The sequence below is a fragment of the Ovis aries genome, chromosome 9 (genome assembly GCF_016772045.2).
Source record: "Ovis aries strain OAR_USU_Benz2616 breed Rambouillet chromosome 9, ARS-UI_Ramb_v3.0, whole genome shotgun sequence".
NCBI lineage: Eukaryota > Metazoa > Chordata > Mammalia > Artiodactyla > Bovidae > Ovis > Ovis aries.
The window spans coordinates 31,169,967-31,242,055 of record NC_056062.1 but is presented as its reverse complement, the minus strand read 5'-3'; the positions used below and the strand labels follow the sequence as shown (position 1 = coordinate 31,242,055).

Here is a 72,089-nt window from a genome sequence, read left to right as displayed (position 1 = left end):
CTGAGGTTATTGATATTTCTCCCAGAAATCTTGATTCCAGCTTATGCTTCATCCAGCCCAGCATTTCTCATGATGTACTCTGCATAGAAGTTAAATAAGCGGGGTGACAATATACAGCCTTGACATACTCATTTTCCTATTTGGAACCAGTCTGTTGTTCCATGTCCAGTTGCTTCCTGACCTGCATACAGATTTCTCAAGATCTATACTCCAATAATAAATTTTTTAATGTGAAAATAAAAATATGTGTTTTAGAGAGTTGCTGGAGAGGTGCCAGCTAAGATATGGGAGGAGAGAGGGAAGCTGTAGAGTGAAGAAATGGGACAGAACAACAAGGATATGGAGCAACCGAAAGTGAAAGTTGCTCAATCGTGTCCGACTCTTTGCGACCCCATGGACTATACAGTTCATGGAATTCTCCAGGCCAGAATACTGGAGTGGGTAGCCTTTCCCTTCTTCAGGGGATCTTCCCAACCCCAAGGACAGAAACCAGGTCTCCTGCATTGCAGGTGGATTCTTTACCAGCTAAGCCACAAGGGAAGCCCAAGAATACTGGAGTGGGTAGCCCATCCCTTCTCAGGGGCATGTTCCTGACCCAGGAATTGAACCGGGGTCTCCTGCACTGCAGGTGGATTCTATACCAACTGAGCTATGAGAGAAGAAGCCCTGGGGCAGTTGAAGCCAATCCAATAATTTCACATACGTCACAGTTTTGTATCTGTGTTCATGGCCCAGGACCAGCTGGGATTCTCTGATATGCAGGCCGATTCCCCAGTCAGAAAAGTGAGACACACCAGGTGCCCCTGAAGGGGATCTCTGCCTGTGGTTGTGTAAGCTGGCTATGGCCCAGCTCCAGGCAGCTCCATATACCTCGGCATGTGACAATGACACCTTTGTTGTACCATGTGACAGCTCTGCTCTAAGACACATTCTAGTAGCTCATCACCTCCAGCAGTGGGAAATGATCTCTTCTTTCATGGACTTAATCTAGATAATTTGTACATCTTTGCCATCTGACATAGAGAATGACTTACATCAAGACCCTCTAGATAGCTTTTAGCTCTAACATACCACAGGGCTGTCATTCTGATAGCTTTTGGAAACCCTTGGGGATTTGGATAAAGAATAAAATGAATCCCACAGTTTCTTCAAGGGTCAAGTCTCCTGTCTCCCTGAAACGTCCTCTTCCTATGAACACTGCCTTCTCCAAACTCCTGTGACGATTATGTTCTGAACTCTCCAGGTTCATATAAGAACAAAGCAGGCTCTTGGGAAAAGGGCTGTTGAGAATGAGAAATATATTTTTTAAAGTCACAATAAAGAACTGAAAACCAACACACTGTGTGGCCAACAGACTAAAGCGCATGCTCCTGGTGAGTATGGTGACCTCAGCCTTGAGTAGAAAAGGGTGTTAGTCACTCAGTCGTATCTGACTCTTTGCAACCCCATGGACTGTAGCCCACCAAACTCCTCTGTCTATGAAATTCTCCAGGCAAGAATACCAGAGTGGGTTGCCATTCCCTTCTTCAAGGGATTTTCTCGACCCAGGGATCAAATCCAGGTCACCTGCATTGCAGGTGGATCCTTTACCATCTGAACCACGGGAAGCCTTGAATAGAAAAGCTTTAAGTTTAGGAGGGTAAGTAGTGAGGGCAGAACCCATCCAAAGTAAGAAGGTTATTCTACAGGTGCTATCTACTGTGGGTTCTAGCTCTTATTCCAATCAGAACAGAGTCATGGCAGGTGGGATTTGGCTGGGAACAGCACTGAGCTCCATGGGGAAGGGCACTGGTAAGAGACATACAGATAAGCAGAGTGCTGAGACACAAGCATCACATACAGAAGCATAGACACACACAAATAACGAACACCCACACGATGTAACTGTAGTAAGGTTCACAGGTTGGAGTAGGGAGAGCATTTATGTCCCTACTTAAAAATGGTATTTTATTTCATCATTATAATCTTTTTATTCTTTGTCATAAGATACTTGGAACTCGAGAGGTTTAAAGTATTACTGGGGTTTATGCTTTTATTGTTTTTAATTCAAAACATCATTCCAAGTGCAGGTAACACATAGGTCCCTAAGTGATTGCAAAAGCCTCAGTAACAAAGGTATGTGAATTTGCAGTGTTAAAAGGTTAAAATAAGAAAAAGAGGGCTTGCTACACTCTAATTATTTGTTTTAGAGGAAAAAATTGGTCCAGATGAAAAACCATCTACCAGACGGAGCAGCCAGCACGAAGAGTCCTTTGTATGGCTGCACGTTCACTTCACTAGACATAGAAAGGAAGTGACAGGAAATCAGAGTTTATTTTAAAGATCCTATCCTTTCTTCCATCATAACATAAACAACCATCCCCTCATCTAGTCAGAAAGCATGATTTTCCCTAGCCTCATAAGGTCACAAATGAGAACCACACTAAATAGCCATTGCTGGCAGAAGATAAGCAGGAAAGAAAGTGTCCATGAGATTTATTAATTTTTATCAGAGGCTGCAACTGTCAAGGGGGGGGGACAGTCAAAGTCATACAGTATATTCTGGACAGACTGTCAACTTCAAAGCAGAGGTCCATGGAGCAGAATCAGGACTCTTCTCACCACCACCAAGCAAAAAGCCCTGACAAGTTAAGCTGAACTTCCCCCATATCTGTGAAATGAAACACACACGCTGTGGGTTGTGATTTTGCTAGCAGGTGGTGTTAAGGAAGCCATTGCTTTTTGAGAGGGTTAAGAACTGCCAAGGCAGAAAACATAAGGGGTGCACGGTAGACAAAAGCTGGACTTAGTATTAGCCTTTTCCTGTGGTATTCCTGGCTTTTTTTGCATTACTCATTTCAAGATATTTTAAGAAAGAGGACTGTGTTCTCTGACTGTAAATATGAGTGCAGCAGGTTGAACCAGGATACACCAAATATTTTTCTAACTGAGGGAGACCAATGTAGAATTTGGATGCCAACGAGATGACTACATAGCCGTTTGGCTCACGTTTACTCATTTAGGGCTTATGGGAGTGGAAAGAAACAGCTGGTGTGAGCTATTTCTATTGAGAAACAACGAGATGCAGCATGCCCTAGGAGATTATTTTAAACCCAAGGTATATTATCGTCATGGGCCTTTTATAGAACCCTCAAGCCCAGTGAGCTTCTTTGTCAGTATATATACACATATACAAGGAAGTTTTAACTGGATTTCATTGGTGAGTTTAAAAAAAAAAAAAGATAAAAAACTATTGTGCCATATTAGCCATTCAAGGTGACAAGATGAACTGCTCCTGTTAATAACAAAGCAATCTGTATATTTCACATGTCATGTAGAACTTCTGAGTTTCACCAACTTTTTTCCGCTAACAGTTGGTAACCACCTCACAAAAGCCTCCAAAGGACTGAATTTTTTAGGACGTTTACTTTTCCATTACTAACATTTCCAATACATGCTCCAAATTCAACTTTGTAGTCTCTCCTCCATCAGGGAAGGAGTCAATTTAGATTTTTCTGAAGAAGGGCTTCAGGTAGTGATTTATTTGTATTCCATTTAACATCTGGGGAAACTCAATGTAGAAGTGTAATTCTAAGGAAGGGGCTCTGTTTTCATAGAATTTTAAAACCCAAAACAAATATAGAAGAACTTCAAGGTCAGTTTCCTTATTTGTAGGCATATTATTAAAACTTAGCAAATTACCTACCTAATAAGCACTCAGAAAATGTTACTTGATGAATATTGTTGACTTTCATCAAGTGGTGCTGGAGAAGACTCTTGTGAGTCCCTTGGACAAAAAGGAAATCAAACGAGTCAGTCCTAAAGGAAATCAACCCTGAATAGTCACTGAAGTGCAGATGCTGAAGCTGAAGCGCCAATATTTTGGCCACCTGATGCAAAGAGCCAACTCATTGGGAAAGACCCTGATGCTGGGAAAGATTGAAGGCAGGAGGAGAAGGAGGTGACAGAGGATGAGATGGTTGGATGGCATCATCAACTCAATGGACACGAGCTTGAGTAAACTGGGAGACAGTGAAAGCCAGAGAAACCTGGCGTGCTGCAGTCTATGGGATTGCAAAGTCAGATACACCTTAGCGACTGAACAATAACGTTAGTTGATGAAAACTTCTGACTTTTATCCAGACTTCTGTAGCCTTTGTTTCCGATATTGGTTCTCATTATTCAAGATTCTGGCTATAAACAGGAGAGGATATTATGTGGCTACTGAGTTCAATAGGCACTGGATATTTGCTTTGTTTTGTTTGCTAAACCCCTGCTAGTTGTTTTTTTTACTGTAGCTCCTTTGATGGGTATTCTGTTTTGTTTGCTTTGTTTTGCATTATCTGATTTTTTTTTTCCTCCAAAAGAGTAGCATAAAAAACTACTAGATGTGTTTTTATAACTTTTACATACTGATACCAATCATCCCCCAATGCAACACACATATGTGTGGATGCACACACACACACACACACACACACACACACACTCATGTGAGACTCCTAGACTCCTATAAGAGTCTTGTTTTAGGACCACAATCATTCTCAGAAATTTTATTATCTGCTTTTATCATCTACTACATTCCCCTCAAAGGAAAATTTGCTTTTTAAGGCAACTCTTAAAAGCTGAAAAACTTTCTAGTTTGCCTGTCCTCACTCCTAACATGTCTTTAATGATGACATTTCAGTCCTTTGCTTGAAGCTATTTTTTAGAAGGTCATTTCTGACCACTTTTATGTACAGTCTCGAAGAGAATTTAAGTTCTTTGACCAAAGTCTCATATAAATTAGTTCTAGAAATAAAATGAGGCTACAGGTTGTTCTGACTCCCAGTTCAGTATACTCTTTTTTTTTTTTTACACAAAACTGAAGTCTTCCATCCAAAAGAACCAACATTTTCACTGGAATAAAAAATGGCAGTGTTAACAGTAATTATATTGTAAGATGATTTCGCTAGTGTTATAAATCTCCACCATGTACCTCAATGAAATAAATTGATACCAGGTCAAATGGCAGAAGCTCTGCCCACAGATGATTAGAGGGTCATAGTAGCAATGATGCAACCTTAGATAAATGGTAAAATAAGTGTGAGATTGATCAAAAGGTCAACAACATACTAGCATGGTGGTGACCTAGGAATTTTAATGATAGTGAAAGTGAAAGTCACTCAGTCATATCCGACTCTTTGCGACCCCATGGACTATACAGTCTGTGAAATTCTCCAGACCAGAATACTGGAGTGGGTAGCCTTTCCTTCTCCAGGGAATCTTCCCAACCCAGGGATAGAACTCAGGTTTCTCCCGCATTGCGTTAGAGTTTAATGAGAGCTTAAGCAACCTTGATGTGCCCCCCAAAAAATTTGCTTTCCTACCAGAGTCACCTGTTTTCACATAAATATTATTACTTAAATTGTGGTTATTGTCAAAATGTTCTTTCCTTTTGTTCCCTTTCTATTGTTTGAATCCTACATTTCCTTCAACTTTTTATCCAGTCCCATGAAGACTTTTCTCAACAGCTGACCCCACAATTTTCTTTCCACACTCTGAATCTAAGTCTATTCTTTGACTCTGCTAAAAATTTTTTTTCAGAAATATATTCTAAGATTTACTCTCCTGACTAATACCCCTATGAGGTCCACATATTTGCTTTTTCCAAATAGTTTAATGCAGCTCAGTATATTTCTGACAATGAACTGACTCCATTTTGGAAGTAGTAATTCATCTGAAGTTTAAATAAAAACATTTGATGTATAAACTGTTTCCTATTATAAATGTAACATATACTATTTGTAGAAAAATTAGATGATATAGGAAAAGCAAAAAAGTTTTAAAATACATATTTTTCTCATTTTTTTCACATATATTTTTTGTTTTCTTATTTGCTTCACATAGCTGAACTTGCTAATTTACTTTTAATTAAATTTACTTATCTGTCATTACAAAAGCAGCACATTGTAATTATCATAATTTAGAGAATGCAAAAAAAAACTTCACTAAATGCAAATAAATGTCACCTACACCTCCACAACACACATGCAATTATTTATAAATTTATTTTCATGGAAAACCAAACAAAGCTCTAAAATTTAAGTAACACAAAACAGACGATGAAAAATAATTGAGGAAAACAGTTACTTGTTTCTTTGGATCTAGCCTGTCTAGACTAAGGTACTCCTCCCTGATAAATACTTGGAACCTAATCTCACATGTAGCATCATGCCACTTTTACCGTATTTTACTCATTAAAAGCAAATCACTAGATTCAGCCCACATGCAAAGAGAGATTACACAAGACCATGAATACCAGGAAACAGTGATTAGAAAAAGTCACATCAGATGCTGTCAACGACATATAGCATATGTTTTTGTTCTTTTATTTCTGTCCTTTTTCACTAAGCATAATTCTTTCAAGATACATTCATGCTGTTATCCTATTAGCAGGGCAATTTGTTGATCCACTTACCTCTTGATTAATATTTAAATTGCTTACCATTTAGGGTTTGCTGTGAATTGAATGTTTGTGTCCACCTCCTCAAATTTCTACATTGAAATCATAATCTTCAATGTGATGGTCTTTTGGAGAGCAGGCTTTTGGAAGTTAATTAGGTCATGAGGGTGAAGCTCTTATGATAGAATTAGTGCCTTTATACAAAGAGACAGAAAAGAACTTGTTCTCTGCCCTCCTTGGTGTAACAAGAAGATTGTCGTCTACAAAACCAGATCCTCAACAGAACCCATTCATGCTGGCACCTTGAACTTGGACTTCCCAGCCTCCAGAGCTGTGGGGAGTATATTTCTGTTTAAACCACCTGTTTATGATATTTTTGTTATAGCAATCTGAACTGATTATGACTAATACGACAGGGCAATTATGAATAAAATCTTGGGGTTTCCCAGGTGGCTTGTGGTAAAGAATCCACCTGCAATGCAGGAGACGTGGGTTCAGTCCGTGGGTTGGGAAGATCCCCTGGAGAAGGAAATAGCAACCCATTCCAGTATCCTTGTTTAGAAGAGACTCATGAACTACAAACCGTGGGGTCACAAAGAGTCGGACATGACTGAGCACACATTATAAATAAAGCCAAAATGAACATTCATGTACTTGAGTTTGCATGGAAATATTAATATATCTTCATTTCTCTTGAGTAAATACTTGGGAGTAGTATTCCTGGGTCATATAGTAAATGTTCTTGTAACTTTAAGAGAAGTGTCAAAAATTTTCAATGGTTGTTCTGTCATTCAACATCCCCACTAAGTCTCCTTTTGCTCTGCACCCCCACTGACACTTGGTATTATCATTATCAGCATGTAGGATCTTCCCAGGCCAGGGATTGAACTCTAGTCCTCTGCAATGGAAGAAGGATTCTTAACCAGTGGACCACCAGGGAAGTCCCTCAAATAGACCTCTCATGTATCTCTAGCAAGGCCTTCCTCTTATTCGTCATGGTAGGTCTTTCAAATTTTCTCAACATTCCTCAAGTCTACTTTACCCTCACTGCCACACCCCTCATTTTCAGTAGAGTTCCTCCATGGGCTTCTAACAATTTGTTTTTTTTTTTTTTTGAGAAGTCATCCCTCAACTCAGTTGGAGGGATAACTCAATCATAATTATCAATATGGATTAATAATACTTTTCTAGTGTTAGTTTATTCTTAAAATGTAAATTTTGTTCAGTATATGTGAGAAATGTTTTAAATTAGTTTCTGCAGAATGTGATGATCTTTTTCAAACTGCATATTCAGATCTTTATCAGTGGAGTAAATGCTTCTTCAGTTGTATCATTATCTAAACTCATCTAAGATCATTCTATTACCCTCATATTAATGAATGTAATTCTTAGACTGGGTACATGTTCTTTTTTTTATAACCATCTTTACTCATTATTTTTATCAATTTTTAATCATTTTTTTCTTTCCTGAGATATCTCACAGTTGTCCTTCCCATCACTGATTTATTTGTGAACCAATAATTTATCTGACCCAATAAATTGTTTATTTGGTCAGAATATTTCTGACCAAATAAAACTCCATAGTTTTTGTTTTAGGCTCTCCTGTTTCTACTGTGTGTTTCAAGTAACTATTTTATTTCTATATTTCATCTTGTTTCTTTATGATCTAAGTGTAGTATCTTTCTCATTCTTTTCTTTCTTTCCCTCTTATATTGTCTCTGTAGAAATTTTTGCTTCTAATTCATAAATAATCTCACATCCTGTTGTAAAATTTTATTTTAAAATTTCCTTCTGCTTTCTCTATAAAATATATTTCAGAGGTATGTATTTCTTCTGAGTTTTCAGAATAATGTATTCCTCTTTTAGTAGATTTACTGGGCCCATGTTTTCTGATGTTGGGACTGATTTTTGTTTTGTTTATTGTCTTTCTTATTAATTTTGAAAGGAGACCTCTATCCAGACATGTTATTTGCCAACAAATTTCTGTGTGAATTGCCCTTGGGTTCTCTCAGTGATCATTTAGCTGTTAGTTCAACTTTGTGTTCAGATTAATAGCTGGGGTGACGGGAAGGATAAGAGGGATAGCTTGATAGGCTTTATATTTGACCTCATTTCCAGGCATGAATTCATCTGCCTTAACTCACTTGAAATGATATTCTCTCTAATCCCTAGTGCCTGATTTTTTAAATCACTCTGCCTAAAATCCCCAGTATGTTATCTTTCCGAGATAGGGATCGTCCCATCTCTGCATTGCCCTGTTCCCTACCAGCTAACTTCTCAAGTTGCTTTATTATGGAGACAAAAGTCCCAGGAGTCAATGCTCACAGCTCTATATACAAGGAAGATAAGGACAGCATCTATTCACAAATTTGTGTCTGGTAGTTTGGGGGTAAAATATAAAGAAAAACACTCTGACCCCAAAGTAAAAATCTGAACACTAGAAGAGGAATGGCATGTTTTTCCTTGTTCATAATAATTTGAATAGAATTTGAAGTCAGGTCTCTTTGACTACAATGTTCAAATTCAATAGAGTAGACTGCTTCTAAAAGTTGATTCTTTTTTTAAAAGAAAGGTAGTAAACATTTTCCCCCCTATTTATACTACTAGATACACAAATGAAAAAGACACATTCCTAGCCCTCAGAGATACAAACATGCCCCTCTAAAATAACAACACAACTTGTGTGGTAAATTCTAGAGTAGAGATAAGGTAAAGGATTACATTTTTGGATACAAGTGATAGACCATCTATTCCCATAGTACAGTAAACTCCTCTTTGTACAGTACACTCTAAAGAAATGGGTATTTGGGGTAAACAAGAGCTGCAGTACATTAGGTGTGGTCCAATTCAGACCCAGACGGCAGGAGTATCACTCCCCTCGGTCTGGACACTACAGTCCTGTTAATTCAGCCCCAGATCAAATTATCCTCTTGGCAGCCTCGAGACACTGGTGACTCATGTTGGGCTGGCAGTCGACTGAAATCGCTAATCCTGCTCACACGTGCAGCTGTTTAGTTCCATCTCCCCCATCCTGGCTCGGGGCAGGGCTTCTCAGAGGCTGAATGCTGTGTTTTCATATTCCTTAAAATCGTCTCATTTAGAACTATGGAAATTTCACACACTGCCTAATCATCATGACATAGGGATGAAACAAGCTGAAACTGTTATTAATTGGCTTTTTAAGGCAAAAGAGCTAATTAGAAAGAGATGCCAAAAAAAAGAAAAAATCAGAAATAATGTCAGTTTCTTCCAACTTCTCATGTCTAATAACATAACAGTTTTCTTCTGTCCTCCTCCTGAATAAAAAGATTATGTAAAGGATCTGCATCCATATTTTCTATGTAAAATTCCAGTTACAGAACTTTGGGGGATTCATAAACAAAAGGCAGAGAGTACTCTACTTCCTCAGGGCGATCACCTACTCCACTTCAAATATAATTTTAGATGCCCTCTTCTTCCAAAATGACTTAGCCACACTAGGGGGGACTCACATTTTATGAGCATCCACTTGATTTATTTAGATTTAGGCACTTTATACTGGAGAAGGAAATGGCTACCCACTCCAGTATTCTTGCCTAGGAAATCCCATGGACAGAGGAGCCTGGTAGGTTATAGTTCATGGGGTTGCAAAAGAGTCGGACATGACTTAGCAGCTAAACAACAACAAGGCACTTTATATATGATATTTACATCATTGTCATGACAATCTTGTAAGTTACACATGACTGTTTTAGGGTGACACAATTAGAGGTATAAGAAGAATAATGATATTGTCCTAAGTTATACAGAATATAAATGAAGGAAGCAGGATTTGACCATCAAGTTGCTTGAATTTAAGGCTTAGTTTATTCAGGGTTTCCCTTGTGGCTCAGCTGGTAAAGAATCCACCTGCAATGTGGGAGACCTGGGTTTGATCCCTGAGTTGGGAAGATCCCCTGGAGAAGAGAAAGGCTACCTATTCCAGTATTCTGGCCTGGAGAATTCCATGGACTATATAGTCCATGGGGTGACAAAGAGTCAGACACCACTGAGCCACTTTCACTTTATTCAGCAAACCATGTAGATATTCCCAGGCAATGCAAAGAAAGCAGACAAGTCTAGGAGAAAAAATGTACATGTGCTTTAAAGGAAAGGTTAATGAGGTAGTGTGCTTACTTTGGTCTTAGTTTCTAAAGCAATGCCAAACTCATAAAACATACTAAGTAAATAATAGAAATTAATATATTAGCCAGGAAATGGTTAGGTATTTTAAATTTTGCTTATCAAATCAGTCACTTTCAATTACTCAGCAGAAATGTATTAAGTTCTTACTTTATATTCAATACCTCCCAGGGTATCATGGGACCTGGGGTAATATAAGACGGTATGGTTTGAGTGAAATTCAATATGCATGACCAATAGTCTCCAATTTAATCAAGTAGCAAAATGTATAACACTGATTGTTGATGCTATGGATATTTATAGATAGAGCACTTGAAAGACAAAGCACATAAAATACTCACATGATGTGAGTTTTGGTGGTTAGTGCATTTCATAAAAGGAAAGCATCATGAAGAAGGCAGGCATAGGTGCAGGATGTTTGAGGGAAAGGGGAAAAAGAGACATAGGAGTGATAGGAAATAATTATAAGTTAGAGTAATGTTAACTACTGTAACACACAGGAATGAAATATATAATGCATGGAGGTTCTTACTGGAAGATTTTAATTTAATTTTATTTTATTTAATTAGAATAATTGCTTTACAATATTGTGTTAGTTTCTGCTGTACAACAAAGTGATCAGTCATGTGTATATGTATATCACCTCCCTCTGGAGCCTCCCTCCTACCCACCCCTATCCCACTCCTCTAGGCCATTACCTAGAGCACTGAACTGAGCTCCCTGCACTATACAGCAGCTTCCCAATAGCTATCTATTTTTCACATGATAGTATATATATATCAATGCTGCTGCTGCTGCTGCTGCTAAGTCACTTCAGTCATGTCCAACTCTATGTGATCCCATAGACGGCAGCCCACCAGGCTCCCTCATCCCTGGGATTCTCCAGGCAAGAACACTGGAGTGGGTTGCTACTCTCCCAATTCATTCCACCCCCACCTCTTCAACCCACCCTTGTTCACTAGCTCATTCTCTATGTCTGTGTTTCTATTCTTACCCTGCAAATATAGGTTCATCAGTACCATTTTTCTAGATCAAGAAGCTTTTTAGAACCAAATACATAAGTGGTGTTTAACATACTTCCCATCACATTCCATTGACCAGAACTCAAATATGTGATCACATGTAGCAGCAATGACGCTGATGAAATGTTGTCTATGCAGAAGTTTTCTGGTTAATAGCTAGCTAGTCTCAGCAACTGGAGAAGGCAATGGCACCCCACTCCAGTACTCTTGCCTGGAAAATCCCATGGGCGGAGGAGCCTGATAGGCTGCAGTCCACAGGGTCACGAAGAGTCGGACATGTCTGAGCGACTTCACTTTCACTTCTCACTTTCCTGCATTGGAGAAGGAAATGGCGACCCACTCCAGTGTTCTTGCCTGGAGAATCCCAGGGACGGGGGAGCCTGATAGGCTGCCGTCTATGGGGTCGCACAGGGTCGGACATGACTGAAGCGACTTAGCAGCCAGCAGCAGCAACAGCAGCAGCCTCAGCAACAGAAGTGAACTAGCTTTAAACAAACACACACATTTGTGTTTCAGTTTTTTTGATTGTACAATAGAGCTGAAACTCTTGATAGCTTGTTCATAGGCTTTATTTTAGAAGGAGCAAATGACAGAATTAATATAAAATTGGTTTGAAAGTGCCAAGGGTTTCTGCAATTTTTTCTGATTTGGGGGTTGGTGTCTCTTCTCAGATGCCAGGAAATTATTATGCTATAGCCATATTTTTTTATAGCTACAAAAAAGATGGGGGACATAGCACTAAATTCAAGAATCAGTTCTATCAAGGGTTTTGCAGTGGGTAAAGTAGGAAATTCTCCTTATAAGACTACTTCCCATGAATCCAAGGTTCTGCCAGCTGTATGTTGGGTACTAGTTAAGTATTTGTTGATATAGGAATATTGCTTTATTCTCCTAGAACACAGAAAATCTTTATCAATATCATATGTATCAAAGAGAATTCTGTGAGTGAAGATGTAAGATAAAATGAGGGAAGGATAAGAAAAAGAGAAATAGGAAGAGGAAAGAGAAAGATCAGAGAATGCTACCTTGCTTCACATCAGTAATATTTGTATATATTATAGTATTTTACCTTGATTATTTTTTATAGTTATTAATATTTAATTTGTTTGGTTGTGTTCTGCATCTTAATTATAACACATAGGCTCTTTGATCATCATTGTTGTATTATGTAGAATCTTTTAGTCATGGCATGTGAACTCTTAGTTGAGACATGTACAATCTAGTTCCCTGACCAGGGATCAAACCCTAGCCCTCTGCCTTGGGAGCTTGGACTCTTAGCCCCTGGACCACCAGGGAAGTCCCATATCTTGATTATTTAAAAAAAAAAAAAAGTTTTACTGAGAACAGACTTTGAATGTATAAGATGGCTAGAAAAATATTTATAATGAATCTCCAAAAGCCATATCTAGATTTCACATCATGATATGAAAAAGAGGCTTCCCTGGTAGCTCAGTGGTAAAGAATCCGCCTGCCAATGCAGGAGAAGCAGGTTTAATCCCTGGTTTGGGAATATGCCCTGGAGAAGGAAATGTCAACCCACTCCAGGATTCTTGCCTGGAAAATCCCATGGACAGAGAAGCCTGGTGGGTTACAGTCCATATGGTCACAAAAGAGTCAGACATGACTTAGCTATTAAACAACATGAAAAAGGAAGGTAGGGCAATGGGGCAATTGTCTAAATTAAAAATGACTTAAAAGACTGAACAATCAAATACAGTGAATGGAAACTGATTGGATGATTGTATGAATAAAGCATCCATGAAACACAGTCAGAGACAACGAGGAAAAGGTAAATACGAGCTAGCATGGTGTTAGATGATATTGATTAAATCATAGTAATTTTTTTTTTATTTTTATTTTTATTTATTTATTTTTTTTTAGTTTTTTATTTTTTAAATTTTAAAATCTTTAATTCTTACATGCATTCCCAAACATGAACCCCTCTCCCACCTCCCTCCCCATAACATCTTTCTGGGTCATCCCCATGCACCAGCCCCAAGCATGCTGCATCCTGCGTCAGACATAGACTGGCGATTCAATTCACATGATAGTATACATGTTAGAATGTCATTCTCCCAAATCATCCCACCCTCTCCCTCTCCCTCTGAGTCCAAAAGTCCGTTATACACATCTGTGTCTCTTTCCCTGTCTTGCATACAGGGTCGTCATTGCCATCTTCCTAAATTCCATATATATGTGTTAGTATACTGTATTGGTGTTTTTCTTTCTGGCTTACTTCACTCTGTATAATCGGCTCCAGTTTCATCCATCTCATCAGAACTGATTCAAATGAATTCTTTTTAACGGCTGAGTAATACTCCATTGTGTATATGTACCACAGCTTTCTTATCCATTCATCTGCTGATGGACATCTAGGTTGTTTCCATGTCCTGGCTATTATAAACAGTGCTGCGATGAACATTGGGGTACATGTGTCTCTTTCAATTCTGGTTTCCTCGGTGTGTATGCCCAGCAGTGGGATTGCTGGGTCATAAGGTAGTTCTATTTGCAATTTTTTAAGGAATCTCCACACTGTTCTCCATAGTGGCTGTACTAGTTTGCATTCCCACCAACAGTGTAGGAGGGTTCCCTTTTCTCCACAGCCTCTCCAGCATTTATTGCTTGCAGATTTTTGGATCGCAGCCATTCTGACTGGTGTGAAGTGGTACCTCATTGTGGTTTTGATTTGCATTTCTCTAATAATGAGTGATGTTGAGCATCTTTTCATGTGTTTGTTAGCCATCCGTATGTCTTCTTTGGAGAAATGTCTATTTAGTTCTTTGGCCCATTTTTTGATTGGGTCGTTTATTTTTCTGGAGTTGAGCTGCAGAAGTTGCTTGTATATTTTTGAGATTAGTTGTTTGTCAGTTGCTTCATTTGCTATTATTTTCTCCCATTCCGAAGGCTGTCTTTTCACCTTGCTTATATTTTCACCTTGCTTATATCCTCAACAAAATTCTAGCAATCAGAATCCAACAACACATTAAAAAGATTATACACCATGACCAAGTGGGCTTTATCCCAGGGATGCAAGGATTCTTCAATATCCGCAAATCAATCAATGTAATTCACCACATTAACAAATTGAAAAATAAAAACCATATGATTATCTCAATAGATGCAGAGAAGGCCTTTGACAAAATTCAACATCCATTTATGATAAAAACTCTCCAGAAAGCAGGAATAGAAGGAACATACCTCAACATAATAAAAGCTATCTATGACAAACCCACAGCAAACATTATCCTCAATGGTGAAAAATTGAAAGCATTTCCCTAAAGTCAGGAACAAGACAAGGGTGTCCACTTTCACCGCTACTATTCAACATAGTTCTGGAAGTTTTGGCCACAGCAATCAGAGCAGAAAAAGAAATAAAAGGAATCCAAATTGGAAAAGAAGAAGTAAAACTCTCACTGTTTGCAGATGACATGATCCTCTACATGGAAAACCCTAAAGACTCCACCAGAAAATTACTAGAGATCATCAATGAATATAGTAAAGTTGCAGGATATAAAATCAACACACAGAAATCCCTTGCATTCCTATACACGAATAATGAGAAAGTAGAAAAAGAAATTAAGGAAACAATTCCATTCACCATTGCAACGAAAAGAATAAAATACTTAGGAATATATCTACCTAAAGAAACTAAAGACCTATATATAGAAAACTATAAAACACTGATGAAAGAAATCAAAGAGGACACTAATAGATGGAGAAATATACCATGTTCATGGATTGGAAGAATCAATATAGTGAAAATGAGTATACTACCCAAAGCAATTTACAAATTCAATGCAATCCCTATCAAGCTACCAGCCACATTTTTCACAGAACTAGAACAAATAATTTCAAGATTTGTATGGAAATACAAAAAACCTCGAATAGCCAAAGCAATCTTGAGAAAGAAGAATGGAACTGGAGGAATCAACTTGCCTGACTTCAGGCTCTACTACAAAGCCACAGTCATCAAGACAGTATGGTACTGGCACAAAGACAGACATATAGATCAATGGAACAAAATAGAAAGCCCAGAGATAAATCCACACACATATGGACACCTTATCTTTGACAAAGGAGGCAAGAATATACAATGGAGTAAAGACAATCTCTTTAACAAGTGGTGCTGGGAAAACTGGTCAACCACTTGTAAAAGAATGAAACTAGATCACTTTCTAACACCGCACACAAAAATAAACTCAAAATGGATTAAAGATCTAAATGTAAGATCAGAAACTATAAAACTCCTAGAGGAGAACATAGGCAAAACACTCTCCGACATAAATCACAGCAGGATCCTCTATGATCCACCTCCCAGAATTCTGGAAATAAAAGCAAAAATAAACAAATGGGATCTAATTAAAATTAAAAGCTTCTGCACAACAAAGGAAAATATAAGCAAGGTGATTAAATCATAGTAATTTTTAAATAGGTGAGATACTAATCTTGTCATTAAGGAAGAATGTTCTTAGTTTTTAGAAATAAATACCAAGGTATTTAGTGGTAAAAATATCATGATGTCTAATATTCCTCTTAAAAATTCAACAAAAATATAATGAAGTAAATATAACAAAATGTTACAGTTTTTCATTGGCTTGCTGAAGGGTTGGGGCATTTGTCTTTAACATCTTGGTCTTCAAAGCATGGCATACAAGGGATAAAAACTAGGTAAGTTACAAAGCAGGGCTTGGGGCAAACTTGACTAGAAAAAGTGAAAATGGAACACTGAAAGAAGGTAAGAGTGAAAGTTTGACTACTTCAGTTCAACCTAATGGATACTTAGTGAGCAATCAAGCACTTATTTTATACAAAGCACTGTTAACCATTTTGGAGAATTCAAAGGTTACTAAAGCAGTTCCTTCTATCAAGAAAACAAAATGATGTCCTGAGAAAGTTAACTAATTGGGCTTTCCTTGGCAGTCCAGTGGTTAGGATCAGGCACCTTCACCACCTTGTCCTAGATTCAATCCCTGCTTGGGGAACTGAGAATCACAAGTCTCAAATAAATAAAAAATTTAAAAACTGGAGAAAATATTTGCAAATCATTTGTCAGATCAAGACTCAAAACTAAAAAATAAGAAAACAAAAACCACTCCTCCCAAAAAAAGTTACAAAAAATGGTAGGAAGGATCAGGAAAGGTCTTCTGGGAGTTGGGGGCAAAGGAGGGCAGAGAGGTGGAGAAATCTCCTTAAGCAAACGTGTTCACTCATTCACGCATTCATTTACTGAATACTTGTTTAGCACTGAGAATGCAATATAAATAAATCAGGCAAATGAATAAGATGCATAAGATGCACAGCCCAGAGCAGATTTTCCTTCCATCTTAAACTGAGTCAGGGTTTCTTCTCAGAATGGCCTCTGTGTTCATATAATGCTAAGGCTGCTGTAACAAGATAGAAAAAGTGAGTGACGTAAGACAACAAAAATGTATTCTTTCTAGATTTTGGAGGCTAGAAGTCTGAAATCAAGGTTTTGCAAGACCATGCTCTGTCTCATGGCTAGAAGTGAGAATGCTCCGTGCTTCTTTCTGGCCTCCAAGGGGGCTAGCCATCTCAGCGTTCTTTGTCTTGTAGATTTCAGTCTCTGCCTCTGCTGTCACAGGGTCACCTCTGGCTGTGCACCTCTTCTCTTCTTGTAAGGACATCAGCTACACTGAATGAAGGGTTCACTCGACTCCAGAATGACCTCATCTTAATCACATTTGCAACGACCCTATTTCCAGATAAGGTCACAATCTGAGCTACTGAGAGTTAGGACTTCAAGGTATATTTTGGGGACAAAATTCAGTTCATAAATACCTGTAATCCTAAAACCAATTACCTGTATACAACGTGTGCATTGGGTTTCCCTCATTTAGAAATATGACAGTCATGCCTCAGAAACAATTTCCTCAAGCTCTGATGAGCCGCAAGTCTCATGGGAGGCTATGACTCTGAGATTAAACGCACGAGAAATGTATTTGGTCCCTAGCTTTTTGTGGTCAGCCTGTTCTCCTCTTAATTTATAATATTTAAATGTCAGAACGTATTTTAGGGTATTATGATATGGTATGTGCACACATAGGCTATGTGCTTATATAGCACATACATAAAATGAAATTTTAGATAACAGTATTAGAGCTTCGTTTAACAATAAATTTGTGCATCTGCTTCATAAGAACTTATCACCACTCATAGGTCTCTTGGTAACTGAGTTATTTTTACCTACAGGAAACTAAAGAGGAGCTGGAGGGTATTTAAAACAACAAATTCCCAACTGTTAGGAATTATAAGCCTGTGTCCTTGTGTAATATCTTCCTGGACAGCTGGCTCAGGCCTAACTGCTCTGAAGTCCAGCTTTCAATTGACCAGACGCTTTCTGAAGCTTGCTGTGCATGATGTGTGGAAGCTGTCAGGCATCCCAGGCCTTGTACCTATGATACAAGATGTTCTTTATATGTTTCTCAGTGAGAGATGCTGCAAAGAGACAAGGATGCATCTTACTTTGGGGACTCTCTACAGTTTATCTCAATCATTTTTCACATACAATTACTGATTACCACCACACCTGCATTGCACTACAGGCTTGAATTAAACTCTGGCTCAAAGATTCTCTGCTGGCCATAATCAGAAGATTTCCTAGCCTCTTTAATGCTTCAGTGTCTGCACAGGTAAAATTGTAAAATGATACCCATCCAGCAAATTTGTTGGGGGAAAGCACCTGATACACGGCCTGAGTATAAGTCAAATTTGAGGAAGGAGAATAGAGAAGTTATTGCTCTGACTTTTTCCTTTTTCTCTGTCCCTTCTCTTTCACCATCAACCTGATCACTGTGAGACCCTGAAGTGTTAGTTGTTCAGTCACATCTGACACTTTGCGATCCCACGGACTGTAGCCCACCAGGCTCCTCTGCCCATGGAATTCTCCAGACAAGCATACTGAAGTGGGTTGCTATTCCCTTTTCCTGGGGATCTTCCAACCCAGAGATCTAACCCTGGTCAATCGAACCCACATTGCAGGCAGAGTCTTTACCGTCTGAGCCACCAGGAAAGCCTATGGGGCCCTAAGTAGGTTTATATTTTTTTTAAAAGAAGTGAGAGCTTCATTCCATTTTTATCAGTTCAAGGTGATGAGAAACTGCATGTCCTGGATACCTGTGCTCAAGAAGCTGACCTGTGCTTGGGAAGGATAGATGTGTATTTTCTCACAATGCATCATTATTACCATTATCACATCCTTATAACCACCCTATTGTCATCGCCCTCATCAATTATAGCTAGCACTTATTAAGTGCTTACTATGATTCAGGCCCTGTCCTAAAGCCTGCATCATTTGTGTAGAACTCATTCTTAAAATGTATTTATCGATTGATTTTGGGCTTCCCTTGTGGCTCAGCTGGTAAGGAATCCACCTGCAGTGCAGGAGACCTAGGTTCGATCCCTGGGTTGGGAAGATCTCCTGGAGAAGGAATAGGCTACCCACTCCAATGTTCTGGACTGGAGAATTCCATAGACTGTATAGTCCATGGGGTCGCAAAGAGTTGGCCACAGCTGAGCAACTTTCACTTCATTTATTTTTGGCTGTGCTTGGTCAGGCTTTCTCTAGTTGTGGTGAGTGGGGGCAACTCTTCATTGTGGTTCATGGGCTTCTCATTGCGGTGGCTTCTCTTGTTGCAGAACGTAAGTTCTAGGCTTCAATAGTTGCGGCACACAGGCTCGGTGGTTGCAGTTTGTGGGCTCCAGAGCCTGCGCTCAGTAGTTTTGGCTCATAGACTCAGTTGCTCCCTGACATATGGAATCTTCCCAGACCAGGGATCGAACCCATGACCCCTGCATTGGCTAAGGGGATTACCATCCACTGTGCCACCAGGGAAGTCCCTGTAGAACTCATTTAAACATTACCATACCTTTTTGAGCTAAGCATTATATGTTTCTCTCAAAATTGGAGCAGTACAACATAGTAATTGAGCACTTAATTCTCTAGAGTTAAACTTGCTGGGTTTAATCCTTATCCACTGAGTGGTGGCCTGTGACCTAAGACATGTTATTAATCACCCTGTGCTATGTTATTCTTAATAAAATGCAGTGATAAGTATGATGCCAGTACCTGCTTCATCAGAATATTAGAAAGAATACATGAGTGGAAAGTATATAGTGCTTTGAATATATTTCATAGAGAAAGAATTACAAAAATGTTTGCTATTTCTTATCTCTGTATTTTAAATGAGGAAACAGACTTGGGGCTTAGCTGACTAGACTAGGCTTACACAACTTTTAAACATTGGCCCTGAGATTCGGCCATAGGCAATCTGATTCTGTGACTTCCTTTCAAAACCTCTATACTTCACATCTAAATAGACTTTAATCATTAATCCAGTCAATCACTGGAGAACTGGCACCATGTCATCTAAACCTAAGGGCCTGAGATGGGGCACAGATAACAGGGCCTCACACATCCCCACAGGCTGGAGTGGAATTGAGATACAACTTGGTTTGGAGATGTCCATTATTCTTTCTAAATAGGGTTGCTGCTGCTGCTAAGCTGCTTCAGTCATGTCCAACTCTGTGCGACCCCATAGACAGCAGCCTACCAGGCTCCCCCGTGCCTGGGATTATCCAGGCAAGAACACTGGAGTGGGTTGCCATTTCCTTCTCCAATACATGAAAGGGAAAAGTGAAAGTGAAGTCGCTCAATCGTGTCCAACTCTTAGTGACTCCATGGACTGCAGCCTACCAGGCTCCTCCATCCATGGGATTTTCTAGGCAAGAGTTCTGGAGTGGGTTGCCATTGCCTTCTCCCAAACAGGGTAGAGACACACTGATTTAAAACCCTTCAAATCCTGGAGATTGAATTGCGGAAATGGTCAAGAGTAGGTATAAGGGAGATGGGTTTCCCAGATAGCTCAGTTGGTAAAGAATCCGCCTGCAATGCAGGAGACCTGGGTTTGATCCCTGGGTTGGGAAGAGTCCCTGTAGAAGGGAAAAGCTACCCACTCCAGTATTCTGGCCTGGAGAATTTCATGGACTATATAGTCACAAAGAGTTGGACACGACTGAGCAACTTTTAGTTTCACTTTTCACGAATAAGGGAATCTCTCATTTGCCTTTTGAAGCCTGAGCTCAGATGGAGATTGAAAGGACAGACAGAAATCCCTCCTTGCTTTCCCTGTTCTCCTGAGTTCAGAGACAAAGTCTCAGGACAGCCTGTTCTGAGTGTGGATAGAGAGCAGAGGTTGGATACCCAGAGAGGCTTAAGTTACTCAATTGAATGTGGAGTCCATTTTCTCTGTTGGAGATAGTCGATGGTCTGGCTGCCCTGCCTGGGTACTTAGCCTGGATCTTGAAATCAACAGCATTGTCAAGCAGTGATTCACATAATTCCAATCTAGGCACTCACCCACCGTTCTTTCTAGAATACATTTATCAAGAGCTGTGATAAAGAAGTTTGACAATAATTTGAAGTGCTGACTCCATATTTTATAAGAATAAACACACACTTTTTTCCTCTTTATTTTTTTATTATATCCATGAGCTAAGCTCTTCTGGACTTCAAGAGTATATCTTGTTTTCCTTTTCTCTTTCTCTCTCTCTCTTTATTTTATTGCTCAAATCTGGCACCACAAGAATTGTATGGCAGAGCTGATTCAGAAGCAATTTCCAGTCCTACTTGGGGGTCCAATCAGCCTTAAATAAAAAGCATCATGGCTAGCACTGGGGGAGCCTAAAGTTGGAACTTTGCTCCCACGCTTTGTAATGGGGCCAAGTTGCCAGGGACCTTCCTCTTGGTTATAAAGAGCTCAGGGTACTCAATTAGGTGTTCCAGAATGCCATGTTCCCTGCTGAGCCTCTAGAAAGCTGTGTATATGGTTCCTTGATTTACTTTTAATTTGGGACTTTGTTTTGCTTTATTTTCCAAAAATGAAGACAGAGAGTTGGGTGAAGAAACCCCTTCACCTAAGAGGTAACCTCAGAACACGTGAAAGTCCTGTCCGCAGGAGTCAAGTCGGGTGCTGCAGTCCCTCCCTCAGACCACCTCTCACTGTTTCCCTGGCTCCTTTTCCACAGCTCCTAGGCTGGGACCAGACTGGCTCTGGCCCTTTATTTAGAGCATAGGCTTGTGTTGAGTTTTGCACACCGCCTCTCAAGTTCTGATCCCTGATATACAACTTATTTTTGGGATGCACGAACTGTGTGTCCTCAATAGCTCACTTGTGTCTGACTCTTTGTGGGCCCATAGATTGTAGCCTGTCAGAGTCCTCTGTCCGTGGAATTTTACAGGCAAGAATACTGGAATGGGTTGCCATTTCGTACTCTGGGGGATCTTCCCAACCCAGAGTTCAAACCCACATTTCATGCATTGGCAGGAGGATTCTCTACCACTCTGCCACCTGGGCAGCACACACAAACAGTGACTTGGGCCCCCAAAATACCCAAGCACAATTTCACTTGATGAAGCTCATGTATGAATAAAGGATTTCACCTGTTACCTCACTCATTTGACCTTTTATTCTTAAACTCACCATAAAATTGACAAAGGTTTACTATTATGAAATGTTCTTTGCAAACCCCTATTTCTCATTTGAGCTTCGGAGTTTTTTCCACCAAATAGGTTTCCATCTCATTTACGTCCAGTGTTTTTTGTTTGCTTGTTTTTTTTTGTTGTTGTTGCACAATATGGCATGCAGAATCTTAGTTCCATGACCAGGGATTAAACTTCTGCCCCCTGCAGAGGGGACACAGAGTCTTAACCACTAGACTGCCAGAGAAATCTCCTGTCCAGTATTTTTTCTTTTTTCACTTTGAAATTATGTTTCTGTGACTGATATTTAAGTGCTTCCTTCTTTAACAATCATGGAAGAAGTGTTTTAAGTAAGGGACCACACTAAGCAAACCAAAGCTCTACCCAGCTTCCTAGTACCCAGCTAATATTTAATCTATAGGATTGTTAAAAATCTAAAATATCAAGTCCGTTACTCAGAAATATGACCATAAGAGAGCAATGATACTAATATTTAGGAGCAGGAGACAAGAATATTTGGAATTTTATCATGAAATTCTGCCCATTAGCAGTGATAAGTCATCTGCAGCTTAAAAACCAGAGAGTTCCTCCTTTCTGTTATTCTCCTTCCAGTGCCTCCTTTCAATGCTACCTTCCTTTCTTTTTTCTTCCCTTATAGTTCTCTTCTGTGGTCTCTTTTCCTATTTTTCAATGTCAAGGTTAAACAGTCAGTGTGCTGTTTAACACACTCAGTCATGTCCTACTGCTTGTGACCCCATGGACTGTAGCCCACCAGGCTTCTCTGTTCACAGAATTCTCCAGGCAGGAATTCTGGAGTGGGTTGCCACTCCCTTCTCAGAAGATCTTCCTGACCCAAGGATTGAACACAGGTCTCCTGAATTACAGGCAGATTCTTTGCCATCTGAGCTACCAGGAAACAGTCAGTATCAACATCTAAATATTGGGTGATGAGCATTATATTTGTATAAACTATTATGCTAGCTACTGATTGATTGCCTATCAGCTCCAAATCTATCCGTTTTACCTGCTCTGTGAAAATGGATTTGGGACCTTGAAAAATTCATCCTTTGCCAATGGAAGTCATGGCTGTATATTGTCACCCTGCTTATTTAGCTTATATGCAGAATACATCATGAGAAATGCTGGGCTGGAGGAAGCACAAGCTGGAATCAAAATTGCTGGAAGAAATATTAATAACCTCAGATATGCAGATGACACCACCCTTATGGCCCAGAAAGTGAAGAAGAACTAAAAAGCCTCTTGATGAAAGTGAAGGAGGAGAGTGAAAAAGTTGGCTTAAAGCTCAACATTCAGAAAACTGAGATCATGGCATTTGGTCCCATCACTTCATGGCAAATAGATGGGGAACAGTGGAAACAGTGACAGACTTTATTTTTTTGAGCTCCAAAATCACTGCAGATGGTGACTGCAGTCTTGAAATTAAAAGGCACTTGCTCCTTGGAAAGAAAGTTATGACCAACCTAGACAGCATATTAAAAAGCAGAGACATTACTTTGCCAACAAATGTCCATCTAGTCATGGCTATGGTTTTTCCAGTGGTCATGTATGGATGTGAGAGTTGGAGTATAAAGAAAGCTGAGGGCCAGAGAATTGATGCTTTTGAACTGTGGTGTTAGAGAAGATTCTTGAGAGTCCCTTGGACTGCAAGGAGATCCAACCAGTCCATCCTAAAGGAAACCAGTCCTGAATATTCACTGGAAGGACTGATGTTGAAGCTGAAACTCCAATACTTTGGCCACCTGATACAAAGAACTGACTAATTTGAGAAGACCCTGATGCTGGGAAAGACTGAGGGTTGGAGGAGAAGGAGACGACAAAGGATGAGATGGTTGGACGGCATCACCGATTCAATGGACATGAGCTTGAGTAAACTCTGGGAGTTGGTGATGGACAGGGAGGCCTGGCATGCTGCAGTCCATGGGGTCACAAAGAGTCAGACATGACTGAGTGACTGAACTGAACTGAAGCACTTTGTGTAGAGTATGCTATGACTCAGCAGAACTTCTTCGGGAGAAAGGGGATCTGCTTCCTGGTTGTAAGTTGTCTCTAGGAGGGTCCCTCCACAGGATGTCTCCAGTGTTACATGTCTTCAATGAGCCTCTTCTCTGGTACTCAACTCCTGCAGCACAGGCAACTTTTCCAGCCTTTTACTGCTACAATGCAGTTGGTTTCTCCAGCATGGAGCTCCTACATTATGAACTCAGACAGCTTCTCCAGTGCCCAGCTCTTGCAGTGCATGACAGCAGGCAATCCTCAGCATCTATCAGCTTTTCCTGGTATGTCCCTTGAAAGTTTTTAATAGTGGAGTGACTTTGGCACGATGTGCGTGTGTGTGTGTGCTAAGTTGCTTCAGCTGTATCCAACTCTGCGACTCCATTAAGTGTAGCCCACCAGGCCCCTTCATCCATGGGATCCTCCAGGCAAGAATACTGGAGCAGGTTGCCGTGCCCTACTCCAGGGGATCTTCCCAACCCAGAGATCAAACCTAAGTTTCTTACATTTCCTGCAGTGGCAGGCAGGTTCTTTACACTAGTGCAAACTAGGAAGCCCCTTTTGCATGAAAGAGCTTTCCAGAGCACCCCCAGAGGACAGATTTTCATCAAGTTCTTTTTTCCCTTTTTGTTTTATATTAGAGTATATTTGATGAACAATATCATATTAATTTCAGGTGTACAACAAAGTGATTCAGTTATGCATACATGTGTATCTATTCTTTTTCAAATTCTTTTCCCAATTAGGTTGTTACAGAATATTAAGCAGAATTCTCTGTGTTATACAGTAGGTATATCAGGGGTCAGAACTTGAGAAGCAGTGTACAGAATTAAACACAAGCCCATGCTCTAAATGGTGAGACACGGTCAAGTTCTCTCCAACAAGATCAAGATCTCAGCCCACTGCATAAGGTGGGTTGTATGCTTTCTCAGGGTCTCTATCTCAGATTTGGAGGAGCGGCTATTCTCTCTCATTTGTGTACTCTTTTTATTTATATACAGTTTATATACAGTTCTATTTATTTCTTGTCAGTCTAACCTCAATATTCTACTCTGAGTTTTAGTTGATAATTATTTACATTAAACTTTCCCTGTTCAATCTACTGTGCTTCCTCTCTCTTGATTGGATCCAAACTGATACATGGACCCTGACAAAAAAGAAGACGTGGTGTTTTTTCTAAATTAAATTTCAGTCTTCTGTAGGAAGCGAGAAATAAACTTATAAAAAAAGTAGAGAGCATGTAAATAAGAAGGTAAAGAGGTAGGGAAATTAATCTGAAAAGGAAACAAGCCCTCAGCCTTCTATACTGATTCCACTTTTTTCCTCTGGAACCTATTCACACTGGAACGTTCTGGGATTCAGACCTTAATCCTCTGTCTTCTATCTGTGTTCACTGCTTTGGTGATCTCATCTAGTCCTATGACTTTAAGGGTAAGTTTACTGATAACTTCTAAATTTATGTTCTCAGGTTTGACTTGTTTTCCATATGCCAGGAGCCTACTAAATATCTGGACTTGTCTAATAGAAACTTCAAAGATCAATCTTTTCTCCAAAGTCATCTCCATCCTTCTGGTTTACTCATAATCTCAGATGATTCTTGATTCCTTTCTTTCCCTCACAGTCCTCATCCAGGATGCCAGGAAATACTATTGATTCTAAGTTCAAAGTGTATTCAAAATCTTGTTTCCACCACCCTTATAAAAATATCCTAGTCTGACATACATCATTTGTTAGATGGATTTCTACATCACCCTCCAAATTTCTCATCCTGCTTCTCTACTTGCAGATCTCTGGTCTATTCTCTACAAAACAACCAGAGTGGTTCCCAGGGCTTAGGGTAGTGGTATGCATGTGTGTGTATGAGGAAGAAGAGTGTGGTTATGAAAGATCAAGACAAAGATTCTTGTGATGGAACCATTCTGTGTCGTTCCTGGGGTGGTGGACGAAAAACTCACATATGTGTTAGAATTCCATAGAGCTAAATACACATACACACACACAAGTATAAGAAAAACCTGGGAAATCTGAATAAGATAAATGAGTTGTATCAATCTTAATTTCCTTATTGTATTATTGTATGTTTTGCAAGTTGTTATCATTGGGGGAATGAGGAAAACTGGATGAAGTGTATAGGATTTCTCGTATTATTTCTTTTTTCTTTTTTAATTGGGAGAAAATCATGGGTCAAGTTTGTTTGTTTGTTTTTTCTTCCAGTTTTATTGATATGCAATGGGCATACAGCATTATAAATGTTTAAAGTAGACAGCATAATGATTTGACTTAAGTATGTTTGTGCGTGCTCAGTTACTTCAGTCCTGTCCAGCTCTTTGTGATGCTATGGACCGTAGCCTGCCAGGCTCCTCTGTCCATAGGATTCTCCTGGCAAGAATACTTGAGTGGGTTTTTATAACCTCCTCCAAGGGATCTTCCTGACCCAGGGATTGAACCTGCGTCTTCTGCATCTCCTGCATTACAGGTGGATTCTTTACTGCTGAGCCACCAGGGAAGCCCTGAATTACATGTATCATTAAATGATTAACAAAGTTAAGTTTTGTGAATATTCTTTATCCCATATAGATACATAATCAAAGAAAAAAAATTCCTTTTGATGAGAACTCTTAAGATTCACTCTTAACAACTTCATATATAATATACTTCTATTTTACTTGTACTAATCATGTTCTACACTGCAGCCTAGTACTTAGTAATCTTATAACTGGAAATTTGTACCTTTTAACCAACTTCATCTAATTCCCTCTCCCCACTATGGTAACCACAAATTCGATCTCTTTTTCCATGAGTTTGTTTGTTTGTGAAGTATAAGTAACTTACAACAGTATATTATTGCCTGTTATGTGTACAACATAGTGACTTGATATTTTTAAACATTACAAAATGGTCACCATTCTATTCATGGCGAATAGAAAGAAAGTGAAAGTTGCTTAGTCATGTCCGACTCTTTGCGACCCTCTGGATTATACAGTCCATGGAATTCTCCAGGCAGAATACTGGAGTAGGTAGCCGTTCCCTTCTCCAGGGGATCTTCCCAACCCAGGGATTGAACCCAGGTCTCCCCCATTGCAGGCGGATTCATTACCAGCTGAGCCACCAGGGAAGCTCATGAATAGTCTAGTTACCATCCATCACGTACAAAGTTGTCATATTATTATTGACTGTATTTTCCATGCTGTAGATTTCACCCCCATGACTCCTATTTGTGACTTTGTAATTGAAAGTTTGTACCTCTTAATCTCTCTGAACTATTTCACTCATCCCCTTCTTCTCTCTGACTACCACATAATTGTTCTCTGTATCTATGACTATTTCCCATTTGTTATGTTTTTTCATTTGTTTCATTTTACAGATTATACAAAGAAACGCAGTTATAAGGTATTTTACTTTATATGTTTCACATTTCACTTAGCAAAATACTTCCAGCTCCTTTCATGTTATTATAAATGATGATTTAATTCTTCTTTTAATTCTTTTACATGTCTGAACAATATTGCATTGTATATAAATACTACATCTTCTTTATCTATTCATCTGCCAATGGACATTTAGATTGCTTTCAAATCTATTGTAAATAATGCTAAGATGACCATAGGGGTGCATATATCTTTTCAAATTACTGCTTTTGTTTTCCTCAGAAAAATATCCAAAAGTGAAATTGCTGGATGGACTTACCAAGTGGCTCAGTGGTAAAGAATCAGCCTGCAGTGCAAGAGACTGGGGTTTGATCGCTGGATAGGGAAGATCCCCTGGAGAAGGAAATGGCAACCCACTCCAGTATTCTTACCTGGGATATCCCATGGACAGAGGATCCTGGTAGGCTATAGTCCGTGGGATTTCAACAGAGTCGGACACGACTTAGCGACTAAACAATAACAACAACAGTGGTGGTTCTATTTTTAATTTTGTGAGGAACCTCCATACTATTCTCTATAGTAGATGCATCAGTTTACATTCCCACCAACAAAGTACAAGGGTTCCCTTTTCTCAGCATCTTCACCAACACTTATTATTTGCTGTCTTTTTTATAATAGCCATTCAGACAAGTCTGAGGTGATACCACAGGTTGAGCTTGTTATGATTTTCATTTCCCTAATAATTAATGATATTGAGCATCTTTCCTTTTGTCTATTGGCCATCTGTATGTTTGGTTTAGAAAAATTTCTACTTAGTTCCCCTGTCCATTTTTTAATTGATTGTTTGCCTTTTTGATGTTAAGTTGTATGAGTCTATACATTTGGGATATTAAGCTCTTATGAGATATATCATTTGTAAATATCTTCTCCCATTCAGTATTCTACACAGCCATTCCATTTCTAGAACCTCTGAGGGATAGTCTGAGGCTTTAGATGAAACTGCATCTTAGGTCAGTTTTTTCCTGTCTATTCCTACTTTCCTCACTGTCTTCCAGGAAGTTTTTCCTAAAAGCATTCCCCTATAAACCATCTGCAAAAGAAAACAAAAAGTTTCAAGGTCTGTTTGCTAAGGAAGTAAATATAAGACCCTGTAAATATTCAGCACTGTTCTAACTGTTTGAGGTGCTAATCTCCTGACTTTAGGAAAAATCAACAGCAAACGTTCTCAGTCTTAGACTATGGTAAAAGGCCCAAAACCCTTTTTAAATCATCATGGGTTGCCAATTACACTCTTGAATCATTCAAAAGGAGCAGCAGAAGACGAGTGGAAAGAGCTGCTGTGCAAAGCTTGCTCACTGTGCAGGCAACGGTGGAAATGGTGACAACCAGAAGCATCAGCAAGAGAAAAGCCATGAAGTGACCTGTCAGGACAACTGCAGCAGAGCAAGAGGACAGCTTCAGAGGTGACCTGAGGGTGAGGGGAGTCTCCAGTTCACAGAACAGCATTGCTCTTCCTCATGGAAGAAAGGGACTTGGGTGGGCACAGCAGAGAGTAGGTGTGCCATTAGAAGAGGAGGCGGTAAAAAATAAGGGGATTGGCATCCCAGTAGTCAGTTTCATGAGGGTTCACCAAAAGACTGCTATTATTACAGACTTTCGGCTTCACTGTTAGAGTCTGGGCCGACGTGTCTGCTTGATGCTGGTGGAATAGCATGCTCATCCTCTTTCATCCTTCATGTTCTGTCCTCCATGCTTACCATGGGGAGGCACGTGACCCTGCCTCATAAGGGACATCTACTCAGATGGAGGGATAGTCAGCTGACATCAGCCAATCACAATTTCTTCCTCAGGGTCTTTAAAACAAACTCGTTTTTAAGTTATATCGGCTCTATATGGTTACATTCTCTAACGTGAATGTAAAAGAGTTCTGATAATGTCTTGAGTTAGGGATACAGAAGGAATGCAATATCCATGGAGCATTACTGTATGCAAGGCATTCAAAAAACTAAATTTACTGATAGCAGTCTACAATAAAAGCAAGACATTTAACACTAAAAACAATCATATTTAGGAAGCATGGTAAATGGATGTTAATGAATCATTCCAAGCTGGATCAATTTGGTTATTAAAGGAAGTAAACTTTCCACATTGTCATCACTAGGATGCACTTCAAACCTCTAACAAAGCTCTTATTAAAAATGATTCATTTTTTGATGCGGCCCATTTTTAAAGTCTGTATTGTATTTGTTACAATACTGTTCTGTTTTATGTTTTGTTCTATTTCTTTGGCCATGAGGTACATGGGCTTCCCCAGTGGCTCAGATGGTAAAGAATCTACCTGCAGTGCAGGAGATGAAGGGAATGTGGGTTCAATCCCTGGATTGGAAAGATCCCCTGGAGAAGGGAATTGCAACCCACTCTAATATTCTTGCCTGGAGAATCCCATGGAAAGAAGAGCCTGGCAGACTACAGTCCATGGGTCACAAAGAGTCAGACACAACTGAGGGACTAACACTTCACATATGGGACCCTAGCACCCGAACTAGGGACTGAACCCACACCCCCTGCATTGGAAAGCAAAATCTTAACCACTGGACTGCCAAAGAAGTCTCTTCAACAAAATTTTACTGGACTTTGTTTGTGATCCAAATGAGTGATTCTAAAAACTTTCTCTTCAGATTTTTCAGAATTAAAACATATTTTTAGCTTTTTGTAAAGTCAAACCTTGAGTCACAATGTGGTAGTCACTCAGAGCTACTGAAGAAATCTGGTCAAATTTATCTAAAAGGCCGTCATGTGACCTAAACTGAACCAGTCAGACTCTCCCTTGGGAGCATTTGAATTTTGACTGCGGAGCACCAGGAAGACAGAAACAGGGTTAATGCACATTCCTTGGCGGAGGAGGGCATGGGAAAAAGTAGGAATCAGAATGAGAAATCTCCTTTTATTATTCAAAGCGACTATGTTTCTACCCTTGCCTCTGCCTGGTTCTCTGGTCTTTGATCATGAGTAACTTCAATACATTCCTACTTTGCTTTAACTAGCTAGTCTAGTTCTGGCTTTCAAGAAAATGGATATTGAAAGATAAGGAAAGTTACTTTCATTGAGTCTGAGTAACCTGCACAGGACCACTCATCTTACAGGATTCAAAGTCACATCTTTGTCCAAAACCTATGCTTTTCACCACTCTAAACCTTGATGCATCAGTCTTTTATATTGTCCAAGCTGCATATTGTTAGATATCTCTGTAGTTCAGTAATCAAACTAACATTAGTGGACTCTATTATTTTAATAGCTTGAAAAATGTGTATATTGAGATATATGATTTCATTTAATGTCATTAGTACTTGTGTGTGTGTGTGTGTGTGTGTGTGTGTGTGTGTGTGTCCTGAGTCGTATCTGACTCTCTGCAATCCCAGTGGGTGTAGCCTGCCAGGCTCCTTTGTCCATGGAATTTTTCAGACAAGAATACTGGAGTGAATTGCCATTTCCTCCTCCAGGGGATCTTCCTGACCCAAGGATCAAACCTGCATCTCTTGCATTGTTAGGCATATTCTTTACCACTATGCCACCTGGGAGAAAACAATTGTAAAGAGGTTATTAGAGATCATAAAGAACAACAGACTCAGAGAATAAATCAGTTTTGAACTCTGCCTTCATGTGCTAATGGACTTTGGAGAAATTTCTTATACTTCTGAGTCCCAGTTCTGTCATCTGTGAAATAGGGTTATTAGTACATAATGGATAGATTTGCTTAGTGTTGAACCATGTATTCAAACTGCTTGTCATTTGGTAGAAACTCAACCATATTAGGGGCTTCACTGGTGGCTCAGACAGTAAAGAATCTGCCTGCAAAGTGGGAGAACTGGATTTGATCTCTAGGTTGGGGAGATCTCTGGAGGAGAGCATGGCTACCCACTCCAGTATTCTTGTCTGGAGAATCCACATAGACAGAGGACCCTGGCAGGCTACAATCCATGAGGTTGCAAAGAGTCAGACACAACTGAGTGACTAAGCACAGCACACAAGCATATTAACTTGTTATTGACTAAGTTGTGTATTTTTTGCTTAATTGTAATAAATAACAAAATCAATTTTTTGATCACTTGATCAATAAAGACAAATTCCTCCATCAATAAGCATCTCATGTTGATTAGATATGTTCTAAAAGATGAGCAATATATCCTCCTCCTTGTACAGATTACAGCCTATTAGAGAGAGGAAAAAATAAACTTTTAAATAGTTAATTTAGTATATAAGGCATTATTACTGAAAAATATGACTGTGTTTTAGAAATAAAGGATAGAGTCACCCACTCTTATTTCATGATTATAATAAGAAGGGCTTCTCAGAGGAGGTTGCAATTTCGGCTAGGTTTGTAGGATGATGAGACGGAGTGAGTAAAGTTTAATATTAACCAAGTACACGGATAGGAACTAGTGGAATTGAAGTGATCATCTACTAATCTGTTTTTCATATCTGTCAATTTAGTTTAAACAAGAAAAAAATAGTAGGACTTTCCTGGTGGTCCAGAGGTTAAGATCCTACCTGCCAGTTCAGGGGACACAGGTTCAATCCCTGGTCAGGGAAGATTCTACACACCATGGGGCAACTAAGCCTGCAAGCTGCAACTACTGAAGCCCACGCACCCTACAGCCTGTGCTCCACAGCAAGTGAAGCCACTGCAATGAGAAATCTACACAGTGCAACTAGAGAACAGCCCCCACTCACTGCAACTAGAGAAAGCCGAAAGCTGGTGCACAGCACTGAAGACAGTGCTGCCAAAAATAAACCAAATAAACAGTAATGATTTTATCAGTGCATTTAGAGTAAAAAAAAAAAGTCCAAATGATTTCATTCACAATGATAGAAGAAAAGAGAAGATGAGGCTATGAGGGCCCAGATTTATTAAACTCCAAAAGTTCATCAGGGTTAGAATAACTACATATTCTCATCCAGTCACAGTTCTGTAGACTGACTTTTATCTGCTCTGTGAAGGAAATCACTTAAGCATGGGAAGGAAAGATAGATAATACCAATGCCATCAGTGGATTTGTCTCTTGCCAAATAGTATCATTTCCACGTAGACGCTTTCTTAATTGGACCTTGTCCAGGCTGGCTTACATCCACATAGTGAGATATCAGCTCTGTATGCCCAGAAGTAAGGCTCTTGACAGTTTGGAAGGCTGCCAGCTAATGGGGTCACAGCAACATAAGAAGCCTTAGTCATGGTCCTGGAAGATCAATGGAAGCTGTCAGCCCTCTTGACACTCACTAATATCTAGCTATGTTTCTTCTGCCAAAATCTCCCTGGGGAAGGCTCACTGTTCCCAAATCACCAAGCAAGGCCTAAATTCTTGGCTATACTGGGTAAGACTACTTCTGAGTGGGGCTGAAAAATAGTCGAGTAATAAAAAATTAGGCCTCTTTGAGGAGGTGACCTAAATGTCAGGATGAAACCAGCCATGCCAAGTTCATGGAGAGGAGTGCTTCAGGCAAAATAAAGAGCTGCAGGTAATGATCCTGAAGGGGGGACAAGCTTGTCTTGGCTGGGAAACACAAAGACTGCCAGTGTGTAATGTAAGAAGGAAGAAAGAGAGAATTCAACAGGAAGTCATGGAAACAGACAGAAGGCAGATGGTGCAGGACCTTGTGGAGCAGGGCATCCTGAGATAGAAGATATTTGAAGACTTCAAAGCACATGAGTGACATGACCTCACACTGGCTGTTCCATGGGAAAACACAGAAAAGCAAGTGCAGAAGAAAGAGAAATAAATGTCTCTGACAACAGACACAAGATGATGGCCACATGGCTAGGGTGGTAGCAATGAGGATGAAGACAAGTGTCCATGATGAGTCAGGCCCTATCTGATCTGTGCCATGGGAAAATCTGAATGTCTCCATCCAATGCTCAGAACTAATAAGAACTCAAATTGAAAGAATTCCTTTGAATTTCCAACATCTTATGATGTTTGTAGATGGGAGTGCTTACACTTTTATAAATGAAGAAATAGCGGTATCCACTCACAGTCAACCAGAACATGGAAAGTGATGCCAGGACTCAAATCCATCTGAAGACATGCCATGCTCTTCCTATTGGCCCACTGATCACATTTTAAACTTTCCAAAGCATTTACTTTGTCAGATGCAGAATCGTCTGTATTGAGTGTTCTTTTGGAAGTCAGAACATACAAGATAATTATAGCCATTGATTGCTCTGTGTTTAAAGGAGAAGGCCACCTATTATTTCTAGCATTTCTAGAGAAAAATCTGAAGGCTGTGTTGAAGCCCCAAATTAGGTGAATCAAAATGCATTTTTGAGAAGTAAAAGCCCTGATATTTAAGTAAATATTCCAGGCCTGGCCCAGCAGTTTGTTGAGTAATGTAACTTTCAGAAGGAAGAAAGGAAACAGGAAGAAACACTAAGGAAGTTAGTGGTTTAGGAAGGAAGGGAGAAGAAAAGAAAAAGTTATTAAACCCCAATTATGTGGTAAGTATTTTCCCTAGGTAGTTTTCATATACTATATAGATTACCCAATAAATCTGAGAGGTGAAAATCATTAGCTCCAAACTTGTTCTGGCCACCTGTGTCCATGCTAAGTCATTTCAGTTGTGTCCGACTCTGCAACCCTATGGACTGTAGCCCGCCAGGCTCCTCTGTCCATGGGATTCTCCAGGCAAGAATGCTGGAGTGGGTTGCCATTTTCTCCTCCAGGGGATCTGCCAGACACAGGGATGGAACCCTTTCTCTTGTGTCTCCTGCACTGCTAACGGATTCTTTCCTGCTGAGTCCCCAGGTAAGCTCTGCTCTGTCTTCATGTTCTTTCAAAGTGGGTAACATGACAACAATTCATTTGGGGCAAGAATTTTAGAATATCTGTTCTTAACATGTTATTATATCTTTTATTAGTGCTAAAAATTTCATGTACTGGGATGACTATTCAGGGTGACTTTGTTTAAAATCTAATAACATAAAAGCCTGAGTTTGATTTATAACTTTTTTGGTGGAAAAGAATTCAAGCATAGTCTCAACATATCAGATTTAAGAGTAAAGTAGCTGCCTGGAGATAATGCAGATTTGAGGGGTTTTGCATTAAAAAGAGAGCCCTAAACATCTGGGTAAAAGAGACCAAAAGGCTAGATCAGGGTTTACAGCCAACTCTGAAGTCTTGACCAAGGTGCTAAAACCAAGTGATTTGCAATTTACTCCTTTATGGTAAGGATTCTGGCCTTTCTCCACTCTCGCTGTCTTTCTTTATACCTTGCTTCATTCCAGCAAAGATTTGAGGAAGCTGAATTGTACTAAATGGACTTGAAGTTTTCTTTCTCCACTAATTCTGAGTGAGTAACAGTCACTTAGTCATGTCATGTCTGACTCTTTTTGACCCCATGGACTGTACCCGCCAGGCTCCTCTGTCCATGGAATTCTCCAGGCAAGAATACTGAAGTGGGTAGCCTTTCCCTTCTCCAGGGGAGCTTCCCAACCCAGGGATGGAATCCGAGTCTCCTGCACTGCAGGCAGAGTCTTTACCATCTGAGCTACAGTGTGGGATAAATAGTATCATAAAACTGGCTAATCAGCTTTGATTCCAAAAGATCCTTCTTGCAGAATGTTTAACTCCTTAAAGCTCTCATTTAAGTTCTGTTTTGCTTTTTAATTCAAGAGACATATCATGTGTTATCTATAGGGATGGGAAATTTAGTTATATGGCAGACTCTTATTGCCTCTGTTCTGAGAGTAAATATGTAATACTGAGATTTTATCCTGATTTAGTTAAAAATGATTGCATTTGATTTTGTGACTCAACAATCAACCTGGTTCAAGACAGAGAATAAAACACGACCTTTCCCTTTGTTTTTAAAGCAACTATGTCTCTTTTGAGTCACTGTTCTCATACATTGCCAAGGTTATTTCAAAGATCAGGCTAACTCATTGTACTTTCCCCCTGCATATTAGGATTAACCTCCTTGTTGCCCTGAATAGCAGAGCTAAAAGAAGTCACTTAGGCTTGTCCTAGCCACAGTGTGGAGAACTTTCTGACCGCACATGGGTAAACCTAACTCTTGAGAAGAGCCTGTTTCTGTAGCTCAGAGGCTGAAACAAAAGAGCTTGCAAGTTCCTCCCTCTTCCCTGTGGTCTTCACACCTGGAGCTGTTGATTCAGGTGATAAGCAGTTAAGCTCTGAGTACTGTTTCTCAATTTTAAAAAGCAAGTTTAACTTGTGTTAGCAGCTGCCGTTGCTGCTGCTAAGTCGCTTCAGTTGTGTCCAACTCTGTGCGACCCCGTAGACGGCAGCCCACCAGGCTCCCCCATCCCTGGGATTCTCCAGGCAAGAAGACTGGAGTGGGTTGCCATTTGCTTCTCCAATGCACGAGAGTGAAAAGTGAAAGTGAAGTTGCTCAGTCATGTTTGACTCTTCAGGACCCCATGGACTGCAGCCTACCAGGCTCCTCCGTCCATGGGATTTTCCAGGCAAGAGTACTGGAGTGGGGTGCCATTGCCTTCTCCAGGTATTAGGTATATATACCAGCATTCTCCAGGTATTAGGCATATATACCAGCATTATCTGGGCTTCCCTGGTGGTGCAAAGGTTAAAGCGTCTACCTGCAATGTGGGAGATCTGGGTTCGATCCCTGGGTCGGGAAGATCTCCTGGAGAAGGAAATGGCAACCCACTCCAGTATTCTTGCCTGGAGAATCCCATGGATGGAGGAGATTGGTGGGCTACAGTCCATGGGTCGCAAAGAGTTGGACACGACTGAGCGACTTCACTTTACTTCACTTCACTTCACCACCATTATCTAGTGTTTCAATTCAGTTCAGTACAGCCACTCAGTCATGTACAACCCTTCGCCACCCTATGGACTGCAGCACGCCAGGCCTCCCTGTCCATCACCAAAACCCAGAGCTTGCTCAAACTCAAGTCCATTGAGTCGGTGATGCCATCCAACCATCTCACCCTCTGTGGTCCTCTTCTCCTCTTGCTTCAATCTTTCCCAGCATCAGGTTCTTTTCAAATGAGTCAGTTCTTCGCATCAGGTGACCAAAGTATTGCAGCCTCAGTTTCAGCATCAGTGCTTCCAATGAATATTCAAGACTGATTTTCTTTAGGATTGACTGGTTTGATCTCATTGGAGTCCAAGGGACTCTCAAGAGACTTCTAAACACCAAAGTTCAAAAGCACCAATTCTTCAATACTCAGCTTTCTTAACCTTTATACAGATTTCTCAGGAGGCAGGTAAGGTGGTCTGGTATTCCCATCTCTTTCAGAATTTTCCATAGTTTGTTGTGATCCACACAGTCAAAGGCTTTGGCATAGTCAATCAAGCAGAAATAGATGTTTTTCTGGAACTCTTTTGCTTTTCCATGATCCAGCGGATGTTGGCAATTTGATCTCTGGTTCCTCTGCCTTTTCTAAATCCAGTTTGAACATCTGGAAGTTAACAGTTTAAGTACTATTGAAGCCTCTCTTGGAGAATTTTGAGCATTACTTTACTAGCATGTGAGATGAGTGCAATTGTGTGGTAATTTGAGCATTCTTTGGCATTGCCTTTCTTTGGGATTGGAATGAAAACTGACCTTTTCCAATCCTGTGGACGCTGCTGAATTTTCCAAATATGCTGGCCTATTAAGTGTAGCACTTTCACAGCATCATCTTTTAGGATTTGAAACAGCTCAACTGGAATACCATCACCTCCACTAGCTTTGCTCTTAGTGATGCTTCCTAAGGCCCCCTTGACTTCACATCCCAGGATGTCTGGCTCTAGATGAGTGATCACACCGTTGTGGTTATCTGGGTCATGAAGATCTTTATGGTACAGTTCTGCTGTGTGTTTTTACCACCTTTTCTTATTATCTTCTGCTTCTATTAGGTCTATATACTTTCTGTCCTTTATTGAGCCCATCTTTACATGAAATGTTCCCTTGTTATCTGTTGTCAAGATCTTCTTGACAAGATCTCTAGTCTTTCCCATTCTATTGTTTTTCTCTATTTCTTTGCATTGATCGCTGAAGAAGCCTTTCTTATCTCTCCTTGCTATTTTTTTGAATTCTGCATTCAGATGGGTATATCTTTCCTTTTCTCCTTTGCTTTTCACTTCTCTTCTTTCCTCAGCTATTTGCATGTCCTCTTCAGACAACAATTTTGCCTTTTTGCATTTTTCTTGGGGATGGTTTTGATCACACCTCTTGTACAATGTCACAAACCTCCCCATCCATAGCTCTTCAGGCACTCTGTCTCTCAGATCTAATCCCTTGAATCTATTTCTCACTTCCACTGTATAATCATAAGGGATTTGATTTAGGTCATACCTGAATGGTCTAGTGGTTTTTCCTGCTTTCTTCAATTTAAATCTGAATTTGGAAATAAGCAGTTCATGATCTGAGCCACAGTCAGCTCCTGGTCTTGTTTTTGCTGACTGTATAGAGCTTCTCCATCTTCAGCTACAAAGAACATAAGCAGTCTGATCTAGATATTGACCATCTGGTGATGTCCATGTGTTGAGTCATCTCTTGTGTTGTTGGAAGAGGGTGTTTGTTATGACCAGTGCATTCTCTTGGCAAAACTCTATTAGCCTTTGCCCTGCTTCATTCCGTACTCCAAGGACAAATTTGCCTGTTACTCCAAGTGTTTCTTGACTTCCTATCTTTGCATTCCAGTCCCCTATGATAAAAAGGACATTTTTTTTGGTGTTACTTCTAGACGGTCTTGTAAGTCAACATAGAACCGTTCAACTTCAAATTCTTTGGCAATAGTGGTTGGGGCATAGACTTGAATTACTGTGATATTGAATGGTTTTCCATGGAAATGAAGGAAACGAAGATCATTCTGTCATTTTTGAGACTGCACCCAAGTGTTTATCCAGATGTTAACCAACCTCGTTATGGAAAGGGCATCATAGTTATCAAGATGGGAAGATTTCAGTATATAATGTGCCTCTCTTGCTGATTCATAAAGCTAATCAGCACACTGAAAGTTTGTGAGAATCTCTTCAGTGAAGAAACTTGATGCCTTCAGTGTTTTCTAAATACACCTAAAAAAAAATCCTTTTATTTTATGGAAGGTGGCTTCCCTCGTGGCTCAGTGGTAAAGAATCTGCCTGCCAAGAGACTCAGGTTTGGTTTGATCCCTGGGAGAAGGAAGATGGAAGATCCTCTGGAGAAGGAAATGGCAACCCACTCCAACATTCTTGCCAGAGAAATCCCATGGACAGAGTAGCCTGGCAGGCTGCAGTCCAAGGGGTAGCAGAAAGTCAGACATGACTTAGCAACTAAACAATTAACAGTTTCGTGGAAAATCTTTCAATGTCTCAGGGCACTCATAATAAGCACTTACCATATTAAAAGTCCTCCTTCTAAGCACAGAGCCTGATGTACAGTGCACTTCTCTAACAAATATTTGTAAAAAGTCAAATAAGTACATGAATGAGTGAAATCCTATAAAGTGGGTATATTTATATGTTCAAATTTTTGCTGTCAATAATTTTTTAAGAAACATGTTTAACATCACCTAAACTTGGGCAAACTCTGGGAGATGGTGAGGTTCAGGGAGGCCTGGGGTGCTGCAGTCCATGGGGTCACAAAGATCGGACACAAGTGGGTGACTGAACAACAGCAACAACAAATCCATGTCTGGGGCTTCCCTGGTGGCTCAGATGGTAAAGAATCTGCCTGCAGTGCAGGAGACTCAGGTTCACTCTCTGGATTGGGAAGATCCCCTGGAGAAGGGAATGGATACCCACTCCAGTATTCTTGCCTGGGAAATCCCACGGACAGAGGAGCCTGGGGACGACAGTCCATGAGATCACAAAGAGTTGGACAGAACTGAGTCCCTAAGCACACACACACACACACACACACACACGCACGCACACACGCACGCACGCACAAAAAGTGAGTGAAGCCGCTCAGTCGTGTCAGGCTCCTCTGTCCATGGGATTTTCCAGGCAAGAATACTGGAGTGGGTTGCCATTTCCTTCTCCAGGGGATCTTCCCGACCCAGAGATTGAACCTGGGTCTCCTGTGATGCAGGCAGATGCTTTACCCTCTAAGCCACCAGGGAAGTACACACGCACACACACGCACGATCCGTGTTTATTAGGTTCCTCCTAGTTAACTGGCTCTCTGCTCTGTGATGAGGACTGCAGAATCTATAACAAGATGATAGTAACACAATATCCCATGTGGAAGAGATATATGAACTATATGGTGGCATGGAACTTAGATGGCAGTGTAACCAAGCAGGACCTTCTGGGGCTTTCCAGGGGACAGGCTTTCCCCCACATCCTCTGTTTTAGCTCTTCTTTGAAGTAGCTAGATAATAGTACTTAATGTTCATTTCCTGCATTGTTTTGCAAGTGTAAAAACCCCTCCCCCTCCCACAAATGGAAGATGCAAACTACTTGGCAACTTGCAACACAGAGCCCCAGGCCTCCTGGAGCCTAAGGACTGATAAAGTTACCCCCTGTCACACCAGCCTGTGACCCCCTACTCTCTCATTTGGCTTTTTGAAGTGCTCTGCCATAATCCTTCCAGGACTTCAGGGCCCCTGAGGGCATGAGGCATCTTGTCTCCTTGCCCCACCTTGCAATAGACCTTTCTCAGCTCCAGACTGCACCTTTTCAGTCTGGTTGTCCTCACTGCATGCCGAGCACACAAACTTGCATTAAGATTTCAGGAGAAGGTGGTAATCTGAGTTCACTGACGAATGAGACAGCCTTGCAAAGAGATGTTTCCACAAATATATTTGATGTGCGTGTGCTGTTTTTAAGCAACTATTAATCATATATTAATACACATGTATATTTTGTGTTTTGAAGACAAAATTTATTATCAGAAATGCTTTTATTCAATAACAGGATTAGCTTCATAATCTAGGGAAACAGGTAACATAGGAACAGGTGTCAGAAATACTTATCCAAATTTTATCAGAGAAAATATGAACCACATACCACAATAGGAAATGCAGCAGTTAACATTTAACTTATTAAGAATAAGATTTGTTTCCAGTGTCTATAAATCTTTATCGAAATCCTAGTGAATTATCACTTTACATTTCTCACAGCTAAGAGCGAGCTTCCTATCCATAAATGTTCCTTTCCCTAAACTGATGAAACTCTGCCATCTCTATGCTCTTTCTTCCATAAGTTGTCTATCCAGGTATAAAGGAATTCTTTACAAATGAAAAATTCGGAGATTTTTCTTTCTTTTTTTCTCTTTTTTTTACAGAAATCAGACTCTGGCTATTTCATAAGCTGTGTTGGGAATTTCATTCCTTCACTCATTTATTCAGTCCACAAGTTTTTATTGAGCTCCTATCACGTGACAAACTACACTAGACTCAGAGGGTGGGATGCTTAAAAAATCTCACACAGTTCCTTCTTCCACTGAGTTTGTCCTATAATGAGAGAGACGGAAATCAAACAAGGAATCATAGAATGAGAATTAAAAATAAGTATGACAATGTTCATAGGAGAATATAATAGAGAAATAATCATGGAAGGAGTGCCTGAGAAAATATGACTAAAGTGAGGCTGAAGGATGGAATAAAATTTAATTTGGGGAACTTCCCTGCAGATCTGTTGGTTGAGACTTCGAGCTTCCACTGCAGGGGTCTCAGATTCGATCCCTGGTCAGGAATCAAGGATCCTACAAACCTCTTCTTGCGACCAAAGCAAATAAACAAACAAACAAACAAAAAATAAAATAAAATAAAAGCGTTAATTAAAGGTAATAGGGGGAAGGAAGTTTGGTTGGGAAGAGCTTTTGGAAATGCCCACAGAAGTGTTGGAGCCTGGTTTGCTGGAGAAATTCAAAGAATTCCTTAAAAGCAGGCATCATTTCTTATTTTTGAAATCCCAGCAGTTAGGCACATAATCACACTCAAAGTCTGTTTGTTGAGTGAACGTCTTAACTTAGTAGACAGTGCCAAGGTAACTCTCTTTCCTCTGACACAGATATCAATCCACTGCCCCAATCCGAACTGCAGCCTTCACAGCCTTTCCTGTAAGCTAATTGAGAAAAATGCCAGACTCCCCTTAAAGAAGATTCATTACTGAATTCATCCTAAACGTTCTTCCTTCAGGCATTCATCTACTTATTCACCAAATTATATTGAACCCTTGGCTCTACTAGCCACCGCAGAGGACTCAAAAATGATGAAAATGTAGCATCAGATTCAAAAACTTTTAGTGTTGAGGATGTTATCATGTGCACTGATATTCACAACTTAAGGCAGAAGGAAAAAAAAACAGAGCTGCACGGTAGAGATAAAATGAAGTTTAAGAGTGAAGGGGAGTAAGAGAACCTTTTAAGCTGAGGTATTTGGGGAAGAAAACGGTAGTAAAATTATGCCTTGAATGAAGGATGTTGAAGAATTTTGACAAGTCAATATGGAGAGGGGGAAGGAAAAGTCATTCCAGGTTTTAGAGTAAAATGCAAACCAAGATAAAGAAAAAGGGCAAAGTATGTGCAAGAGGAAACAACCCAAGAAATCTAGTTTTTGTTTTTAACGTAATTCTGCACAACACTAGTCACAGGGCAAGATGAGTCATGTCAAAAGTCAAACTGGAAAATTGAAGCTCTGGAGTAGCCAGGTTAATTGTACCAGGTGCATCCATTTTTATGTGCTAATTCTTGACATTAAACCTTGATTGAGGGCTTCCCTGATGGTCCAGTGGTTAAGGATCTGCCTGCAAATACAGGGGACATAAGTTCAATTCTTGGTCCAGGAAGACTCCACAATCCAAGGAGCAACTAAGCCCACGCACCATACTCCTGAGCCCACCATCTAGAGTCCATGCTCTGCAACAAGAGAAGCTAAGCTACTGCTACCACAAAGAGAACCCCACACACCGCAATGAAGAGTCACCCCTGCTCGCTGCAACTAAAGAAAGCCAGTGCACATCAATGAAGACCCAGTGCAGCCAAAAATAGATAAATAGATAATTTTTTAAAATTAGGCAGAAGATCTGAATATACATTTTTTTAAAAAAGAAAACATTAATATAAATGTAAGTGTGTAAGCATATTTGTGTAGGCCAAGAACAGGAGAAATGAAAAAATTATCTGTGTAATTCAGAAAAAAATCCTTCCTAGAAAGTAAAAGAGGACAGCTGGGTCTGCCGATCTTTAATCTACATGTTTTATGTTTATTATAATTTATCCAACTCAACCGTATAAACCTCATACAAACATATAAAGCAAACTAGAAAGCTGAAAAAAAGAAAGGCAGGTTAAATAAGTTTAGTGCATAGGTAAGATTAGGTATACTGAGGCTACAAAACAAAAAATGATGTACTGAATTGCATTTACCCAAACTGTACTCTTGCCTGGAAAATCCCATGAGTGGAGGAGCCTGGTAGGTTGCAGTCCATGGTGTCACGAAGAGTCAGACACGACTGAGCGACTTCCTTTTCACTTTTCCCTTTCATGTATTGGAGAAGGCAATGGCAACCCACTCCAGTACTCTTGCCTGGAAAATCCCATGAGTGGAGGAGCCTGGTAGGCTGCAGTCCATGGGGTCATGGAGAGTCAAACACAACTGAGCAACTTCACTTTCACTTTTCACTTTCCTGCATTGGAGAAGGAAATGCCAACCCACTCCAGTGTTCTTGCCTGGAGAATCCCAGGCATGGGGGAGCCTGGTAGGGTGCTGTCTCTGGGGTCGCACAGAGTCTGACATGACTGAAGAAACTTAGCAGCAGCAGCAGGTTAACAACGTTGTGTCAGTTTCTGGTGTACAGCAAAATGGTTGTTATACACATGTCTGTATCTGTTCTTTTTCAAATTCTTTTCCCATTGAGGTTTTCACAGAACATTGAATAGCATTCCCTGTTGGTTATCTGTTTTAAACACAGAGCATGTATTTGTTGAAAGAACTTTTCCTTGCATTTCCAAAATCCTTTTCTTCCATGATAACCCACATAAAGCGTGGCTAGAGAGGTACATAAAGCAAAACACTGTTTGGTGGATGTACTGTAGGCCAAAGTGCATACACAAAAATTCTTCTCATTTTTATAAAAATAACAGCTTAAACCTGAGCTGCTTCTTATTGATGAGGTAAAAAATTTGGTCGAATCAAAACAAAACCAAACAATTTTTCAAAATTTATTTGTAAATGGGGTTTACAATGTTGCATTAGTCTCTGCTGTACAACATGAGTCAGCCATAAATATATTAATACATATATCCCCTCCCTCTTGAGACTTCCACCACAACCCCCTATTGTACCCCTTTAGGTCATTATATTTTTGAGATTAGTTGTTTGTCAGTTGCTTCATTTGCTATTATTTTCTCCCATTCAGAAGGCTGTCTTTTCACCTTGCTTATATTTTCCTTTGTTGTGCAGAAGCTTTTAATTTTAATTAGATCCCATTTGTTTATTTTTGCTTTTATTTCCAGAATTCTGGGAGGTGGATCATACAGGATCCTGCTGTGATTTATGTCTGAGAGTGTTTTGCCTATGTTCTCCTCTAGGAGTTTTATAGTTTCTGATCTTACATTTAGATCTTTAATCCATTTTGAGTTTATTTTTGTGTGCGGTGTAAGAAAGTGATCTAGTTTCATTCTTTTACAAGTGGTTGACCAGTTTTCCCAGCACCACTTGTTAAAGAGATTGTCTTTACTCCATTGTATATTCTTGCCTCCTTTGTCAAAGATAAGGTGTCCATATGTGTGTGGATTTATCTCTGGGCTTTCTATTTTGTTCCATTGATCTATATGTCTGTCTTTGTGCCAGTACCATACTGTCTTGATGACTGTGGCTTTGTAGTAGAGCCTGAAGTCAGGCAAGTTGATTCCTCCAGTTCCATTCTTCTTTCTCAAGATTGCTTTGGCTATTCGAGGTTTTTGTATTTCCATACAAATCTTGAAATTATTTGTTCTAGTTCTGTGAAAATGTGGCTGGTAGCTTGATAGGGATTGCGTTGAATTTGTAAATTGCTTTGGGTAGTATACTCATGTTCACTATATTGATTCTTCCGATCCATGAACATGGTATATTTCTCCATCTATTAGTGTCCTCTTTGATTTCTTTCATCAGTGTTTTATAGTTTTCTATATAAAGGTCTTTAGTTTCTTTAGGTAGATATATTCCTAAGTATTTTATTCTTTTCGTTGCAATGGTGAATGGAATTGTTTCCTTAATTTCTTTTTCTACTTTCTCATTATTTGTGTATAGGAATGCAAGGGATTTCTGTGTGTTGATTTTATATCCTGCAACTTTACTATATTCATTGATGAGCTCTAGTAATTTTCTGGTGGAGTCTTTAGGGTTTTCCAAGTAGAGGATCATGTCATCTGCAAACAGTGAGAGTTTTACTTCTTCTTTTCCAATTTGGATTCCTTTTATTTCTTTTTCTGCTCTGATTGCTGTGGCCAAAACTAATCTCAAAAATATACAAGCAACTTCTGCAGCTCAATTCCAGAAAAATAAACGACCCAATCAAAAAATGGGCCAAAGAACTAAATAGACATTTCTCCAAAGAAGACATAAGGATGGCTAACAAACACATGAAAAGATGCTCAACATCACTCATTATTAGAGAAATGCAAATCAAAACCACAATGAGGTACCACTTCACACCAGTCAGAATGGCTGCGATCCAAAAATCTGCAAGCAATAAATGCTGGAGAGGGTGTGGAGAAAAGGGAACCCTCCTACACTGTTGGTGGGAATGCAAACTAGTACAGCCACTATGGAGAACAGTGTGGAGATTCCTTAAAAAATTGCAAATAGAACTACCTTATGACCCAGCAATCCCACTGCTGGGCATACACACCGAGGAAACCAGAATTGAAAGAGACACATGTACCCCAATGTTCATCGCAGCACTGTTTATAATAGCCAGGACATGGAAACAACCTAGATGTCCACCAGCAGATGAATGGATAAGAAAGCTGTGGTACATATACACAATGGAGTATTACTCAGCCATTAAAAAGAATTCATTTGAATCAGTTCTGATGAGATGGATGAAACTGGAGCCGAATATACAGAGTGAAGTAAGCCAGAAAGAAAAACACCAATACAGTATACTAACACATATATATGGAATTTAGGAAGATGGCAATGACGACCCTGTATGCAAGACAGGGAAAGAGACACAGATGTGTACAACGGACTTTTGGACTCAGAGGGAGAGGGAGAGGGTGGGATGATTTGGGAGAATGACATTCTAACATGTATACTATCATGTAAGAATTGAATCGCCAGTCTATGTCTGACGCAGGATGCAGCATGCTTGGGGCTGGTGCATGGGGATGACCCAGAAAGATGTTATGGGGAGGGAGGTGGGAGGGGGGTTCATGTTTGGGAATGCATGTAAGAATTAAAGATTTTAAAATTTAAAAAATAAAAAACTAAAAAAAAAAAAAAAAAGAAGGGAAAAAAAAAAAAAGGTCATTATAGAGCACCAAACAGAGCTCCCTATGTTAAACAGCAGCTTCCCACTAGCTATCTTTTTTACACATGGCTGTGTACATATGTCAATGCTACTTCTCAGTTGTCCCAGAAGCAGTGATATATTTCCTTTGTTGCCATCATCTGATTCCACAATTCTGTACAATCAGTACAGTTCCTAGAGGAAGAAGGTTTTTGGAATGTCTGCAAACTTCAGTGTAAGATTAGACATCAAGCATCATGTCGTACTGCTGTTTCTTCTTCCACCTGCAGCATCTCTTAACAAAAACCACATAGAGCATCAGAAACACAACCCAATAGCATGCATAGATGGACAAAGCAATAACTAGAACTTTCACTTTGAATTCTGAGAATGGCTTTCTAACTTCCTTATAAATGGTGAAAATCAAACCACCCAGGAGAATTATAGACCAGACCGATACTGGAATGAGTCCCACAAAATTAGCAACAATTTTTTTCCTTCCAGATGTGCTCCACCCAGCTTTGTTTATTGTCAGAATTGCAAATATCTTAGCAGGAAGTAAACTTGACATGTATAACACTGAGTAGAAGGACATGAAGACCATGACAATGTTTCCTCTAAGGCAGACAGCAAAGGATGACTTTATGAGAGCCACTAACTTGATGGTTAACAATAAGAGGAGGATGTTCCAAACATTACCCCTGTAGAAGAACCGGATCACTGTGGCAATGAGAAAGAAAGGGAAGAACCCAGTGATAACGGCTTCATAGGTCATCCACAAGTGATGTTTATGAAACCACATCGCGTTGTACAGCCACTCTCGGAAGTAGGACTTGCTCCAGCGGGTCTGCTGGTTTAACCATCTGAGATATTCCTTAGGTGTTTCAGTAAGGCACTTGGATCGAGCTGTGTATTTCGTTGCATAGCCCAGACTCAGCACTCGGTTCATTAGATGCCTGTCATCTCCAAAACTACATTGGCTGCCCATAAATTTTTGATTATACCAGTCTTCCACAAATTCATGCAGTAAGGAGTTTCTGTACATTCCCAGAGGTCCACTAATGCACTGGACACACCCGAAATAAGACTGACAGGCCCTTTCTATGTTAAAAGCCATCCAGTATCTCACACTGCTGAGGAAGGAGATCCAGGAATCATACTTGTTTAAAATCTGCAAGAAAAATAAAAGTAAGTAAAAATAATTACATAAAGGTGAATCTGCTGAAAATTCCAGTAAAATCTGGACCATCCTGAGGTTACTACCTAGAGTGTTTTGTTATTTTGTTTGCCTATTTTGGCTTTCTCCCTATTTTTGACACAGTTATATTTTATTGTCTTTGATTCTCTATTACTGGATTAATTTTATACGTGGATTGCATGTATTGGGACTAGATAATAATTTTTTTTCCTATTTTATCTCTCTCTGTACTCTTTTTGCTATGATTTTTGTTCCTGTTCTTGTTATAATATTGATGGGTTTCTTTAGCCTTAATTCTCAGTTTCTAAATTCTCTCCCACTCTTCCATACCATTCAATATTTGAAAATTGTTAAGTCCTATTTTCTTCTACTCTGGATAATTTCCAATCATGCAAGTCTGCTATTTTTCCTTCCCTTTCCTCCCTACTTTTTTTTCAATGCCAATGATAACACGGTTTCCTGTGTTCTCTACCCAAAACTTGAATCCTGTAATAAGGCTCTGTATACAGTTTATTGACCATTGTTTTTCTGGCAATATTTCATAATTATCTCCTCTATCTCAACTTTGTTCAGTTTTCAGTGGAATTTTGCATGCTTCTTTTTTATCATCAAGCTATTTCTTAGTCCATCTAGTGCATCTTCTTTGCCTTCACTATCACCATGCATATAAATATGGGTTATACAGTAATGTGATACCTAAATTTAAATCACATTTCCATATGCTTCTTATCTTTTGCTAAAAACTAATTGCACTTCCACAAAGAACTCATTTAAACCTCACGAACTTTCACATATATATTTTACTGTCTCACACATTTCAAATCACCTTCATTAATATTGGTTTCATTAATTGCTTCCCCATTGATAGCAAATAATGTGAAATAAAAAATTGGAAAACCACAAGTTTTAAAGACATAGGTATACAATATAAAATCCATTCCTGCCATACTTCCATTTTGTTTAATCCTTGTATTAAGTGAGTTCCAATATCATCTTATCAGAACATTAAGTTATGGCTTAAGAAGATATGGTGGAAATAGTACACACACATTATATTTTTGGGCTTCCCTGGTGGCTCAGACAGTAAAGAGACTGCCTGCAATGCAGGAGACCCAGGTTCAGTCCCTGGGTCAGGAAGATCCCCTGGAGAAGGAAACGGCAACCAACCCAGGCTACTCCAGTACTCTTGCCTGGAAAATCCCATGGATGGAGGACCCTGGTAGGCTACAGTCCATGGGGTCACAAAGAGTTGGACATGACTGGGTGACTAACACACACATTATATTTTATATTACTTACCAGCCACTACATACATGGGTTATAACCCAGGATTAAGCAAAGAAATCATAAATTATTTCAATTTAGACAAAAGAAGACACAGCAAAGTATGTCCAAAGCACATTCTAATGTGTCTCCAGCTCCAGAACCAATACCTGGCACAGAGTTTGGTGTGGAGTAAATGTATGTTCAAGAGGTCATTTTTGCTTCTAAAAGTGACCCATGCAAAAAGTGAAGCCATACGCACCTTGACATCTCCCCCAACACCTCCAACCTTGTGGTCTACTTCTAAAACTTTTATCATCTCCGCAGTTGAGGCAGGGTCAAGCATGGTGTCTGAATCACAGACCTGCATAGAAAAATTAAAAAGTGAATGAAACATTAAAGACAATTGAGTACACTCCATATAGTCTAAATTCAGTCCAGTTCAGTTCAGTGCCTCATTCGTGTCTGACTCTTTGAGACTCCATGGGCTGCAGCACGATAGGCTTCCCTGTCCATCACCAACTTCCAGAGCTTACTCAAACTCATGTCCATTAAGTCAATGATGCCATCCAACCATCTCATCCTCTGTCGTCCCCTTCTCCTCCCACCTCCAATCTTTCCTAGCATTAGAGTTCTAAATTGGGCATATATTTTATATTTTCAGCATTACTGTCACTAAGTCTTAATAAGTAAGTATCAGGGGGTGACAATTTGTTATATCATGACCCCAATACGAAAAAAAAAAAAGCTTGCTTTTCAGCAAGCTCAGTATTTAAGTTAATGACATCATTGGCTAGAACAGCTGAAATGATGGGCCAGGAATATCTTGCGAATATCTTTCCCTGGTTTGCTATGGTTGCTCCCAATTTTGGCAATGAAAGTCTCATGTCTTAGGCAACATCCTAGGTTTCCAGGACTTGGAAAATATCATGAGTTGTCATTCGAGATGTCTTTTTTTTTTTTTTTAATTGCTTTAACTAAGGCTTTTAGAGCTTCCCTGGTGGCTCAGACGGTAAGGAATCCACTCCCAGTGTGGGAGGCCTGGGTTCAATCCCTGGGTTGGCAAGATCCTCTGGAGAAGGGAATGGCTACCCACTCCAGTATTCTTGCCTGGAAAATTCCATGGACAGAGGAGCCTGGCAGGCTACAGTCCATGAGGCCACAGAGAGTTGGACACAATGAAGAAACTTTTACTTTTAGACAACTTGTCCCACAATCTGAAAGATATCAAAATTTTCTAAGATAGTATTGAAAGGGAGGCATGTTTAACAGTGATTTCCCCTCCATTTTAATATGGTGAATAAAATATAGGAAAGCAATTCTCTTAAAATTAGTTGTATAATTCTGAAGCAAGATGTCCATATGATCTTAACTTGGCAAATGGCACTCGGTCAGAAAGGGAACTTGCATGGCCTTCATTCTTTATTCTAGAGTCCTAAGTATTCTTCTAGGCCTTTGTACATAAAAGCAGATGTAAATTAACTGAAGCAGTTGTAGTAATTCTAATTGTTCTTAAAAATCTTTATATGAGTCAAAAACTGCAATTTTGAAACCAAGAAAATTGGGATTTTTCTATATCATGAACCCCTAACAGACATATCTCTTTGTACCTTTGTAGACCCATGGACTATACAGTCTATTGAATTCTCCAGGCCAGAATACTGGAGTGGGTAGCCTTTCCCTTCTCCAGCAGATCTTCCCAACCCAGGGATTGAACCCAGGTCTCCTGCATTGCAGGCAGATTCTTTACCAACTGAGCTATCAGGAAAACCCAGACTTTAGATTCTAGTCCTGTTAATTGCATCAGAGGCTTTGTTACAGACCTATTAACTGGATTAAATCCAGAATTGTTCTAGTTTCCTCAAATATATAGCTAAGACTCTCCAAATGAACATTGCCAATTTTCTCCCACTCATTTCCCTTGCAGTCACTAAGAACAAAGACTGCCCTTAAATCTCCCAGAAGGGACTATACCAGGTTTTCCCCCACTATACAGATGGCAGCCAAACTTCAAGAACTAGAACCTTAGGTCCACATCTCTCCATTAAGAAGGGCTCCTTCAGACTCTAGAAACTTCACACTAGCTGCTGCTGCTGCTGCTAAGTCACTTCAGTCATGTCAGACTCTGTGCGACCCCATAGACGGCAGCCCACCAGGCTCTGCAGTCCTTGGGATTCTCCAGGCAAGAGCACTGGAGTGGGTTGCCATTGCCTTCTCCATCACCTTAGCTAGAAATCTCAAAATCAAGTTGATGAGAAAGAGAAGTAGCTGACATCAACATAATTTTCTTCCACCCAAGATACCAGATCAAAACCTTATAGCTTAACTAAAAGTGAAACACTGTCTTTTTCTCTTTCTTCCCTTTCAGTACTCTGGCATTGGCTTGGATCTGTTCTTCATGCTGAAATTCATTAACAGTGCCAACTTAGTGGAAGTGATTTGTGACCAGATAGTATTTACCTTAATTGCGGTTATCATTTTCCTTGGGTTTATGATTGCCTACACGGAAGGTGCATGGCACTGTTGTGGTCAAAACTACCTGCATTAACACTTCTGAGGAAATGGAAACTCAGTTACATAAGATCTCTGAGCAAAACACTTGGCTTAAAAAGATTCTTTCAATGGGGTCTTTACATGGACTTACTTGATTTTAAAATTCGTTCTCTTTTTTTCACTTCTTTTTTTTAAATGCATATAGTTGCTATAGAATGTTGTGTATGTTTCTGCTGTACAATGAAGTGAATCAGCTCTATGGATACATATATCCCTCCCTGGACCTCTCTCCCACCCCATTCCCCCATTGCACCCCTCTAGGTCATCATAGAATACCAATCTGAGCTCTGTATGCTATACTGCAGGTTCCCACTAGCTATTTATTTTATACATGCAGTGTATTGATGTCAAACCTCAGCTCCCAATTCATCCTACCCTCTCCTTACTCCTGTGTCCGCACACCCATCCTCTATGTCTGTGTCTCTATTCCTGCCCTGGAACTAGGTTCATTTGTACTAATTTTCTAGATTCCATATACATCCTTTAATATATGCTATTAGCTTTTCTCTTTCTGACTTCACTCTGTAAGACACAGCCACTATGGAGAACAGTATAGAGGTTCTTGAAAAAATTAAAAATAGAACTACCATGTGACCCAGAAATTCCCCTCTTGGGCATATACCCTGAGAAAATCACAATTCAAAAAACACATGTACCCTAAAGTTCACTGCAGCACTATTTAAAAAGAACTTATTTGATTTTGATTGGCTTGGGTCTTGGGGATCCTGGTCCTAAAATCCACTTCAGACATTGGGAATTATCCTGTTTATAATAGTCATCATACTCTCCCTGGTACGTTGTATTCTTTCAAAACTTTAAATGCCATGTTCACAGTCCCTGATTGCCAAGCAAATATTCCTAAAGAACATTTCCTAAGTTTTTTTAAAGAACAATTCCTTACAATTTGATCATGTCTCTGTTAAACTGAGTGCTGCTGTACTGTGCTCAGACACGCAGTCATGTTCCACTCTTTGTGACCTCATGGACTGTAGCCCATCAAGCTCCTCTGTCCATGGGATTCTCCAGGTAGGAATACTGGAATGGGTTGTCATTTCTTCCTCCAGGGGAGCCTCCTGATCCAGAGTTGAACCCACACCTGTTATATCTCTTGCACTGGGAAGCAGATTCTCCTGCATTGGAAAGCCCTGTTAAGCTGAGCTGCTGCTGCTGCTAAGGCGCTTCAGTTGTGTCCGACTCTGTGTGACCCCGGAGACGGTAGCCCACTAGGCTCCCCCATCCCTGGGATTCTCCAGGCAAGAACACTGGAGTGGGTTGCCATTTCCTTCTCCAATGCAGGAAAGTGAAAAGTGAAAGTGAAGTCTCTCAGTCATGTCCGACTCTTCGCGACCCCATGGACTGCAGCCTACCAGGCTCCTCCATCCATGGGATTTTCCAGGTAAAAGTACTGGAGTGGGTTGCCACTGCCTTCTCTGGTTAAGCTGAGAGTCTGATCTAAATATGAGAATTGTTAAAAAGAAGCAATAGGCCCAAAATTGAGTCAGTTGTGCTTAACCCATGTCAATATATCAAAACTTAATATTGAACCTAATTGTAATTTAAGCCTTTCCAAAGAATGTGATGTTTAAGCCATCAAACTGGAATTTTACCTGGTCAGCACCAGTGAAGAAATCTGCCTGAGTGACCCCCTAGGTTCTCCCAAAAGAAGATGACTTTGCCTGAAGCAATCTACTTTTTGGTAGAAACTTCCCCATCCAAACAATAAATATCATGGTTGGCAGATGGAGGTGTTATCTGTAATTCCCAAGTCTGGCAGTCCTGGATGGAATTTAATCAAGATTTAGACTAATTATTTATATCAAATATAAGTATTTTTGTAGTTCTCTCACTACTTTATAAAAATAGTAGGGATTTGGTATGCCAGTTTTGAAAAAAAAAAAAAAAACTAAGAAAACAATTTGTAGAAGCATAAAGGCTCACATTTGAAGCGGAGTTTACACATATTTGGCATGACACCCTCACATAATTAGCTAAGGATTCCCAACATTTTTAAAATGTATGTGTTTCAATTTTACTAATTATAATTTTTCCTGAGATTATTTACTAATAAAAAAATACTTGGTGAAAACAGCAAACCAAATGCATTATTGGAACAACTTAAATGCATTATATGACTTAAGGCAGGGGTCTCCAAACTCCAGGATCTAATGCCTGATGATCTGAGGTAGAACTGATGTAATAATAACAGGAATAAAGTGCACAATAAATGTTGTATGCTTGAATCATCCCCAAACCATCCCCACTTTCCAGTCTGTGGAAAAATTTTCTTCAGCAAATCTGGTCCCTGATGCCAAAAAGGTTGAGGACCACTGACTTAAGGAGTAGATAGGGTATCCAGTCATAAAAAGTAAACATCACCTCTCTAGATTTAGCTAAATTATATCAATTTCAGGGTTAACTTCTAATTTTTACTTTTATATTGCTTATTTAGAAGCATGATAGATATATTTTCTAAATAAAACCCAGTTTTTATTTTCTTGCCTTTCTATATCAGTCCAGTATGGTCTCACTTTTCTAGGGGAAAAACAATAGACAAAACCTAGGCATAAGTTTGCCTTGGAACCAAACAGAGATCATTCTGTCATTTTTGAGATTGCATCCAAGTACTGCATTTCAGACTCTTCTATTGACTATGATGGCTACTCCATTTCTTCTAAGGGATTCCTGCCCACAGTAGTAGATATAATGGTCATATGAGTTAAATTCACCCATTCCAGTCCATTTTAGTTTGCTGATTCCTAGAATGTCAATGTTCACTCTTGCCATCTCCTGTTTGACCACTTCCAATTTGCCTTGATTCATGGACTAACATTCCAGATTCCTTTGCAATATTGCCTTTATAGCATTGGACCTTGCTTCTATCACCAGTCACATACACAACTGGGTGTTGTTTTTGCTTTGGCTCCATCCCTTCATTCTTTCTGGAGTTATATATCTCCACTGATCTCCAGGAGCATATTAGGCACCTACCCACTTGGGGAGTTCATCTTTCAGTGTCCTATCTTTTTGCCTTTTCATACTGTTCATGGGATTCTCAAGGCAAGAATACTGAAGTGTTTTGCCATTCCCTTCTCCAGTGGCCCACATTTTGATAGTAAAGTAATGCACAAAATTCTCTGAGCAAGGCTTCAGTAATACATGAACCGTGAACTTCCAGATGTTCAAGCTGGTTTTAGAAAAGGCAGAGGAACCAGAGATCAAATTGCCAACGTCTCCTGGATCATTGAAAAAGCGAGAGAATTCCAGAAAAACATCTATGTCTCCTTTACTGACAATGCCAAAGCCTTTGACTGTGTGGATCACAATAAACTGGAAAATTCTGAAAGAGATGGGAAATCCAGGCCACCTGACCTGCCTCTTGAGAAATCTGTATGCAGGTCAGGAAGCAACAGTTAGAATTAGACATGGAACAATAGACTGGTTCCAAATAGGAAAAGGAATACGTCAAGGCTGTATATTGTCACCCTGCTTATTTAACTTGTATGCAGAGTACATCATGAGAAACGCTGGGCTGGATGAAGCACAAGCTGGAATCAAGTTTGCTGGGAGAAATATCAATAACCTCAGATATGCAGATGACACCACCCTTATGGCAGAAAGTGAAGAACTAAAAAGACTCTTGATAAAAGTGAAAGAGGAAAGTGAAAAAGTTCAGAAAACTAAGATCATGGCATCCAGTCCCATCACTTCATGGCAAATGATAGGGAAATAGTGGAAACAGTGGCTGACTTTGTTTTTTGGGGGACTCTAAAATCCCTGCAGATGGTGACTGCAGCCATGAAATTAAAAGATGCTTACTCCTTGGTAGGAAAGTTATGACCAACCTAGAAAGCATATTAAAAAACAGAGACATTACTTTGCCAACAAAGGTCCATCTAGTCAAGGCTCTGGTTTTTCCAGTAGTCATGTATGGATGTGAGAGTTGGGCTATAAAGAAAGCTGAATGCTGAAGAATTGATGCTTTTGAACTGTGGTGTTGCAGAAGACTCTTGAGAGTTCCTTAGACTGCAAGGAGATCCAACCAGTCCATCCTAAAGGAGATCAGTCCTAAGTATTCATTAGAAGGACTGATGTTAAAGCTGAAACTCCAATATTTTGGCCACCTGATGTGAAGAGCTGACTAATTTGAAAAGACCCTGATGCTGGGAAAGATTGAAGGCAGGAGGAGAAGGGGACAACAGAGGATGAAATGGTTGGACGGCATCACCGATTCAATGGAGATGAGTTCGGGTAAACTCTGGGAGTTTGTGATGGACAGGGAGGCCTGGCATGCTGTAGTCCATGGGGTCACAAAGAGTCACACATGACTGAGTGAATGAACTGAACTGAACTGAGGCATAAGTTTTCCACTGTAGAAAATATCAATAGTATTTCTCTAACACAAGTCTTGGAGGAAACCTAAACGGATTCCTCCAATAGCAAAGTTTTTCTGATCTTGCCTTATTTATCACTGTTTTGTAAATATACAGTCATAAGCCTGGAAGATCAGTCACTAAGGTAGTAAAAAGTGAAGGCAGAAGTTCAACCCACCTTTCAACCTTTCAGCATCCAGAGCTTATGGCCACACCCTCCCCTATTGACTCAAGCCAGGAAAGGTAAAACCAGAAAGCTAAAATATGATTAAAAACAACAGGAATGAAAAACAACAACAACAACAACAACAACAGGAATGGGAGCAATCTAGAACTAATGTTCAAGTAACTCCACCTGCTTGTGAGCAGAAGTAAGCCAAGGGAACTGTCTCTCTGAAAAGACTAAACTTAACCAAACTTTTGAGGTTCTGTTTATTTAAATTGGTCCCCCTTCCCAGTTTCCAACAGCAAAGTGCCAGAAGTTCTCTGAGAGAGATTGTTCACATGGTGAATTTAACTGTCAGAAGGGAAAGCTCTCAGAAATCCCTTGGGAGGGGTTTGTTATAGTGGGATTAAAGAGTTCTTTGTAGAAGTTCAGTTTCTGGATGTATTTGGTGATAGACTGCCAACTAGAAAACCATCATCTACCACAGTCTGTGAAAGGAAATATATTCATGGACGTATAGTATCTGTTTGTTTGTGTGTGAAGGGTACAACTCTAGCCCTTCTTAAAACCAGTCTAGTAGAAGCAGAATTTCTACCTGTCTCTTCACCAATTAATAAAAGTGTATAATTTCATGAAAGTTGGCCACTCAGCTCTGGGCTAGAAGCTGTGGGGGAAAATACACCAGTTCATGAAGAGCTTAACTTGACATTGCGGAAAACCACAAGACATGATCTGCATGCAGGAAACTGAGAACAAACCAAAAGCTCTTTCTGTCCATCTTATCATATAAAATGAAGACTACAAAGAAACATAGAAATTCTCAACAGCTGCCCTCAGAACATTTCAGTTACTTAGATTTCCTATATAAAACAAGAATCAACCGAATGTTATATGCAGTCAGTTCTCGTTATTCACAGTAAGTATGTTCCTACCAAGTTTCCATGAACAATGAATTAGCAGATGTCAAAAATTTCTTTCAGCTGAAATACAGGGTTTGACTCCTCCAAGCCTCTGATCACAACATCTTTGTCTAGTGATCAATGTCTAAATTTTTAAAATTTGTATTCTGTTTTAACACACACACAAAGATACACACACTTATGATTCATTAACAGTGAACTTACATCCAGTGTACTAGAATTCATGCCTGAACAAAGCTCATCTAACAGACCTATTTTCTCCACAAGGCATTTATAACTTTCTTGCATTATGAACACTAGATAGCACTTTGACATTATACTTGGGGACCATTTTAAACAAAAACATGATAATAGACTAAACAAGTTATTTGTTTACTGTGTAAAAGCTGAGACAAGAAGGCATGCATGATCTTGTTTGACTTCAGTAGAGAACATGAATATTGGCTGACAAATCTTTTGCCACTCCACTACTGCTGCTGCTAAGTCACTTCAGTCGTGTCTGACTCTGTGCGACCCCACAGACGGCAGCCCACCAGGCTCCCCTGTCCCTGGGATTCTCCAGGCAAGAACACTGGACTGGGTTGCCATTTTCTTCTCCAATACATGAAAGTGAAAAGTGGAAATGAAGTCGCTCAGTCGTGTCCGACCCTCAACGACAACATGGACTGCAGCCTTCCAGGCTCCTCCATCCATGGAATTTTCCAGGCAAGAGTTCTGGAGTGGGATGCCATTGCCTTCTCCGTGCCACTCCACATATGTCTGAAAATGATTACAAAAGCACTGCAACTATTGATTTTGGGGTAGTGTACAATTTAGATAGTAGGTTAATTTACAAAAATGAAATTCATGAATAATGTTGGTCAACTCTACTATTATGAATGATTCAGTCTTATTTTTCTGCTGCTCAATGAATCTTGGATAGCTAGAATGCTATCAGATTAAATTCATAATGAAGTTATTTCCTATATGAAAAGTGAAATGATGCTGTCAAAATGTTGCACTCAATATGTCAGCAAATTTTGAAAACTCAACAATGGCCACAGGACTGTAAAAGGTCAGTTTTCATTCCAACTCCAAAGGAGGGCAATGTCAAAGAAAGTTCAAACTATCATACATTTGCATTCATTTCACATGCTAACAAAGTGAAACTGAAAGTTGCTCAGTCGTGTCCCACTCTTTGCAACCCCATGGACTATACCGTCCATGGAATTTTCCAGGCCAGAATACTGGAGTGGGTAGCCTTTCCCTTCTCCAGGGGATCTTCCCAATATGCTATCAAGGTTATGCTCAAAACACTTCAAGCTAGGCTTCAGCAGTACATTAACTGAGAATTTCCATATAGATGTTCAAGCTGGATTTTAAAAAGACACAGGAATTAAAGATCAAATTGTCAACATCTGTTGGATCATAGAGAAAGCAAGGGAATTTCAGAAAGAAACATCTATTTTGCTTCATTGACTATGCTAAAACTTTTGACCTTGTGCATCACAATAAACTGGAAAATTCTGAAAGATATAGGAATACCAGACCATCTTACCTGTCTCCTAAAAAACCTGTATGCAGATCAAGAAGCAACAGTTAGAACCAGACACGGAACAATAGGCTGGTTCCAAATTAGGAAAGGAGCACATCAAGGTTGTATATTGTCTTCCTGCTTATTTAACTTCTCTGCAGAGTACATCATGGGAAATGCCACACTGGATGACTCACAAGCTGGAATCAAGATTACTGGGAGAAATATCAACAGCTTCAGATATGCAGATGATACCACTCTAATGGCAGAAAGTCAAGAGGAACTAAAGAGTCTCTTGAGGAGGGTGAAAGAGGAGAGTGAAAAAGCTCTTAAAACCAAACATTCAAAAAAATTAGATCATGGCATCAAGTCCCATCAATTCATACAAATAGATGGGGAAAAAGTGAAAACAGTGACAGATTTTATTTGCTTGGACTTCAAAATCACTGCGGACAGTAACCGCAGCCATGAAATTAAAAGATGCTTGCTCCTTGGAAGGAAAGCTAAGACAAACCTAGAGAGCATATTAAGAAGTAGAGACATCACTTGCTGACAATAGTCTGTATAATCAAATCTACTTTTTTAGAGTAGTCATGATTGGATATGAGAGTTGGACCATAAAGAAGGCTGAGCACCAAAGAATTGATGCTTTCAGTTTGTGGTGCTGGAGAAGACTCTTGAGAGTCCCTTGGACAGCAAGGAGATCAAACCAGTCAATCCTAAAGGAAATCAACTCTTAATATTCATTGGAAGGATTGATGCTGAAGCTCCAATACTTTGGCTACTTGATGTGAAGAGTGATTCATTGGAAAAGACCCTGATGCTGGGAAACACTGAGGGCAAGAGGAGAAGGAGGCAACAGAGGATGAGATGATTGGATGGTATCATCAACACAATGGACATGAGTTTGAGCAAACTCCAGAGATAGTGAAGGACAGGAAAGCTTGTCGTTCTGTAGTCCATGGGGTTGCAAGAGTTGGACATGACTTAGCAACTGAACAATGAACAATGTCTCCTATATACTTCCCTTTTAGAAAATGTTCATCAGTTCAATTCAGTTCACTCATTCATATCTGATTCTTTGCAACACTATGTACTGCAGCACACCAGGCCTCCCTGTCCATCCCCAACTCCCAGACCTTGCTCAAACTCATGTCCTTCCAGTCGGTGATGCCATCCAACCATCTCATCCTCTGTTATACCTTTCTCCTCCTGCCTTCAACCTTTTCCAGCATCAGGGTCTTTTCCAATGAGTCAGTCTTCACACCAGGGGGCCAAAGTATTGGAGCTTCAGCTTCAGCAGCAGTCCCTCCAATGAATGTTCAGGACTGATTTCCTCTAGGATTGACTGGTTGGCTCTCCTTAGAATCCAAGTTGACTCTCAAGAGTCTTCTCCAACACCACAGTTCGAAAGCATCAGTTTTTCAGTGCTCAGCTTTCTTTATAGTTCAACTCTCACATCCATACATGATCACTGGGAAAACCATAGCTTTGACTAGACAGACCAGACGTTGACTGGACTAGACATTACTCTGTGGGCAAAGTAATGTCTCTGCTTTTTAATATGCTGTCTAGGTTGGCCATAGCTTTTCTTCCAAGAAGCAAGCATCTTTGAATTTCATGGCTGCAGTCACCATCTGCAGTGATTTTGGAGCCCAAGAAAATAAGTCTCTCACTGTTTCCCTGTTCCCCAACCTATTTGCCCTGAAGTGATGGGCCTGGATGTCATGCCAGGATCTTAGTTTTTTGAATGTTGAGTTTTAAGCCAGGTTTTTCACTCTCCTCTTTCATCAAGAGGCTCTTCAGTTCCTCTTTGCTTTCGGCCATAAGAGTGGCCGAAAAAAATCTAAAAAAAAAAGTTCATATTTATTGTGTATTTTATACCTGGGAAATCCTTATTGTACACATCATAAGACAATTTTTCTCTTTCATCACACAGACTGGTGGCCACTTATAAAATTCATGTTCAGTGATAGGAGATATGTTAAAGCAATTAAATAATCTAGGTGTCACAAGATACTTAAAGTCTTCTGATATTATAGAATAAAATATGGTTCAAAATGACAAATATAACATAATTTCAAATTTAAAAAAGGATAGAAGACATATATACTGGAAAGAATTTATTTGAAAATCTATGTTTGGGTCAAGCATTTGTGGCAGATGATTTAAATTTTGCTTATTGTGGTTTTCTACATTTTTTAAAACATTGCCATAATCTTGAGCTATTTAGACAAGTGAAAAAACTAACATAAGTAATATTTTGAAAAGATAAGAAAGACTTTTGCCCTACCTTAAACTGTATCTAGGCAGATCAAAGAAAAGAAAAAGTTTCCTCATTATTCAAAATTAAGAAAATCTTCCTCATGCTCTTTATTTCTCATTCTGTATATCTTTGTTTTCTCATTTTGTTATTTTTCTTCTTCTGTTTTTATATCTTCTCTGTCTCTGTAAGGAGCCACTAGCATCACTTTTGAATTTGCTACTACGTTGGATTTATCCTAAACTAAATCTTCCTTCCATATTCCATGTCAATATTAATTATTTGAGGGACTATAAAACTGAGACAGTTATTAGTAGAGAAGACTAGAAATGATAGTGGAGAGAGCTAGACAAAGAGGTGATAATTAATAAAAATTGGTCTGGAATATACCAGAGGATGCCAACAGAGAGAGCCTCGGAGGTAGATGGAAGGTTGCCTTGAGATAAGAAATAAGGTCAGTACCTTTGGAACTGTAAGCAGGAGAGAGTAAAGAAGGCCTTGATAGCCTTCAGAGCAAGTACTTTTGCTGTTCTCTTTCATAGGAGGCAAGATCACAGGTAGTCAAACAGGCAGGAGTTTGGGTAAGGCCCTGGGAGAATGCCAAAACATGGAATAACAGACACGAGAGGAATAAACAGACATCTATTCAAGATCAAGTGAAAAGAGTGCTGATAAGTGCCAAGGATCCAGCTGCAATTGGAAGCAATCATTTTGGCCATCTCTCCAAACACTTAAGCAGTGTTCTTTAGCCAGGTTAGCAAGTATAAGCAGATGGTCAATTTCTTCCCCTAGTCTCCATTCTCTCTTGTGTATTAGGAAGAACGTTGCTTCCTTCTGCCCCTAATCAACTTGAACTCCACATCCAAGCACTTGCAATGATCAGGAGCTGATAACCTCGACCCCCTCCCTCCTTGCTCTTCCTGGGGCTTCTGCTCTACAACTCTTGGACCCTGGAACAGTGTTTTTGTTTTCTTTTCAATTTTGATTGAAGTATAGTTGGTTTACAATGTTGTATTCATTTCAGGTGTACAGCAAAGTGAATCAGTTATATTGATACATATGTTTGAATTTTGGGCTTCCCTGGTGGCTCAGCAGTAAAGAATCTGCCTGGCAATGCAGGAGATACAGGTTTAATCCCTGGGTCAGAAGATCCCCTGGAGGAGGAAATGGCAACCCTTCCAGTATTCTTGCTTGGGAAATCCCATGGACAGAGGAGCCTGGTGGGCTACTGTCCATGGAATTGCAAAGGATTCAGACACAACTTAATGACTGAAAAACAACAATATTTGGATTTTAGTAATTTCCACTCCTATAGGGCAGAATGGTTAACTATCTGGGGGGCTGATGAAGGATGAATGGAATTTACTGGTCACAGAATACCAAAAGATTTTTTTACCCTTGCTTGAATGGTTGGAATGGGCTGAAAGTCCAAAAAGGATTCAGGGCCCAGTTACCAGTTGCTGCTTAGGTCAATCGATCTGGAGGCTTCATCCTGAAGGAAGAGAAGTTCTCAAGCCTGATTACATCTGTAGCAGGAAGTCTATTCTAACATTTTATATTTTATTTTTTCTTGGACAGGTACAATGTCAAATTACAAGAATACAAACAAAATTCAAAACAAAAATGATGGGAGAAGGCAGTTTGGGCAGAGCAGGTTGAAAAACAAAAGGAACCCCACACAATGATTTCTTGATTAGAAAGGACAAATGTAACAATTGTTTTAACTAGAATTAAAGGTAAAGTATCAAAATAGGTGTTCTCTTCTTTTAGGCTTCATTCTTCAAATCCTCTGCAAGTTTCCAAGTTACTCTTTCCTTTAAATGTTTTATTCTGTCATCTGAGCCTGAAGTTGCACTAGGTAAATATGTGAAGATGTCCTGTGTTAATTAAAACTACTTAAATTGTGATAGCTCTAGAAATTAGAACTTGGGAATGAAATTCTATCAATTCCCTAGAAGAGAGATTAATATACAGATGGTATCAACTTAAGAAACCCCTCAGGACTTCCGGGGTGGTCCAGTGGTTGGCAGGAAGACTCCCAATGCAGAGGACATGGGTTCAATCCCCCGTCCGGTAAGATCCCATATGCCAGAACAACTAAGCCCATTTGCCACAGCTACTGAAATCTGCATGCCTTAAAGCTCGTGCTTTGCAACGAGAGAAGCCACTGCAATGAGAAATCCCTGCAACCACGACAAAGCATAGCAGCACCACCTCACTGCTCAGTGTGTGCCTCAGTAAGGACACAGTGCAGCCAAAACTTAATTAATTTTTAAAAAGAAATACTTCAAAACTCTTCAGAGATTAAACAAATTCACTCTGTGGTGGGAATTGACATGGACCATAATTTTCAAGTAAGTACTAGATGATCATATAAAAAACTAGTATTAATATTACCAGCAAGCTTTTTAATAAAGTTAATGATACCATCATTAGCAACTTTTGTAAAGCCCACTTGGATACGTGATTTGTAATAATGATCTCAAACCCCTTGTGAAATTAGTTTCTTGTATCCAGGTAACCAAGGTTTGGGAGGTGGTCTTCCTCAAGATCAGCAGCTATTACTAACTATGACTAGAACCTCAGTCAGTTGACACTGAAGCCCAAAGCCCATTCTTATCCCATTACACACAGAGAGACCCACTGGGCATCATAAAAGCCCCTAATGAACACAATGCATCCTCTGAAAACTAGAATTTTGCTTTCAAAAGAAGGGGGAAAGTGTCCATCAGATTTTGTAAGCCAGAAACATCTCTCCTTTCTTGATACAATTACGGCCAAAATCTACTAAAAGTATCTGTAAAAAATTATAGCTAGAAAACTCCCAGGAGCAAGAAAATCCCTACACCTATTTTTTTAGGAATGTATAGTTGATTTATAATGTTGTGATAACTTCTGTGCTAACCTATTCTTAAATGAGATTTGTTTATACATTTTTGTAATAAGACTCTATTGCTAACTATCTCAATAAAAGCAAGGGAAAAAAAGAAACACTTCCATAACCCACCCACCCACTCCCATTAAAAAAAAAAAAAAAAAAAACCTCACAGGAACCCTACTAAAATTCTAAAGAAGAAAGCCTCAATGACAACTAGGAGTGGAGAAACCCAAGAGTGTGCAGGCAGGGAATTAATGAGAGACACAGCCTAATTTTCATACAAGCAAACACCATCACAAATGTTTTCAAAGGTCAAGTTGCAGTGAATGAGGTAATGCTATTTGGGGAGTGAAATAAACATGACTTAGGTTTTGCTCTGAAAAGCTGTTTTTTCCTTCCCCCCTTCCCTTTTTCACTTTTCTGTTCCTTTTCTCTGTGTCTAAATTTTGAATTCCTTTTCCTTTTAAATCAAAATTGTGTTCTCCATTCTTTTTTTGCCTAGACTCTGTGAAAAACTTCCTAGGGCCTGTAGATTTTCTCAGGACCTTTCTGGCTGGAACAGACTCTTTTTTTACAAGGCTGATTTTAAGATTGTGGAAAATAATGTTGGATTTGACTTAGCAGGCCCAACGTGGCAGAAAAGGGAAGAGAGGGAAAGAGATGGATCTACTGATCAAAAGAATCTTGATTTCTAACCAATAACATTGCACAAGTGAAGTGTTTTCATTGTCTTAATAATTTTATATGATTTTTTTCTCTTTCTCTTTTGAAATGTGCTTTCAACAGTCATGGGGCTTCCCTAGTAGTTCAGCTGGTAAAGAGTCTGCCTACAATGCAGGAGACCCCGGTTCAATTCCTGGGTTGGAAAGATCCCCTGGAAAAGGGACAGGCTACCCACTCCAGAATTCTTGGGCTTCCCTGGTGGCTGTTTTCAGATGAACTGAAAGAAGTACTGTGTCCAGAAGGGACAAAGATGGGCTATAGCATATGACTGGAGAGATACAAAAGGTGCTTTATTTAAATGTATGTTTCTCCTGGCAGATGTGGAGACCTACCTGTACATAATCCACACTTCACCCCAGTGCTCTGAAGGCCGTGTACATGACTTCTCTTTTTCCACCCCATTTTTGCATGATGCAAATACTCTTGTTGGACAAGACCAACTGGGTGACATGCTGTGCGCTTTCTTTGTGTGACTCATCCGTCTCTCCAGGACCCTTCACGTGGTAGTTGTTCTTCCAGATATAAGTGGCTGACTGGTCCCTGCCCATGACTTCACTGAAGATGTCCATCATGTAAAGGTCATCTTCCGAGTTTCCATCTATGACCATGACAACTTTAATTCCGGGGTAGGTTAGCCTTTTCACAGATTGCAAACATTTCCGCAAATAGTCTGGATCTTCTTGATATGCAGCAATGCAAAGAGCAACAGTTCTGTCCAAGTTAATGGGGATACTTACATATTTTTTCATTTTCCGGTGCTCCAAAAAGGCAAACAGGTTTTGAATAAGAACATGTAAAGCTAAAAAGGCACCATATGGTCCAAAAGATAAATAGTAATCATTTGTGTGGATAAACTGGTAGCCAATAACATAAGAAAGGATCATTCCAGTGAGGAGAGAGACTCCAAAAAGTGTGGTTCCAAATATTCTCAGGATAGATAGAAACCTCTCACAATGCATCTGTGAAGCAATCACATGATACACTTGGTTAGCCACTCTTGTCCCACACTTGTTACATACAGGGTACCACAGGGAGCGCATTGGACTGGAAGCATTCCAGGTGTTCTAACCCTGAGTTTGTCACTTAACTAGCTCTGTTGACATTCTGCATCTCAGTTTGCCCATCTGCCAAAAAAGGATAAGAATGCCCTTTCGACATACCTGAGAGGACTCTTTTAAACATCAGATGAGATGACGGTGTGACATACCATTGAAAATCATAATTCATAAGCCAATATTACTAGATTATCTGTCTAAAAATGCACTTTATGTTCCGGGTCATAGCCAAGTGTATAATCTAAACTTCTTGGCAAGCAAAACACCTTTGTCCTGCTCCATGATGTTCTGTCTCCCCCAGTCCTGCCCAGTGAAAACTCCACAGGTTTTGCTGAATTTCCCATGTGTAATTCCATCTCATCTCTGATACAAATCCCTCAGCTCACTTTTTTCATGCAGCCAGCTGAGATCAAAGGCCAGCGTAACTAGATTCTAGGACTAGCTCTTCCATCAACTAGCTATAGGACTTCCCTGCTGGCTCAGCAGTCAAGAATCCACCTGCCAATGCAGAAAACTTGGGTTTGATCCCTGGGTCAGGAAGATCCAATGGAGAGGGAAGTGACAATCCTCTCCAGTATTCTTGTCTGGAGAATTCCATGGAAGAGGAGCCTGGTGGGCTACAGTCCATGGGGTAGCAAAGAGTCAGACACAACTAAAGGATTAACACTCTCACTTTCACACTTTCTTTCTATGGAGAACAGTATAGCGGTTTCTAAAAAAAAAAAAAAAAAAAAAAGCTAAAAATAGAGCTAAAATAGTTTAAAAAACAGAACTAAAAAACTAAAAATATTTTCTTAAAAAACTATCCATATGAACCAGCTATCCCACTACTGGAATATACCTTGAGACAACCATAATGCAAAAGGACAAAAGTACCTCAGTGTTCATTGTGGCACTATTGATGATAGCCAGAACATGGGAGCAACCTAGATGTCCACTGACAGATGACCAGGTAGAGAGGATATGCCACATATATACAATGGAATATTACCCAGCCATAAGAGAGGAATGACACTGGGTCATTTGTAGTGATGTGGATGGATGTAGAATCTGTTGTATAGGATGAAATAAGTCAGAAAGATAAAAACAAATATCATATATTAACACATATATATAGAATCTAGAAAAAAAAATGGTATAGATGAACCTATTTGCCGGGCAGGAATAGAGACAGAGACACAAAGAATGGACATGTAGGCACAGGGGTGGAAATGGAGGATGAGACAAATTGGGAGAGTAGGACACACACACATACACACACACACATATATATACACACACACACTACCATGTGTAAAATAGATAGCTAGTGGAAAGCTCCTGTGTAGCACAGGGAGCTCAGCTTGGTCTTGGTGATGACCTAGAGAGGTGGGATGGGGAAGGAGGGTGGGAAGAAGACCCTAGACGGAGAGGATATATGTACATATAGCTGACTCACTTTATTGTACAGCAGAAATGAATGCAAGATTGTAAAGCAATTATTCCCCAGTAATAACATTTTTTAAAAAACGAATCAACACCACCATAAATGGAGTCATCTGTGCTAAGCCCTCAGTCAGCAAACTGAGACTTAATAATTAAACTAAATGCAGTTTCATTCTCTCCCAGGAGTGTGACTGGTCACTCTGGAGTTACCTGGCCATCATTAATGACATAATTTGTGATAGATCCCCTCTTACCCCAAAGGAAGGTGATATTGCCTTAAACAACCAATTATTTGGTATAAACATTTTTCCCACCTCCTTCTGCTCATAAAAGTCTTTAATTTTGCATGACTCCTGGGATCTCTTTTTACTTGTTAGGTGGGATGCTGCCTAAATTAATGATTGAATACACTATTGTTGTGTGTGGGTGCACAGTTTTGTCAGATTCTTTGAAACCCCATGGACTGTAGCCCACCAAGCTCCTCTGTCCATTGAATTCTCCAGGCAAGAATACTGGAGTGGTTGTCATTTCATTCTCCAAATCCTGACTCAGGAATTGAACCTGAATCTCTTGTATCTCCTGGATTGGCAGGCAGATTCTTTCCCAGTGCACCACCTGAGAAGCCCCAGTTATTGAATAAAGCCAATTAAATCTTCAAATTTACTGGGGTTTTTTGTTTTGTTTTGTTTTTTTGTTTTTTAACATATTGCTCAGCTCCATCCAAGAGGCATCACTCACATTTTATTCCCTGTGGTCACTATAGTGGAGGAAAAAATTTCCCTTCTTCCTTTCTAGGTTCTTGGTTGGTTAAACCATTAAAATGACATAAGATAGATTAACAAGAGAAAAGCAAATTTAGTTATATACTTATGGGAGTTCTCAAAAGACATGAAGACTGAAAAGACAGACAGGTAACTGAGGCTTATGCAAGATCCTGAGCTAATGAAGAGCTAGGACACTGAGTCACAAATGGGAGGAAGACAATTTACAAGAAAGCATAGGAGGGACTTCCCTGATGGTCCAATGGTTGAAAGTCTGACTGCTAATGCAGGGGACATGAGTTCTGTCCAGGAAGATCTCACATGCCAAGGGGGCAACTAAGCCCATGTGTCACAACTACTGAGTCTGAGGGCTGCAACTAGTGAAACCTGCGTGCCTATAGCCCATGCTCTGCAACAAGAGGAGCAACCACAATAAGGCCACACACCGCAACTAAAGAGTAGCCCCTGCTCGCCACAACTAGAGAAAACCCACGAGCAGGAACAAAAACTGAGCACAGCCAAAAATAAATAAAGAGAAATTATTAAGAAGGCATAGGAGATGTTTGGATCTTAAGTCCTAGAAGAGATGGAATAGAAAATCTATATCACAAAAGTACAAAGAATATATCCAAGTTTTATCCAAGGAGTCTCAGGGTATATTTGTTTATTATCAGAAGTCTAGAGTAATTATTTTTGAAAATTTCCTTCTTTTCCTTAAGTTCAGAACATTGTACTTCCAGTGTCCTGATTTTTTTACATTTGCAAATCTCTGCAGGAAATAGGAAACAATCTGAGTGAACTTTCAAGTTGCTCTCAGAATTACACTTTTGTTTCTCGAAAGATTCAAGTTGCAAATATGTCCCTCTAAGCCCTATCTAAAGTTGGTAGAATTTTCTGAGTGGAGGTAAAGGGGGTTTATAATTCGGATCTGCTGCTGTCCAGGGAACTTGAATGATCCACAGTGGGATTCCAAGATACATCTGTAAAGGACATTGCACATGAAAGTCTAAAGCTAACAAAGCCTGTTTATAGAGAAATGGAAAGTAGGACGAGTTGTAAGGCGTAGCAGATTGAGCCATATCACCCATCTTGGGTGATTCTGATAAATTTACTTTCTGGATGTTTTGGGAGGGCTCTCTGAAAATCTTTTCAAGAAAGGGAAATCAAAACAAGCAGTTGGGTATTTCAGAGATTTTCTGGGGAGGTTGGAGAAGTTTGGGGATCTAAGGAAATTTGCCAAAGAACAGGACTGTATTTAAGTAAGAAGGTAGCCCAAAAGATCTTCCAGGGGGTCAAGGACAGGGAGTTGGAGAGAACGGGAATTTACATTAGAAGTGAACGTTAAGATTTATTCTTAGTATAATTCTTGTTTTTTAACTTGTTAAGGAGTCCCTAGCCCTTACACTCCTTGGCATCCAGTTTTCAACATGGTCTTTATGTAAGTACAAATAAAACAATTGTTTAGGCTGGGAGCTCTCTATTTTTTTTTTCTTTTAAATATAGTCAATTCAAAGGATTGAATTGATGAGTTGGATCTGCTAATCACAATAGCTACTCACGCCAATAAATCTTTTAGAGCCTTAACCATGGATGTAGTAGGTATCCCAAAGGAGAATGCATAAGATATAGCCCTCACAAGATCCCAAAAAGTGACTCCCAAAGTTACCAAAGACCTTCATTGTCATAAGGCAGTAGGAAGGATGTAGTGAAAAGGATCTCTTCCAGTTCTCATGAGAATGTAAGATACCTCCAGTCACAGATGTGCTAATCTGTCAAGCCAAGAAGGCACTGCTAGAATGGGCTTTTCTACCACTAACAAGACAGTGAAGGTTGACAGGACAAAGGCCACTTGTGGACTGGGACCCCTTATGAAAAATTCCCCTGAAAGCTGATATGATCAGACAAAGATGATGCTCCCTGTGAATTTATGACCCTGAACCCAGCCTACTCAACTAGCTACCAAAAGCACATCAGTATATGCACCTTCAGGCTTCAGAAGAAATATTCTCATTGAGAAAAAGAAATTCTCAGCATTTTCATTTCAACAAATACTGCATGCAGAGATCTAGAGACTGATGCAGTAAGAAGTCTTACCTTCTGCTGTCTCTTGTCAGAGATCCCACAATCTTGGCTGTAGCAGCCCCCGCAGCAATGGACAGGTCTAGCTATAAGGTAGTGGAACTTTTTTCTTCTTCTTTTATAGGTTCTTTGGCTCATTAAACAATTAAAATGATATAAGATAGATTAAAAGAATGAATTAATCACTTCTGTTTATGAGCCCCATAAAGATATGAAGACTCAAAGGGTATTGGAGGTTTATACAACATTCAGAGCTAAGGAAATGAAACAGGTAGGAGAAGAGGGAACAGAAAGGGAGGAGATGTTTTGAAAACAAAGGGTACCTGGTTAACACAGGTAAGTTTCTCATGTAGAAAAGTATTTCTTTTTTAAAAAAATTATTTTAATTGGTAGTCAATTACTTTACAATATTGTGGTTTTTGTCATACATTGATGTGAATCAGCCACAGGTGTACATGTGTCCCCCAGTCCAAACCTTCCACCCTCCCACCTCCCTCCCCATCCTTTCCCGCAGGGTTGTCCCAGTGCACCAGCTTTGAGTGCCCAGTTTCATGCATCAAACTTGGACTGGTGATCTATTTCACATATGGTAATATTCATGTTTCAATGCTATTCTCTCAAATCATCCCACCATTGCCTTCTCCCACAGAGTCCAAAAGTCTGTTCTTTATATCTGTGTCTTTTTGCTGTCTCACATACAGGGTCATCTTTGCCATCTTTCTAAATTCCATCTATGTCCATTAATATATTTTATTGGTATTTTTCTTTCTGACTTACTTCACTCTATATAATAGGCTCCAGTTTCATCCACCTCATTAGAACTGATTCAAATGCATTCTTTTTAATAGCTGAGTAATATTCCATCGCGTATATATACCGTAACTTTCTTATCCATTCATCTGCCAATGGACATCTAGGTTGCTTCCATGTCCTAGCTATTGTAAACAGTGCTGTGATGAACACTAGGTACACGTCTCTTTCACTTCTTGTTTCCTCAATGTGTATGCCCAGCAGCGGGATTGCTGGGTCATATGGCAGATCTATTTTCAGTTTTTTAAGGAATCTCCACACTGTTCTCCATAGTGGCTATACTAGTTTGCATTTCACCAACAGTGTAAGAGGATTCCCTTTTCTCTGCATCCTCTTCAGCCTTTAAGGTTTGTAGACTTTTTGATAGCGGCCATTCTGACTGGCAGAGATGGTACCTCATTGTGGTTTTGATTTGCATTTCTCTGATAATGAGTGATGTTGAGCATCTTTTCATGTGCTTGTTAGCCATCTGTATGTATTCTTTGGAGAAATGTCTGTTTAGTTCTTTGGCCCATTTTTTTATTGGGTTGTTTATTTTTCTGGAATTGAGCTGCATGAACTGTTTGTATATTTTTGAGATTAATTATTTGTCGATTGCTTCATTTCCTATTATTTTCTCCCACTCTGAAGGCCATCTTTTCACCTTGCTTATAGTTTCCTTCATTGTGAAAAAGTTTTAAAGTTGAGTTAGGTTCCATTTGTTTATTTTTGCTTTTATTTCCATTACTATGGGAGGTGGGTCATAGAGGATCTTGCTGTGATTTATGTCAGAGAGTGTTTTGCCTATGTTTTCCTCTAGGGGTTTTAGAGTTTCTGATCTTACATTTAGATCTTAATCCATTTTGAATTAATTTTTGTGTATGGTGTTAGAAAGTGTTCTAGTTTTATTCTTTTACGGGTGATTGACCAGTTTTCCCAGCACCACTTCTTAAAGAGATTGTCTTTTCTCCATTGTATATTCTTGCCTCTTTTGTCAAAGATAAGGTGTCCATAGGTGCATAGATTTATTTCTGGGCTTTCTAGTTTGATCCATTGATCTATATTTCTGTCTTTGTGCCAGTACCATACTGTCTTGATGACTGTAGCTTTGTAGTATAATCTGAAGTCAGGCAGGTTGATTCCTCGAGTTCCATTCTTCTTTTTCAAGATTGCTTTGGCTATTCTAGGTTTTTTGTGTTTCCATACAAATTGTAAAATTATTTTTTCTAGTTCTGTGAAAAATGCCATTGGTAGCTTGATAGGGATTGCATTAAATCTATAGATTGCTTCAGGTAGTATACTTATGTTCACTATATTGATTCTTCTGATTCATGAACATGGTGTATTTCTCCATCTATTTGTGTCATCTTTGATTTCTTTCACCATTGTTTTATAGTTTTCTATATATAGGTCTTTTGTTTCTATAGGTAGATTTATTCCTAAGTATTTTATTCTTTTCATTGCAATGGTGAATGGGATTGTTTCCTTAATTTCTTTCTGTTTTCTCATCATTAGTGTGTAGGAATGCAAGGGACTTCTGTGTGTTTATTTTATGTTCTTAAACTTTACTATATTCATTGATTAGCTCTAGTAATTTTCTGGTGGTATCTTTAGGGTTTTCTACGTAGAGGACCATGTCATCTGCAGTGAGAGTTTAACTTCTTTTCCAATCTGGATTCCTTTTATTTCTTTTTCTTCTCTAATTGCTGTGGTTAAAATTTCCAAAATTATGTTGAACAGTAGTGATGAGAATGGGCACCCTTGTCTTGTTCCTGACTTTAGGGGAAATGTTTTCAATTTTTTCCCATTGAGGATAATGTTTGCTGTGGGTTTATCATATATGCCTTTTATTATGTTGAGGTATATTCCTTCTATCCCTGCTTTCTGGAAAGTTTTTATCGTAAATGGGTGTTGAATTTTGTCAAAGGCTTTCTCTACATCTATTGAGATAATCATATGGCTTTTATCCTTCAATTTGTTAATGTGGTATATCACACTGATTAATTTGTGAATATTTAAGAATCCTTGAATCCCTGAGATAAAGCCCACTTGGTCATGATGTATGATCTTTTTAATATGTTGTTAGATTCTGTTTGCTAGGATTTTGTTGAGGATTTCTACATCTATGTTCATCAGTGATATTGGCCTGTAGTTTTCTTTTTTGTGGCATCTTTGTCTGGTTTTGGTACTAGGGTGATGGTGGCCTCATAGAATGAGTTTGGGAGTTTACCTTCCCCTGCAATTTTCTGGAAGAGTTTGAGCAG

The 72,089-nt window shown here is 39.6% G+C and overlaps 1 protein-coding gene across 1 annotated transcript; it reads right to left on the bottom strand.

Annotated features, from left to right (window-relative positions):
* Nucleotides 1–45,214: 45,214 nt before the first annotated feature.
* LOC101110602 (hyaluronan synthase 2-like) lies at nt 45,215–64,675 on the bottom strand. The gene is given in 3 exon segments (XM_012183631.3): nt 45,215–47,040; nt 48,593–48,694; nt 64,049–64,675. Coding segments are annotated over 3 exon segments (1,659 nt in total). The 3' UTR covers nt 45,215–46,110.
* Between the last annotated feature and the right edge of the window lie 7,414 nt (nt 64,676–72,089).